The sequence below is a fragment of the Schistocerca nitens genome, chromosome 2 (genome assembly GCF_023898315.1).
Source record: "Schistocerca nitens isolate TAMUIC-IGC-003100 chromosome 2, iqSchNite1.1, whole genome shotgun sequence".
NCBI lineage: Eukaryota > Metazoa > Arthropoda > Insecta > Orthoptera > Acrididae > Schistocerca > Schistocerca nitens.
In genome coordinates this window covers 661,911,474-661,983,562 of record NC_064615.1, presented here as the reverse complement: position 1 = coordinate 661,983,562, position 72,089 = coordinate 661,911,474, and positions in this window count along the sequence as shown.

Here is a 72,089-nt window from a genome sequence, read left to right as displayed (position 1 = left end):
AGTGTGGGTATAAAATGACTCTAGATGTATGCCTCTAAGATGCTTGACTATTGTGTAATTATTATTTAAATTTTCTATTAATATTACGTAAATTCCCAGTTCACATACGCAGTCGAACAGGAGAGACATTAGTGTGGAATGTGTTAACAGACCTTTCAGACTTACAAAAACAGTCGCATATGAAACGACTAATTTCGAATTATATGCATGTTGCGAGGGCGGATGAAAAGTAAAAAACAGGCAGTAATGATGGCCCCGTGTATGGTATCCATAATTTTTACTGGTCGCAACTGCAATTAATTCACAAATTAGTAATTTTTGCCAACATGGCGTTTGCGCAGCAAGGGAGCGTTTTCTACTATTGCTGAACGACGCGTTGCGGATGGACACACCAGAGGAGCCACAGGAGCGGTTCGTCACAGTCTGGCAACCTAACACAACTAGGCAGCCTGCTCAAAACGTTGCAAATGAACGGAGTTACTTTGGTTACGATAAGTCGAGACCTCTGCGCAGTCGATAGTTTTTCTTCGAAACCGGGGGTATTAAATAACCCCCACGGCAAGAGCGCTGCCTCACTGGTATCAATGATCTTTTGCCGTCAAGACGCGTTTCCGTGGCTGGTTTAATCCGTCTCCAAATCACAGGATCCTACCGTTCAGTAGCTATGTGAAGACAGGCACAAGAAGGATCGATAAAACATTGTCAGTTAGTCGGAGAAACAATTAATGATAATTTTGCTCGTTAATTGTGACAATCAGATTATCTAGAATTGTGACGGAAACTCAATACTTCTACGGAATCCCGACCATCCGCGTCTCCATGCCACCGCTGGGGCTTTGTTCCACTTGTACTGCTATACGCCGTCATTAGGAACTATCACTCTTGCTTCTCGTCTGTTACATGTTTTATTTTCTCATTTTCTGTTTGTTCTCTGTTTGCTTATGAATATAACTGCTTATGAGTGCGGCTTTTCTTTACTGATGCTCATTGTCCAGTGCGAACTATCTTTTATCCAGGCACTTTGCCCACGTATTTCAGTGCTTTTATACCTTTTTTAGTCGTATGCCATACCTACATCTACATCTACATCTGCATGATGTCCATATCCAGTTGAAACCATAAAACTGTCCAAATTCAGTCTCCCGATCTCTTTCCATTGTTTCCACATGATCGATTTCGGATCGGATTTTCGTCTTCAGGTGTATTACAAAAATTTAAATTATAGTTGATATAAACTACGATTTAAGATTTATGTTTAGAAAGGTTTAAAATGATTAAGAAATTAGTTGCAACACAACAGTTGTACATCTTACTATTTGTTAAGGTTACAGAGTAATCCCTTGAATACGGAACTGAAAATTAACTATCGTAGCTAATCATACATGATACTGCTGCGGTTTTATGAATTTCTTTTAGGAAACGTGACTGGTGCAACACCAACAGCGCCGACGTGCCTAAACAGGGGGATTTTATGGGCTGCTCTGCTGTGTTTCCCTATACTGTCCATCGGATAGGGCTCCCAGAGCAGTTCTCAGTTTACTATGCAGAACTGTTTGCCATTCTGCAAGCATTAGAGCATATGCGCCGACATCGTGGCACGAAATTCATCATCTGCTCCGATTCCCAAAGTGCTCTACACGCTCTTGAACAGATGTGCCCAGCAGATCGGATGGTGCAAGAGGTGCAGGACGCACTCCTGCTCTTGCAACAGCAGGGTAAGGATGTAATTTTCTGCTGGGTTCCAGGGCACATAGGGATTCCTGGAAATGAACTTGCAGATGCGGCTGCCAAGGAGGCTTGCTCCATCCCACCTCCTGCTCGCTGTTCCGTCCCCCTGCAGGCCATTACGTCTTTCGTGACTCGGAAGGTCATGCGTTGGTGGGAGGCTCAGTGGCTGGACGTGAGGGATAATAAGTTGCGAGCGGTGAAGGATTCTGTCCGACCGTGGCTCACCTCCTTCCGACAACGACGCGCTGAGGAAGTAGCCCTTACACGGCTTAGAATAGGACGTTGTCCTTTGACACATGGTTTTCTGTTACGTCGTGAGGAGCCACCAACATGTCAGACATGTGGGACACAGCTGTCGATACGACATATTTTAACTGAGTGTGTTTCATATGCGGGTTTGAGGGAAGATTTCAGTTTCCCACCAGACCTGCCTTCTCTTTTAACTAATAATGAGGCGAGTGTGATGTCTGGCCTTCTTCCCAAAATATTGGGATTGAAGTCTTAATGTGCTGTCCAGTGGTTTGGTCACCCATTATTTGTAAGTGGTCACTCAGCCACCGTTAATTATTTTTACCTGTTTGTACTGCTATTTTATTTTTAGTTTTATCTCCCTGTTTTGATGTGCTGTGTCCAATCTTGCAATTTGAACAATACCCATTCTCTCACAATTCGGCTCTGAATTGAACTTTTGGGAACGGGCGCTGATAACCTCGCTGTTGTGCGCCCTAAAACACTAATAATCATCATCATCATCTGTATGAAAATATTTTTAAAAGAACTTCAGAAACATTTACAAGAAATAAAAAAATGTTTTATAGGGATCAAAACTGGTATAAAGCCTTCAGCGCTCAAAAGGGACATCAGTGGATTGATATAATACGTATAAGACGTTCATAAAACCAAAACTTGTACTAGTATAGTGTCTTTCTGCTTAAACTCGCTAATCTTTTTCGTGGGGTTTCCACAGATACTATGCAGAACTATGAGATCATGTAAAGAAAGCTTTATTCATACTAATATTATAATGCGAAAGTAATTCAGTCTGTTACATTTTCACGACTAATCCGTTGAACCGATTTCGATGATATCTGGTATGGAGGTAGCTTGAACCCTGAGGAAGAACATAGGCTGATTTAGAAAGTGTGTAGTGACAGATACTTATTGATTCGAAAAATAAAAATTACGCGAATTAGAAAAAAAATATACTTCCGCTATGAAAAATCTATTTACTGTTTACCTTTAATCTTTATGAGATTTGTGAAAATGCTTTTACTGGTTGATAAGTGGTAGGTGATACGATTCAAAGAAATGAATACAATGAAACTTCCTGGCAGATTAAAACTGTGTGCCGGACTCGGCCAGGAAGTTTCATATCAGCGCACACTCCGCTGCAGAGTGAAAATTTCATTCTGGAAATGAATATAATGCTTGTAATATCTTCATTGTGTTTAATCCGTACTACCACACTATTTGTTGCGCAATGTCTACGTTGTAGAATGTATAGCTACTTCAATACCACAATCCACAGATGCGTACTCCTGTCCATATCCCTCTGTACGCACTGATCAGGAACGATGCTGCCAATGCCGACACATCGTGCTTTGGGACAGCTTGGCAGGGGGAAGGGCAGGGTGCACATCGCGAGGCTATTGTACGTACAGTATCTTAGTTACTTAGCATCACTCATCATAACAAAATGATGATATACGAGCACAGCACATATGAAACAAAAACGACGAGTTATCAAAAACTTTAATAAATCTTTGAAACATTGCAAAAATATCTTCTCCTCCTTCTAGTTGGCGATCATAGAGCCACTAGCATTCAGAAGTGCCTTCTGTGGACTGAAATAATTCATACGTAAAATCTACCTAAGTATGACATATGAAACATAAATTAAGGATTTCATATAATTAAAAACTCTAAGACAAACTTCAGAACATTCCGAGAAATCTGTTATTCCTCTTTTTTAGCGATCGTAGACGGAGTTTCTACAGCGTCAGGCTGAACACTGCGCCGCACTGAAGTTATCGCTGCGTGTCCAGTTCGCCTCCGCCACGGTGCTGCCGGCCGCCGCAGCTGATATACAGGGTGTTACAGAAAGGTACGGCCAAACTTTCAGGAAACATTCCTCACACAAAGAAAGAAAATATGTTATGTGGACATGTGTCCGGAAACGCTTACTTTCCATGTTAGAGTTCATTTTATTACTTCTCTTCAAATCACATTAATCATGGAATGGAAACACACAGCAACAGAACGTACCAGCGTGACTTCAAACACTTTGTTACAGGAAATGTTCAAAATGTCCTCCGTTAGCGAGGATACATGCATCCACCCTCCGTCGCATGGAATACCTGATGCGCTGATGCAGCCCTGGAGAATGGCGTATTGTATCACAGCCGTCCACAACACGAGCACGAAGAGTCTCTACATTTGGTACTGGGGTTGAGTAGACGAGAGCTTTCAAACACCCCCATAAATGAAAGTCAAGAGGGTTGAGGTCAGGAGAGCGTGGAGGCCATGGGATTGGTTCGCCTCTACCAATCCATCGGTCACCGAATCTGTTGTTAGAAGCGTACGAACACTTCGACTGACATGTGCAGGAGCTCCATCGTGCAGGAACCACATGTTGTGTCGTACTTGTAAAGGCACATGTTCTAGCAGCACAGGTAGAGTATCCCGTATGAAATCATGGCGGTGAATCGAGGAAGTACAGTACATACTGACGAAACTAAAATGAGCTCTAACATGGAAATTAAGCGTTTTCGGACACATGTCCACAAAACATCTTTTCTTTATTTGTGTGTGAGGAATGTTTCCTGAAAGTTTGGCCGTACCTTTTTGTAACACCCTGTATGGTGGAGCGTCCTACCCCATATCAAAACAGGCTATAACCTGACTTGAAGAATTGCGTACTCATTACTATGCAGATAGTTATTTTACTCGTTAAGTAGTTTGTCTTGGTGGGTGTAAATTTCCATTTCCTTCAGCACATTTAAATTCCCAAACATAAATTTTAAACCATTGTAGTTAGAACCAACTGCAATTTAATTTTCTATAAAAGAAGTGAAGATGGGTAACTGGCCCGAAACCGGTCGTACGACAATAAAGGAAAGCGGTCTGAAACTGAATTTTGACAGTTTTATTTTTTTATTTATTTTACACATCTAGTTCAGTAGGACCAAATCGAGGAGCAAATCTACATCTACACCGAAACTCTGCAAATCACATTTAAGTGCCTGGCAGAGGGTTCATCGAACCACCTTCACAATTCTCTATTATTCCAATCTCGTATAACGCGCGGTAAGAACGAACAGCTACATGTTTTCGTGCGAGCTCTCATTTCCCTTATTTCATCTTGGAGATCGTTTCTCCCTATGTAGGTCGGCGTCAACAAAATATTTTCGCATTCGGAGGAGAAGGTAGGTGACTGGAATTTCGTGACAAGATTATTCCGCAACGAAAAATGCCTTTCTTTTAATGATGTCTATCCCAAATCCTGGTCATGGAACGTGTCAGTACATGAAATTACAACATAAACGTAATAACAGATAAATTAAAATGTTTACGAACTCAAAAAAGACAAGCCAGTTTATGTAAACGCAATCAACGATATAAGACAGCAAGCAGCTTTTCAAGGAACTCCTCGACTGAATAGGAGTTACCCATGTGGAAACTCTTCAGCTTCGATTTGAAAGCGCTTGGATTATTGCTAAGATTTTGGAATTTTTGTGGTAGCTTATTGAAAATGGATGCAGCAGTATATTGCACACCTTTCTGCACAAGAGTCAAGGAAGTGCAGACCAAATCCAGATTACATTTCTGCCTAGCATTAACTGAGTGAAAGCTGCTAATTCTTGGGAATAAGCTGATACTGTTAACAATAAACGACAGTACAGAATATATATATATATATATATATATATATATATATATATATATATATATATATATATATAATCAGCCAGTTCTATTTCTTAATGATGTGACCTCTTTGAGTCGGCGCGTAACAAAGCATAAGCATCCCAGTAAGGTCTTCCACTTCTTCCGATCCTGAGCTTCCCGTTGCCAATTGAATCCCACTGTCTTCCTAACATCTCTGTCGCATCTGTCTGGTGCTCTTCCACTAGGTCTTTAAAACGCCTACCATCTTTTGTTCGAGCAACATGACGAGTCCACTGCCATTTCAGTGTATTCCTCTTTCCATTACGTCGGTGACCGTCGTTGTTCATCTTATTTGAACTTCTCTCTTCCTGTCTTTAATCGTGTAACCCAACATTGATCTTTCCATTCCTCTTTGAGCTACTGTTAGCTTCCTGTCAATGAATTTATTTAATGTCTGTGTTTCGCAGCCATAAGTTATTACTGGCAAAATACATTGGTTAAAAATAAATTTCTTTAGCTCTTCCGACATCTTAGATTTCAAAATTGAAGAGTGCCTCCCATAACCTTGCCAGCCCAATATAATTCGCCGTAATATTTCTGGTTTTAAATCTTCTTTCATGCTTATTAGTTGATCCAGATAGATATATTCTGTGACTCTTTGGAGCTGTGTACTTCCAACTGATACACTTCCCTGCAAGTGTCCATTCATTGATCATTATCTTGGTTTTACCAATGTTCATTTCTTGTCCAACTTCAGAGGACGCTAATGCAAGTTCGTTAACTAGTTTGAAGTTCGTCTATGTCATTGGCAAATAGGAGAGTATCATCCACAAACCTGAAGTTATTTAGTCTTTTCCGAGAACTTGAATTCCCTTTTCTACCCAATTCAATTTAGACATGGCTTTTTCTAAGACTGCTGAAAATAGTTTGGGAAATATAGAATCACTTTGCTTTACACCTTTTTCAGTGGGAAATTCATCAGTATCTTCGGCAACGCTCACAAAGGCTGTGTAGGTTTTGTAAATGTTATGTAGGATTTAAAAAAAAATGGTTCAAATGGCTCTGAGCACTATGGGACTCAACTGCTGTGGTCATCAGTCCCCTAGAACTTAGAACTACTTAAACCTAACTAACCTAAGGACATCACACACATCCATGCCCGAGGCAGGATTCGAACCTGCGACCGTAGCAGTCGCACGGTTCCGGACTGCGCGCCTAGAACCGCGAGACCACCGCGGCCGGCTAGGATTTTAATATAGCCCTGTTCCACTCCTTGCTCTTTTAGAGCCGCAAACATAGCTGGATGACTGGTCGAATCAAAGGTCTTTTCAAAGTCTATAAAAGCAAGGCAAAGGGGTAGATGGCACTCATTTGTTCTACTAATTATTTCCCGTAGCGTGAAGATATAATCAACTGTGCTAAATCCTGATCCGAAGCCGGCTTGCTCAATGGGATGAGCCTGGTCGAGTGTACTGCTTAATCTGGTAGTCAAGATCCTAGTGAAAACTTTGTTCAATATGAAGAGTAAGCTGATAGGGCGATAGTTCTTTATATCTTTGGTACTACCTTTCTGATGTTTTAGAATTATTTTGGCTTTATTCCAGTCTCTTGGTAATATTCCACGGTGCAAACAACCAGAAAATATCTTAGTTAAATGCTTTATGGCTTCCTCATCCATCAGCTTTAGAACATCGACTGGGAGGTCATGTCTACCTGGAGCAGTCTCCTTTCTCATATTGTCTACTGCATGTCTGACTTCTGGTGGGAGTATTTCTGGAATTTGGGAGACAGAAGCATCCAATTCGTCTAGGGTCAAGGTATCATCATTGATTTTACTGTGTAGGTTAGTATAGAAATTTCCAATATAGACTCCTGGAAATGGAAAAAAGAACACATTGACACCGGTGTGTCAGACCCACCATACTTGCTCCGGACACTGCGAGAGTGCTGTACAAGCAATGATCACACGCACGGCACAGCGGACACACCAGGAACCGCGGTGTTGGCCGTCGAATGGCGCTAGCTGCGCAGCATTTGTGCACCGCCGCCGTCAGTGTCAGCCAGTTTGCCGTGGCATACGGAGCTCCATCGCAGTCTTTAACACTGGTAGCATGCCGCGACAGCGTGGACGTGAACCGTATGTGCAGTTGACGGACTTTGAGCGAGGGCGTATAGTGGGCATGCGGGAGGCCGGGTGGACGTACCGCCGAATTGCTCAACACGTGGGGCGTGAGGTCTCCACAGTACATCGATGTTGTCGCCAGTGGTCGGCGCAAGGTGCACGTGCCCGTCGACCTGGGACCGGACCGCAGCGACGCACGGATGCACGCCAAGACCGTAGGATCCTACGCAGTGCCGTAGGGGACCGCACCGCCACTTCCCAGCAAATTAGGGACACTGTTGCTCCTGGGGTATCGGCGAGGACCATTCGCAACCGTCTCCATGAAGCTGGGCTACGGTCCCGCACACCGTTAGGCCGTCTTCCGCTCACGCCCCAACATCGTGCAGCCCGCCTCCAGTGGCGTCGCGACAGGCGTGAATGGAGGGACGAATGGAGACGTGTCGTCTTCAGCGATGAGAGTCGCTTCTGCCTTGGTGCCAATGATGGTCGTATGCGTGTTTGGCGCCGTGCAGGTGAGCGCCACAATCAGGACTGCATACGAACGAGGCACACAGGGCCAACACCCGGCATCATGGTGTGGGGAGCGATCTCCTACACTGGCCGTACACCACTGGTGATCGTCGAGGGGACACTGAATAGTGCACGGTACATCCAAACCGTCATCGAACCCATCGTTCTACCATTCCTAGACCGGCAAGGGAACTTGCTGTTCCAACAGGACAATGCACGTCCGCATGTATCCCGTGCCACCCAACGTGCTCTAGAAGGTGTAAGTCAACTACCCTGGCCAGCAAGATCTCCGGATCTGTCCCCCATTGAGCATGTTTGGGACTGGATGAAGCGTCGTCTCACGCGGTCTGCACGTCCAGCACGAACGCTGGTCCAACTGAGGCGCCAGGTGGAAATGGCATGGCAAGCCGTTCCACAGGACTACATCCAGCATCTCTACGATCGTCTCCATGGGAGAATAGCAGCCTGCATTGCTGCGAAAGGTGTATATACACTGTACTAGTGCCGACATTGTGCATGCTGTGTTGCCTGTGTCTATGTGCCTGTGGTTCTGTCAGTGTGATCATGTGATGTATCTGACCCCAGGAATGTGTCAATAAAGTTTCCCCTTCCTGGGACAATGAATTCACGGTGTTCTTATTTCAATTTCCAGGAGTGTATTAAAGTATTTTTTTCTTGTCTGTAACGCGGCCTTGGTCTATGACTAATGCTATTAGCTGATTCCTTCCATCATAAGAATTCGCTTGGCCTACTGTAAACTAGATTTATAATCAAGACTGGCTTTTAGCGTGTGTTCTTCTTACTTCTTGATGTCGTCTTTCATGCTCTTTCTCAGGGCTTTGCACAGCTATACATATTATGTCTTATCTTTGTCTGTATCAGCTTTCATTCTTCTTCTCTTGTCCATCCAACCTGTTGTTTTATTTGTCAGTTTCTTGGGTTGGTTTTGAGATTTACATAAGCCACACACTTCTTCAGCTATCGTGATTAGTTCCTTTGATACTTCTTCTGCTTCACATTCTTGTAATTTTCTCTGAATTCTTTCTTGAAATTGCTCTTTCCGTTCTTCAAAGTTTTTGACATTTAAAATTTTACATTTTCGTTTAATTAGTTTTAATCTTTCAAATTTTGTATTAAATTCAAATCTTGCTCTTACTAATTTATGATCACTACTTGTCTTAAACCTGTTTATCATAGTGACATCTTTAATGTTTTGAGACCTATTAGTGAGAATGAAGTCTATCTCGTTTTTCACTATAAAGTTAGGACACCTCCAAGTCCATTTGTGACTTGAGTGCGTCTTGAGAAACGTAGTCATAATAGGTATTTTTGTGCATTCTACAGATTGTACCAATCTCTCACATCTATCAATTCTTTCGTCAATTCTATATTTGCCAACAACTGAATCACCTTTTTTGTATGTTCCAACTTCGGCATTGAAGTCTCCAATTATGTATTTATAAAAGCAATCTCTGCCTTTCTCATAGATTTCCTTCAGACATTCTTAGAAAGATTCTATCTCTTCATCTGAGTGAGTAGACGTAGGTGCTTATGCTTGAACTATTTGAATTTTATACCTGTCTGATATTTTTAGGACTAAGCCTGGAATTCTGCTTGAAATTCCTTCTAATACTGTTGTCGACAATGGTTTTGTTTACTAAAAATCCAACTCCATTTAATTTTCCATTTGGTTCTCCACAGTAATATAAGATATTCTCTGAATTCAAGCGAAGGCAGTTTTCGCCTTTAGGGTACACTTCACTTAGACCAACAATGTCCCAGTTAATTTTCTCTAGTTCGTCTTCTACTTGCGTTAGTCTGTCATCTCTCACTAGCGTACGACAGTTGTACATACATATTTGAAGGCATTGCTTCTCTAGTTTTACAGACAGGATTTTGTGACACTAAAGCAGCTTCCACCCGGAGATCCGAATGTGGGGCTATTTTAACTGCGGAACATTTTACCTTACTGTCGCACATCATGACTCAAAAGTGAGAATCATAATCGCTACGTTTGCTTTAGAACGGATTGGCGATATAATTTTCCGGCCTCCCCTAACATGGGGTACAGACGCCTTTGGCAGACCGCTCCTCTGGAGTACGACGCCGCCTATGCATGAGCAGCTAGCGCTCGAAACCTAATAGTGTCGGGGTTGGAAAAGAACAGGAGTTGGCCGCGGATGGCCAGATAGGAAAGATAAAAGGCCTGGAATAAGTAAGTGGAAGCAATTCCAGGAGTCAGCTCTGGGTCCCGTGGTCGCCAGCCACGGACTTACTAGGTGTGAGTTCAAAATGGTTCAAATGGCTCTGAGCACTATGGGACTCAACTTCTGAGGTCATTAGTCCCCTAGAACTTAGAACTAGTTAAACCTAACTAACCTAAGGACATCACAAACATCCATGCCCGAGGCAGGATTCGAACCTGCGACCGTAGCGGTCTTGCGGTTCCAGACTGCAGCGCCTTTAACGGCACGGCCACTTCGGCCGGCAGGTGTGAGTTCACTGGAGGAATGAAGAGGCCAATGTCAGAATACCCAGACTGGTGAAAAGGGGTCAACAAGAGGTTCACGAACTTACACCACTTATTGACCAAACCGCCCGTTTCTCCCGCTTGTGAGCCAAAAATATCCTTTGAGAATGGGAAGAGTTACTCAAAAATATAATACCATACGTCATAAGCGAATGAAAATGAGCAAAGTAGACTAATTTTCATGTCGAACTGTCACTTACTTAAGATACCGTTCGAATAGTAAAGATGGCAGTATTAAGGGGACCTGGACGTGAAATGACAGAAATTTTCGAAAACATGTTGTTGTCACCATCTGAAAGACAATTTTATCTCCTTTCAAAAAATGTGACTTTTTTATCTACTTTTCATTTGTTGATTTGGTCTTAAATGCTCTTTGAACAAATGTCTGCAAACAGCCAAACTCATGCGACAGGCAAGGAATATCACCATAAACATTTCTTGCCTGTCACACTCATAGAAACAATAATACCAGTATACAGGGACCTTTCATATACAAAATTACTTAGCAAATGTCTACATGGCCGAACACAAAACCCTAATGAGAGTTTCAACAGCTGTGTGTGGAAACGAGTACCAAAAAGTGTTTGTTGGATGTACAGTACTCAAAATGGGTGTGATGTATGCTGTTATCTGTTTCAATGATGGTGTAATCGTGTAATCAGCAGGACAAAAGTAATGAACAAATTAGGCACCCAGCCACGAAATAATACGATAGCTGCTCTGACTGCCATAGATCGCCAGCGACTAGTTGAAGCTGAAAGGGCTGTGGAAGCCATCACTACAGAATCCAGAATAAGGAAAAGGCTCCTGAAGAAGTCTACAGAGGATAAAGAAGCAGCTGGACAGCAAGATTATGCTGCTGGAATGTTCTGAAAGAGGCATACGGTCAGTCAAAAACACTGTGAACATTCTCTTCTCATTTTCTCGAAACTACATTTTCAGAACATTAGGTACATATGAAACGTCCTCTTTGAACAATTATACACGACTGTGCTTAACCTGATACACAATATTTTTTAGCGCAACGCAATCTGACTTTCAAAATTCCCTACAAAAGAATGGCCCTGACTAACATTAAACTATACCTTTCACAAATCACTTACCTCACAAAAATCTTCGCTACTCAAGCTACTGCAATACAGCGAGCGCCACTACTGCCAGCTAAATAAAAGATTCAAACTACTGAAGGCACTAACTACTGATAGGGATAGTTAGCAAATGAAAGATATTAATAGAGAACAAACAATGTATTTACCTTGATATCATCATATATAAATATAGCAGTTCATGACAAATTTCAAAACTCCGCCATCTCTCTCCCCACATCCACCACTGCTGGCGGCTCACCTCCAACTGGGCAACGCTACGCGCTGTTCACAGCCAGCTGCCTAACACTACAATGGCGAGTATTACAACAATGCAAAGCAGCCACAGACTGCACACAGCACAGCCAGTGATTTTCATACAGAGGTGGCGTTACCAATAAAAAAACCTAAACAGCCTACTTACATAGCCCCCATGCTCCCCACAAAAAAATTTTACAAATTGGTTTGGGCAGTGGCCAATACAGATTTGAAAAAAATTTTCATAATTACAATAACAAAGAAATCAAATGCACACACTTATTGATACAATGTTGGTCAAAAGCTAAACATTCTCACAGTCCATAAAGACAGTCCTGATCATTCATCACATTGCAGTGTTTTTCTCAAAGTCTGAGCAGTAAACGAAAATGCACACGGAAGTAGTGGATTTCCATGCAATCTTGAAGAAGTAGCGTTGTCCTTCCAACGGAAAGACAGTGCTGACTCTCGACATGCAGACAGGTCATGGGCCACAACAGAGCAAACCCATAGCGGAGTCAGTCGACGTTTTGAAGAGTATTGGTGGGTAGGTCATCACAGAGCAGACCCACTGTAGTCCTGGTAGAGATTACGGTATTGGTGGGCCACCAGAGGTGCAGACCCACTGGAGTCCTTGTAGAGATAATGGTACTGATGGATCATCAAAGACGTAGACCCACTGTAGTCCTTGTAGAGATAATGGTACTGGTGGGTCATCAAAGATGCAGACCCACTGTAGTCCTTGTAGAGATGGCCAGCAGCCATCTGTTGTGACTATGCAGGTGCACAATCACCATTGAAGAGTCTTGCGGATAATAGAGCAAGTCCATAACCACCACTTGTGCACTCACAAAGTTTTTGAATTGTCCTGAGAACCAGCAATGCTGTTAACCAGTCCCTTGCCGAATTATTAACACACATGCAAACACTAACAGTCCCTACTTCTCACATATTGTCCATATACTATGACCAATAGAAACGTGTGCAGTGAAATGTAACTTACAAGTTACTTAATTTGATGAACTGCTGTCAATTACAATTTTATAACATAAGAATACAATAACAAGGTACAAAATACATCATTCAAGAACATAACAATACAGATAACATTTGTAGTACAGGCTTTACAACAGAATAGAAATAAACATATACATCAATGTTACAGGAATTATGAGATAAGTAGATACATAAAAGTTCAGAATAACTTTCGAAACATCAACTTCACACATGAGCATTAAAACAAAACAGAATATATAATGTCTAAGCATCTTTACAAAGTAAATAACATATTATCAGAAAAATTCTACAACATAACTCTTGTTAGCTAAACACATTAAGACAGGAAAAAGACAAATACAGAATGGTACATACACACATAGCAAAATAATATAAAAGGAAAGACAGGGTTCGTTTTCAGTGTGATATTGGTACTGCAGTCCAACCCAAAACTTCATTCCATAGATCTTTCGTCTTATTTCCACATTTGTTTCCACCAAAAAAATCCTATTCAAGCATGCTTTCTGTATATATATGTTCACATATTTCTTACCTCATTATTTATTTTCCATTATCTTACTTCATCATTTATTTCCAAGAAAATCCTACCTAAACCTGTTGTCCCCAAACCCTACTTTTTTTTGGTTCATATCCTCTTTCAAAATACTGTTTTGGCCAAACCATTTTCTTATAGATTTTCAATGTATTTCTTCCAATTCATCACAACTTGTTCTCTTATATAGTCTACACCCTCTTAAGCTAACTTAAATCTACTGAGCTCAGATGCTAAACTAAGGAACGAGGCAATGCAGCAGCAGAAAACAATTAACACAAACAGCCATGACAAAAAAAATGGAAATTTGCAAAGCAAACTACAGTAAATCTAAATTACGAAGCAATTCACATTACAACTAATATGAGGCAATGCGCAGCAAACAAGAAAAATAAATCTGGCTTAGTAGAGTAACAAAAATTCAAATTAAACAACACTATGCCTGGCAAACAGCAGCAGAAAATGAAATACCTAAACATGACATAGCTCAAGCAAAAAAAAAATAGTACACTAAAGATAACAATGCAGATAAGGGAAATGTATAATCACATCTTAATGTCTAAGTAATTAAAGTGGTGCACCACAAGAAGTTATTCTACCAAAAATTTACCCAGTAGTTGAAAAGAAAATTCCATATGCAATTCCTGTGAAGGGAAATATCTTTTTATGCTCCTTCGTTTTTTTGAATAGATCATAAAATTATTTACTGGATCTGTAGGCATAAAATATTTATATTAGTACATCTATTAAATTTTATTTTAACCAATGCTGCAGTGCAGCTAGAAACTAGATATTAAACAAAATGAGTTAATAAATACATAAAGCAAGCCATATGGCATTTCTCTCAACTAGCACGACAATAGCCGTGAAATGTTTCTCATCGTTTCATTAGGCATTTTAGTAAATATCGTAAATTAAGAGCTCCACAGTGTCAACATATGTTTCAAAGTTCGACCGTGTCGTTTTTGCGATGCTTTCTACAAAGAAACGTCAATAGCGAGGATAATGGCCTCCCTTTTTTTTTCTACCTGTGCTGCTGAAAAGGGCTCGCAATAATGGCTTTTTCTCCAGGCGTCTGACACACCTGGCCGCTCAGCTGGGTGCCCACGATGCATTACGTGCAGGTGGTCACTGAACTTTCTTACCGAAATATTTATGACACCAGTTGCCGCTACAGTGACAGTCTCATATAAATATATTTCACAGGTCAAGAATTTGGGTTACAAATCTGTAGAAACAAAATCCTATAAATATAACAGTGTCCAAAAAATTTTCGCCAGCATTGTGATGCATTCACGCATATACACACATTTCATAACTCTTAAAGTACGATTCTTGGTTTCCAACAACCTTTTTCACAAACCACAGTCCCTAAACACTATTCATTACTCCTTACCTTATTATACATATACATATTCGTCGACACTTCAATATTTCATCGTAACATACGTAACATAATCAGATTCCTCATATAGCATCATCTCATTGATAATAAACATACCTCAACAACATAATACACATCGTCGTCGTAAAAATAACATCATAACACCTCAGTCAAATCTCAAAATCGTCGTAGCTTCCTCCAATAATTTCAAAACCTAAAAAAATTCTCTGCTCATGTCAAAAGTGTCATCTGCCTCAAACGTACTTTAAAATCATGAACCCATACCAAATATATCATTCAAAGCTCTCATAGTATCACAATGGTTCCGAAAAAATATGAACATTTCACAAAGTACAGACAAAATACAATTTCATTAGTGTGAAGTTACCCAACTGTGAAATTGCGTAAACATGTGTCACTGATGTAGTAAAAAAAATGTTTGTCTCTCAGTTAAATGATCTGATAGCTGTGTAATACTGTGTTGGAGAAATATGGTACCGATGTGTAAAGTTGTATAAGCAAATACCATATTAGCTAGGGCTCCTTGTGCTCGCCAAACACATGGTACACAAAGTAAGCGTGTACCCCCCTGAGGATTAATGTAATTATACCCTCAGGTTTTACAGATTACAGCAATGGAATGAAATGTATCATGGAAAACTTTCTTTGTAATTCAAAAATCTTGAAAAATAAATGGCATAAGTACAAAATTAATCTCTCAAATGCGTGTCCTGTAGCGCTAAATGTGCGTCTTGCTGTAAGATAATTCTGTGGAAGTGTCGTAGTTATCATCCTCCGAAAGCTAAGTTCTGGAGAAGTCAATGTACTTACCTCATGATAAACAAAAGTGAAATGCTTTGTGTATAGATATCGTAGTTATTACGCTTATTGTTGTGATGAAGAAAGTACTGTGCTGTAACGTATTGTTGTCCTACAGAAAAGCTGTCTCCTTGTAGCTATACCACAAAAGTTACTACTAAAACATGTTTTACTTTCCAGAACAATACAGAAAAACTGTGCAGATATAAAACAGAAACACTGCAACAGCAACATTGTAAACTGTCACTCATTAGTAGCGTCGTGATAAAAATCGTGTAGCTGTCACATAAACTAACCACTGTGTCATCTGGTATCTCACAGAAAGTACTTTAAATCCAGAATGTATTTTCAAGTGAACCAAAATGTTGCATTAAAATCTCATTAACAGTACTGGTAAATGTTCTAAGTATGTGAGCCTTATAGTCGTTACGTAATCGTGCAACTAACAAGCAAGAATGTACAAATACAACACTGTGTCATCTGTTCACTATAACAATGCAATCGTAATTTCTGTTTAAAAATGTTCCCTAGGTTCTAGACTGGATATTTAACTTCAAACATTGTTGCATGGTTACAGTTTCTTAAGTCTGACAAAGCATACTAGAAATGTGAAGTGAAACGTTTTATGGCAAAGACATAGTTAAAAAGCAGATTATCTTTCAATAAACAGTTTTACATGTGAAATGTGGTGTAAACCTTTACTCTTCATAGTACTCAGACTTTCAACTGAAAAGCAATTGTCATGTTTTATACATCGGTAAAGAATGCTAAAATTTTTCTCAAGGCTAGCGTCTTATGTTATTTTTCTCGGAGCCAGCGGGCGCACGCGGCTGCCTGCTGTGCGAGTCATTGTCTGTCTCTTTGTTGGCGCGAGCCGTTATTGGGATTAGGAGACCTAACGTCTACAAATTCACGTTGTCGAGAAGGCCCTGCCCTGTTAGAATCCCGCCAGTTCTGATGAAATTCACGTCTGTCGTTATGATTATCTCTTCTGTCGTCATGTCGGTAGATTTCATAATTTCTTTCTTGTCGGTCATGTGGTGGAGAATTTCTTCCTGAATCGTACCTGCGCGCTGGATAATAATAGTTCTGGTTACCATATTGTCTGTTTCTGTGGTTGTCTCTGTCACATTCATTACTACGAAAATGCGATCTTTCTCTGTAACTATTACTCTGCCAGTGGTTGTCATACGGGTGGTGTCTGTTTTGGTCACGATTTACGTTATAAGAATAGCCTTGTCGTGTATTATTTCTGTGATCGCGGAATTGTGACAGATGTGACCTGTAATTGTTGTGCTCCTGTTCTCGCGTTCCGCGATTGTCAGTGTCAATTTCCAGTTCTTGTAACAGTCCCTGAAAAGCTTCAATGTCGTCTTTGCAACGTCCTGCTAAAATAATATGCCGTAAATGTTCAGGTAATTTGATTAAGCAAATTCGGATGAGTTCTGAGGGGCTGTATGGGTTTGACAGATACTGATTCTTATGCAACATGTCTTCAAAATATTTCATAATACTGGAAAATTCAGATTGTTCGAAACGTTTCATCATTATGATGCTGTGTTTTACTCGGTCTTGTGTAGCTTGAGACCAATACGCTGAGAGGAAGGCATGATAAAATTCTCCTTCACTGTGACAATCGTGAATGACCGATCGCATTCTTACAGCTGGTTCATTCTCCAAGTAGCCACAAATAAATTCTAACCTGTGCTCCAATGACCAGTTGGGAGGAAAACAATGAGAGAATTGATGGAGCCACGCTTGTGGATGAATGTCGTTGGCAGAATTCTTAAACGTTTTGAATTTACGTGTAGTAATGAACAGCTTATAGTCAAAATCATCGTGTCGGCGAGTCGCATATCGGTCATTGTTAGGTCGTGTCGGCCGTTCCATCTCAAAATTCGGTGCACATTGCCAATTTCTTTCATAACTTCCAAAATGCCCTGTGTTATTATTTTGCGGCTTTTCCGTATTTCTAAGTCCCTCATCCCGTATTGGGGCGCGAGTGTCCTCTGAAATACGTAATTCATGTATTACCTGTGTCAGCTGATCTTGTACTTCCCGGATTTCTCTTTGGTGTTGCGTATTAATTTGATTCAGATTTTGTTTCAGTTTCCTAATTTGTTCGCACTCTTCTGTCTCATTAAAGACTACCGGTTTTGTGTCATTCAGATTATCATCTACCTTCGTAGATAAATTAGTGAACTGATCCGAAAGTTCGGCTACTTTCTCCGATAGTGTACTTATTTCCTCAGTGTGTTTTTCTGAACCAAGTTTCAGAGTATCTACTGTGTCCTTTAAGTTTTCCTGAGATTTTGCAAGTTGCGTAACCGAATCGGTAGATGCAACTGAGTCAAATTTAGCTTGCAAGGTCTCATGATTTTCATGAACAATAGTTTGCAGTTCTTTTATGGTTGCTTCGTGATTCTGTAATGCATTTTCATGCCGCGAAAAAATAGGTTGAAAATGCTCACAAATTTGTGTTTTTACGTCGTTACAGACTTTTTGACATTTCGATTCGTTTTTATGTAACTCAGTAGTTAAATCTTCACGTGTTTGTTCAAGTGTGGTGTGAAGATTTTGTTCCATTGTGTCTAACTGTTGCTGTGTTTGTCTCTGGTGTTGTTCCATTGTGTCTAACTTTTGAAGATTTTGTTCCATTGTGTCTAACTTTTGTAGCTTTTGCTGTGTTTGACTCTGATTTTGTTCCATTTGTTTCTGATTTTGTTCAAGCGTTATGTCTAACTTTTTTAGCCTTTGTCCCATTTGTTGCATTAACTGTAATAACAATGCACTGGTGTCTGAAACACGTTCCTCAGTGCTTTTGGGCAGTGAAGTTGCACCGGCAACATTCACATTTTGACAAGCAGAAAATGTGTCTTGACTTATTTGAGAAAACGGTGAGGACCCAAAACCTGAATCTACAGTATTTGCAAAATTGTGTCCTGTCATTTCGGATTCCTGAGGCGGGCTGTCGCCGACCGATCGATCGATAATGCTTCCCTGTTCTCTAATTGTTTCACTGTCTACACCATTGTTTGTCGCCCGCTCCATTTCCCTATGCACAATTACCAAATTACTACTTTGAACATTAGTTAATTCATTACTCGGTGGCGCTAACACACTGCTTTCGTCTTTACTGTCATTTCTCAGTTTACTTTGGAGCCTAGTATTACGTTTTTCACACGCCATTATTGTCACAGTATTTCACACGACAACACAGAAAAACACAATTTGAAGAGCAAAAATAAGAGAACACATTAGCATAACACTGAAAATAATATCTAGTTAATTGCAGCTGCGAAATACTTGGTGCAAATCTACATGCATGCCACAACTGTTTTACTGTACAACAATGAAAGACTGCAACTACAAAGGAGATTTTCTCTACAATTACGCGCTAGCAATAAACAAAAGCTACACTAATTACACAAACTACAAGAAAAAATCAGAAGATTCCAGTGAGGTATCCTCGGCTAAGGGTCGACATATGAAACGTCCCCTTTTTAACAATTTTACACGACTGTGCTTAACCTGATACACAATATTTTTTAGCGCAACGCAATCTGACTTTCAAAATTCCCTACAAAAGAATGGCCCTGACTAACATTAAACTATACCTTTCACAAATCACTTACCTCACAAAAATCTTCGCTACTCAAGCTACTGCAATACAGCGAGCGCCACTACTGCCAGCTAAATAAAAGATTCAAACTACTGAAGGCACTAACTACTGATAGGGATAGTTAGCAAATGAAAGATATTAATAGAGAACAAACAATGTATTTACCTTGATATCATCATATATAAATATAGCAGTTCATGACAAATTTCAAAACTCCGCCATCTCTCTCCCCACATCCACCACTGCTGGCGGCTCACCTCCAACTGGGCAACGCTACGCGCTGTTCACAGCCAGCTGCCTAACACTACAATGGCGAGTATTACAACAATGCAAAGCAGCCACAGACTGCACACAGCACAGCCAGTGATTTTCATACAAAGGTGGCGTTACCAATAAAAAAACCTAAACAGCCTACTTACACATATAGTTTCACAATGGTTTTATTCATGTTCACCATGTAAGATGGCAACAACTATGCCCCTTACCTGAAGTAATTAAAGATCACCGAACTCAAGTTGAGCAAACAGTAGGGCTAAACAAAAATGAGTGACAAGGCACAATGCCTCTTGTAGAGGATATAGTATGGACGTATTGGAATAATTAATGTTGGGTGATGGTTTTAAAGTAATTCACGCAACATGAAAACTTTGTGGTAACGCGTCGATTTACTGGAGGTTAGTTTATCCCAGGGAAGTATTCAGAGTTGACCGTGGCTGGGTGGCGGCACGTGGCTGGGGAGTGGCAAAGGGAAGAGGCAATAGGCAGCTTAGGGCGGCTCAAACTCTGAGAAAGCGATAACGTGGCACGGCCTCCAGCTGTCCTAAGATGAGTGATAGTGAGGGGTTGGTTGACCCCATGCTGGTGTACCGGGAAGCAGACGGAGAACTTGTATGCCTGTTGATAAATGTCCGTCATCCTGTTTTCAGTGAAACATGCGAGAAAGCCGCTCAAAGCTATGGCGGAGCAGTCAACAGAGGCCGAAATATGCGTGTTCATGACTATAGCAACTTCACGCTGAATTCACAGTCTGCAGATTCTGAAGTAAATCAGGTGAAGAGTGACAGAATGAAATATGCCAGCCTCCGATGGGAATGTAGGACCAAGGAACTTGAAGTACTCTCCTGGGAGTCAGAATTTCGGAAAAATTGGTGTTTTATGCAGATGCTAACCTTAGTGGGAGACCTGGGAGGAGCTAAATAGCAGAAGTTGAGAGGAAGGGAAATTTTGTGGGAGTTTGTTCACTTCCCAGAGCAGGCATTGGTTGGTGCTGGGAAGCGATGCACAATTAACTCGACTTGCGCTGCAATTGGCGTAAGTGATTTTGCTGGAGGGGAAACCGAGGCGAAGAGCAGACTGGCAGAAGTCTTCGTAGATGTTTTTTCCATTCCCAGCTTGCCTAGAGTGCGAACGTGGCATTCTTTACTCAGCTTGCCTGAGAGAGAGTGAGCCACTCTGCAGTTTAGGACTTAGCAAACGGAACGATTGAGCTTGGAGATAGAAAGTTTTCGTTCAGCTATGTACTGAGCAAGATAATTAGGAGTGAATAGACGAGAGCAGCCTTGCAGCACCACGAGGCCGGCCGACGTCCGCACAACGACGCTGCCCCGCCATGCTGAATTCGGTGATATTGTGCCCGCTCTGGCTTGAGTTAGGCCACTGATTAATTTGTTGGATCATGTCTGCAAAGGTTCCATCAGGGTTTCATGGGCCGTGTATTGTAGAATTCTCCTCGCACTGCGCGTTACCCCTGGGTCAGTCAGTAGGAATTAATTTTGATTTATCGTGCTTTACTCCACGTAAACGCAATTTATTCCCACTGCCTGTTAGGAGAGTCATGTAATGATTGAACGACGTGAGTTAAAATAAATTTGTGCTAATCGACTGCATCTGTTTTCAATCAAATAGTTGAAATCCCAAGTCACTTTCTTAATTAATTTTATGCTCAACATTTGCATCTGGTGTTCAATAGCTGAATATAACATCAATGTGCACCCCTTTTTAATTAAAAAGGATCAATTCTGAATCAATTAATGTCAACACTGCCACCGCAGTTCAATCAGGAGTCACAGGGTCTTATTACTTTCTTTGCGTTATCTGATATTGCGGCAGTTTTGCACTCTATGTTGATCTGTTAGTCAATTAGCTGGGGTGAACACACGCCAAAACCAGATAAGTGACGGGTGGGGTGTTACAACCAAATTTCTCTCAAGTGAAGAATGGGATAGTATCTTTGTATTATGCCTAATACATCGCAGAAATGATCTACGTTTGTCACTTTGTATACAAATTTAGCGTGATTTTTTAGACAAAATAGTAGTGTGGTATAATAAGGGTTTTTCTATTTCCTCAGATACACACCAAACTACAAAACGAGAGACACAATGTGTTCCTATGAATCTTGGCAGCAGCCTGCCACAGTCTGAATGCTATTAGGCTGATGATGGACCATAAAATGGCACCTGAATGGGAACGTGTATTATAAAAACATCCATTAGGCAAAATACTGTATTCTTAATCTATAACAGATATTTCAATAAATTTCCTTTTACAGCTTGAGTTAATGTCATTCACTGTTGGTAAAAAACCACAACTTCTTCCTCATTGTAGATCAAGAGTGATGTGCATTGAGAGCGAGGTACAAAAATGCAGCCTGTTCACGTCCAGGTCCCTTAAGTCTTTGAACAATATCCTGAATGTGGGCTTTCCACGACAGTTTACTATCTACCTGGACACCAAGAAATTTGAACTGTGTAGTTTAACTAATACTATACCCATTCTGTGAAATTAAAACGTCTGTGTGCTAGAAAATGTAAGAACTGAGTTATACAGTGATTTAGCGTTAATATCTTTTCTCAAGCTATGAACTTATGTGATAAGCTGCACTATTTGAAACTGTGCCAGTGTTGCACATAACATCCTTTCCTATCAGGCTACTGCCACCAGCAAGCAGAAATATTTTACAATTGCATGTAATACTAGAGGGCATATCATTTATACATGGTGTTTCGGAAGTGGTGATCAATATTCAGGGATATAACAGGAATGATCATTCGAAACAAAAAAGTCAAGCAAACATGGGCTCTAAAATGCATTCCTTAAGAGCTATGAGCAATTCTTGATCTTCCATACTGTGAAAGAAATCTCTTCTACTGCAAGCTCTTTGCTTCCCATATTTTGGGAAGTGGTAGTATGGACCAAAACAAGAAAAAAAGTTCAGAAAAGATGTGCTCGAAAATGCATACCTTAAAAGTTATGAGCACTTATTCATTGGAACAGTCGTGTTTCAAAATAGTGAAGATGAACAAGTGCTGATAGCTCTGAAGTTATGCGTTTTAGGGCACATGTTTACTGGATTTTTTTCTTGTTTTAGTCCATACCACCACTTCCAAAAATATCGAAAGCGAAGAGCTTGCAATAGAAGAGATTTGTTTCACAGTATCGAATATCAAGAATTGCTCATAGCTCTTAAGGTATACGTTTTAGACCTCATATTTACTGACTTTTTTTTGTTTCGAATAATTATTCCTGTCATATCCTTAATATTGACCATCACCTCTGAAACACCCTGTATAAATAAGGAACAGGAGAGGTCCTAGCGCTGATCCCTGGGGCTCCTTCCAATTTTCTCTGCCCCACTCAGACCTCACTTCATAGCCATTCTCAACACTGCGTATAATGACCTTTTGCTGTCTGTTGTTAAAGCAGGAGGTGAACGAACTGTGAGCTGTTCCCCGTATTTCATAGTAGTCCAATATCTGGAGCAACATTTTGTAATCAACACAATGAAACGGCTTAGTTAAATAAAAAATGATGCATGGCGTTAGAAACCTTTTGTTTAATCCATCAGTACCTCACATAGAAAAGGGAATGTAGCGTTTTCAGTTGTTAAACCAGTTCTAAAACCGAATTTCGCATTTGACAGCAAATTATGTGAAATAAAATGGTCAATTATCCTTACATACACAGTCTTTTCAATAACTTTAGAAAACACTGATGGTATAGAAATAGGTCTAAATTGTCTACATTATCCCTTTCTCACTTTTTATAAAGCGGCTTTAGTACTGAGTATTTCAATTGTTCAGGAAACTTACCATTCTTAAAGGAAAAATTACAAATATAGCTATGTACAGGGCTAAAATGTGCAGTGCAGTTATTTAATATTCTGCTAGGTACTCCATTATATCCATGAGAGTCCTTAGCCATCAGTGATTTAATTATTGACTCAGTTTCCCAGTTCCCACTTGTCAGTACCACAGAGGAGTATTTCAGACATCAGTATCGGAAAGGCATTTTCCAAGAGAGTTATATGGTTCCCTGTAGAAACTAAGTTTTTATTTAATTCATCAGAAATTCTCAGAAAGCGATTGTTAAATACTATGGGTATATCTGACTTACCAGTAACAGAAATATTCTTATTACGAACTGACTTTATATCGTCAGCCTGGTGCTGCTGACAAAATACTTCCTTCATGACTGACCGTATGATTTTAACTTTATCCTGTGAATTAGCTATCCTATTTGCGTACCACATACTCTTTACCTTCCTAATAACATTTTTAAACACCTTATAGTACTGCTTGTAATGGACGACCGTAGCTCAATTGTCAGTACTTCTAACATTTTGACATAATTCCCACCCTACATGATATCCTGATCCCACTAGTGAGTCACCCAGGTAGGTAGTGATCACGGACACTAGCTGATAACGAATACGTCTAGGTTTGACAGCTGAAGCTAATCCTTGATGATTAGATCCGATAAAGTTAGAAAGTTTTGGATATGATAACTCCTCCGTTTCTCCCACTTCTCCAAACAGTAGCAGATATGTACTATAGAATTAAGATGAGATGATTTAGCGGACCAGTCGAGAGGCTGTAGGATGCGTGAGTTAGGTCAAGCCGGGGACGTACACGGACAACCTTGTGAACAAGTGTGCGGCCATCTTGCAAGACCGGAGCTTCCACAGGGTACTCGCCGTGAAGATGTAGAAGGAAGGATGGTACTCGGGTGCGGACACGTAGTACACATGGAAATGCATCTCTTCCAGATTTTCTGGGCTGGAGAATGGTGCAGACATCCAAGGTTTACCGGAGGCCAGTAAGCGGGGGAAGTGCGTCGTCCTGTGACACAAGGTGTGTTTTAACTATGGGATCCTCCACATGTAGGTGACTAATTCATTCGTACGCGACGGATATGTCGTCACATTAGGTAGGGTCTCTCACGACTGCGTGCCCCTTTGATATTATACACGCAGGCAATTAAGACAGCCGGCAGCGGCTGTCAGGAGAACTGGACGAGGCAGGCGGGGACAGGCGTTGTGGTGCGGCGGTGCGGTGCGGCAGTCGCTGAGGCCGTGTGCCGCAAGCCGGCGCATTTGCACAGTAAATAATGATTACGCGGCCGGCGGGCGTGTAACGCGCAACCGGCGTGGTCAGAGGCCTAATGTGGCGCCGTGTTACGACCACACCGTTAATTGCTGAATTTAAACGCTGTTTCCCTGTCCACTAGCAGGAAGCGCCGTTGCAAAGCGGCGGCTAAGCGCGATCTGTTAGTTCGCCGGCGGCCGTAGCACGCAAGTTGTCACTCCACAACGGTTCAGTTTCCTTCGATTTGTGTCTAACTACTGTAACGTCAGTACATTAGGTGCGATATCAACAGTTTCTATCTCAATGCAACAATAAGGTTACAATTGAAGAGGTTGAAAAATTCAGCCAACCAGTTGCCTAACAAAGGTTTATTAGCTCTTGACCTAGATTTCCATATTTTTAAAAATATCTTCTTCAGAAGGAATGGACCTTGTTACATAACATTATGGTACACTAGATTAGCTGAAGCCGAGCTGTCCTTGTCATATATAAAATTGACAAACGGGAATTACCACAGCCATAGCTTTATATAGCAGCCAGATTACATTCCTATCTAAAGCCATTGCTGTGACATTTTCGTTTTGTCAATTTCATATATATCAAGAGACGTTCGGCTTCAGCTAAACTAATGTGCCATCATGTGATGTAAAAAGGCCCACTCCTTCTGAGGAAGATATTTTTAGAAATATCGAAATTCCCTGTATGACTGCGCGGGAAGCTTCTGACAACAGAAGAACTTGTGACATACCACCGCCACGTAGACCTGAGAGTGAAAATAATAATGTACGCTAGAAGTCAGCACCACATAGTAGAGAGCATGAGGTTCCTATTGGGATGCAACTGTTGCAGAAGGTGATAAACTTCCAGGCCCACGTATGCGAGAAAAAATGCGCGACGCTGAACGTCACCAGTGACATCATGAGCAATAAAGTGTTTTCTCAGGGGAGCCCTGTAATTGCCCCAAGGCTCAACAGATTTTTCGAACTGGGGAAATGCAGGTGGTGCGGCACGGAGCCCCAGAAGTGGGGAAGCTGGGTGGGACCCCTGCATAGGCACCCCAAAGGGGGTGGGGGGTGGGGGTGGGCATCGCCTGTAAACGCTGAATAATGGGCTCGTTCGTTTGTTGCATACTTTCCAACAGTGCTATGACTCGCGCTGAGGGCTCATCAATACCTGGAATACGGTCTGCCATAGCGGACAACACCCGAGCAAATTTGGGAATCTCTTAAACCAACTCGTCACCACTTACGTATCTGCGCTAGCAGAATAGAAATGCGGAAAACGAAAGTCCTAGAACAATTTATAGGACTCACCAAAACGAAACAATAATACAATTTCCAAAAGAACAACAGACTCGATCCCAACTATGGATCGCTATAAATATAAAATAACAGATAATAGAAAAGACCCGTCTCTTCACGGGGAGGGATCACAATAAAACAATTCTACAGTGTCAAGATGTTCGCCGCCTATACCAAGTCCATCTGCAAGAGACTGGCCAGCTAGAAGAGGCGTCTGGCTGTGGCTGCTGGGTTGGCAGCTCTGTATACTTCCATGTGGTGCGTCGAAATGCCCTTTTCCAGCAGTGCACAGCCCTATAAAGCCCCCGTTTGGCGGATGTATATACCGGAACTATTTGCGGTCACGTGCCTGGCGTATCAAAGTAGTTCCTGGGCTAGCTGCGACCTCTGGAGAAGCTGTTATGCAGGCTCCGCGAACGAGTACCAGTCCCTAGTGACTGTTGGCGGAGACCTGGTGTTGTGTTGTGTTGTAGTCACCGGTAAATATTTTTGTTGACAACACAGACGACGTAGGTTTCCCTGGTGAATATACGCCCTGTAATGCCGGCATCCCATGTTAGTTGGACGTGAAGTGGGATGCCGTTGCAGTAGGCGCTACGACGTATGAAATGGGTGGCCACAGCAGTTCCCTTTCCCGCCACATCTGTTGTGGCAGGTGGGGATGGGGGTGGGGACGTCGCTGTGAGGCCTCTGTTTGCGACCCCTACCCGCTTCGCCCTCATACCCTCCCTGACTCCGCTTGGGAACTGAGTGTTGTGTTGTCCTCATCATTACTGTATCACCATCGACACGCAGATCCCCAATCTGGCGTCAACTGAAAAGACTTGCAACTTGGCCCTGCAAAGGTTCCCAAGGACCCAAGGAGGGGTGGGGGTGGGGGGGCAGGGGCACGCCTGGCCATCAACGCCATTAGATAATGTAATTCATTTCACTTCGAAACAGCATGTGGCCGTCGATGGACAGGATAATTATTAAACTTCCTGGCAGATTAAAACTGTGTGCCCGACCGAGACTCGAACTCGGGACCTTTGCCTTTCGCGGGCAAGTGCTGTACCAACTGAGCTACCGAAGCACGACTCACGCCCGGTCTCACAGCTTTACTTCTGCCAGTATCTCGTCTCCTACCTTCCAAACTTTACAGAAGCTCTCCTGCGAACCTTGCTTCTGTAAAGTTTGGAAGGTAGGAGACGAGATACTGGCAGAAGTAAAGCTGTGAGACCGGGCGTGAGTCGTGCTTCGGTAGCTCAGTTGGTAGAGCACTTGCCCGCGAAAGGCAAAGGTCCCGAGTTCGAGTCTCGGTCGGGTACACAGTTTTAATCTGCCAGGAAGTTTCATATCAGCGCACACTCCGCTGCAGAGTGAAAATCTCATTCTGGAAACATTCCCCAGGCTGTGGCTAAGCCATGTCTCCGCAATATCCTTTCTTTCAGGAGTTCTAGTTCTGCAAGGTTCGCAGGAGAGCTTCTGTAAAGTTTGGAAGGTAGGAGACGAGATACTGGCAGAAGTAAAGCTGTGAGACCGGGCGTGAGTCGTGCTTCGGTAGCTCAGTTGGTAGAGCACTTGCCCGCGAAAGGCAAAGTTCCCGAGTTCGAGTCTCGGTCGGGCACACAGTTATAATCTGCCAGGAAGTTTCATATCAGCGCACACTCCGCTGCAGAGTGAAAATCTCATTCTGGAGGATAATTATTGATAGATTCCTGCAGTTTTTCCATAAAGCCATGCCAAAACCTAAACACAAAAGCACGTTCAACAAATGTATGTACAGATGGTGTGCATCTAGATTTACCTATCACCAAGACAGGTCTGACTACCATCCGCTATACTATAATAACACACCATTATTTATTGAACTCTATGACGAGCCACGCAAGAGTGCAAAGAGTAGTCCAAACACTAGCTGCGAGTGGAAAATCACAAGGCAGTCCTAAACATGACAAAATCTGAGCGACGATAGCTGACAAGATAATCCAGCAGCATGTGCGAGTACCTCCAATAAGCAGCGAAACTATAACTAGAGCCTCATAATTAATACCCAGCCAACATCCCGAGAATTCTATAGTTCCCATATGGCTAGTGCTGAAATTTGATATTGCAGTGTCCCGGTGGAACGCTCCTTTAAGGAGGACGTATGGAGGATGTATTTGAAATGAATCTGGAAAATGAGAGTGCTGGTAGAGTGGATCATAACTAGCATATTTCACATAGGTACCCCTGTCCGCATCCCTTAGCGTACGGCGCCGGGAATCGCCGAACACCGTCGCGCGCCACCAAGAAAGCAGGCACATGACATGCTATCTGAACCGTCATCGTAGAACATCTTCAGGGCAACGTTTTCAATGTATTTGTGGCATCAAGGTAATTGCGAAGTCTGGGTTAAGTTTCATAGCCTTTTGTTTGAAAACAATTACAAAATATGCTCGAATGCATGCTTGAATGCATGCCGTGCAATGACGGTGAAGTGACCGTCTCACTTTTTCAAATATTCCTGGCAAAGTGAAAATTGCATCGGAGGCTACCATAATGCGTGCTATCAGCTGTTCACCAGTCGCAAAGGATGTGTCATAGACGACAGATTTCAGGTGGCCCCAGAAAAAATCATTGGGTGTCAGGTCGGGAAAACGCGCAGGCCGTGCCAATGGTCCACCGTGCCCTTTTCAGTTCTCACCATAGGTTTCATCCAAATGAATTAGCATTGCATGTGAGAAGTGCGAAGGTGCACCATTGTGTTGGTGCAACATTCACTGTCGCACTTGGAGAAGAACATGTTCCAACAACTCTGGCGAAGTTTCTAGCGAAAAGATTAAGTATCTCTTTGGATCACGCGCCGCGTGAACATGTGTGAACCGACCGGATTATCGTCTACCAAGCCAGCCCAAATGTTACAGCGATGAGATCCTGTTGTCCACGAACAAACGCGGCGGGCGGATTTACCTGTCGTCACACGTGTTGATTGTACCTGTTGAACATACCCGTTGAACATTCCTCAACAGTAAAAGTAAACGGTCCGGACAGTCGGGTCGAACGGCACACATTTGCAAAAACCACTGGCAAAACTCAGTTCGACTTTAAAAATCGTTTGGGTTAAGGGCGTGAATATTCTGAAGGCGGTAGTGGTGCAAATCATCATCATACCTCACATACCAAATTGTGCGCCGGCCGCGGTGGTCTAGCGGTTCTAGGCGCGCAGTCCGGAACCGCGCGACTGCTACGGTCGCAGGTTCGAATCCTGCCTCGGGCATGGATGTGTGTGATGTCCTTAGGTTAGTTAGGTTTAACTAGGTCTACGTTCTAGGGGACTAATGACCTCAGCAGTTGAGTCCCATAGTGCTCAGAGCCATTTGAACCATTTGAACCAAATTGTGCAATGGGTCACGCTCACTTCCCATGCAACACGCCGCAAGCTTGTTGAGGGTGTGCTTTCCAAGAGTGCCGACGATTCCTCCACAAGCACTTGTGTACGCGCTGTGCGTTGTCAACAGCGTCTGCCAGGCCTTCACACCTGTAACACAAAATGAAAGCACCGGATTTCGAAGTAGGCCTTAAATGTACAGTCGTGGACAAAACGAGCGAGACCCCTCGCCTTTTCGTTATGCTGATCCGCACAGCTTTAAAGTCTGCTACACAGCACAACAGGCAAGGCGACGAAGTGCTACCAACATACTATGTAAGTTCGCTCTGCTGATGTGCTGAGATAGCTAGCACTGGAGAAACGCGCTTCGAAGACGAAATACCTCAAGTATAAGCCAATTTGTTGTATTCGCATATCTGTGACTATGACTTGGATCTAAAGTGTGGTTGTGGATAGTACGTATGCTCAGATTGCGAATCTAACATCATGAATAAAGACAAGGGAAATGAATTAGGCATCCTTCCTCTTCCGTAACATTAAATATATTTTAGTTATTCTTTCTTAAACGGACTGCGCAGAAAATCATTCACCAGAAGTGAATAACTTTTTAGTAACACCAGATGATATTAACAACTTGACGGCGCGGGCTAGCCGTGCGGTAAACGGCGTCATATCGTGGACCGCACGGCTCCTTGCGCCGTCAGTTCGAATCCTTCCTCGGGCATGGATGTGTGTTAGGTTAGGTAGGCTTAAGTAGTTCTAGATCTAGGGGACTGAAGACTTAAGCAGTTTGGTGGCATAGTTCTTAGAGCCATTTTTTGACCTTCCGCGTAAATTTCCTTTACATAAAGTGCCGTATCTTTAGATTGCGTTGACATAGCTCACTTTTTGTACACCACCAAGGGACCGTATACCGCAGGAAGTGCGATACGTTTCCGCTTATTATGTCCCCCCGTACTCGAAGAAAATGGGTTTTAAGGGTTGGGTAGGCAGATAGACGCTCAAGAAAGTGAGACTAGTAGGGTTCCATTTTTACCGATTTACGTGACGAAATCCTAACAACGAAAATAGCTATCACTGTTACTGGAGATTAGGCCGCATAATAATTTCCGCTACTCTTTATTCGAAATGTTCTAGTTGCAGGCGATACATCAGCATATTAATTGTAGCTACGCTTTCGATCCAAATCACGTTTACAGGAATGCAAATAAAATCCATTTGTCTATACACATGGTAATTCAGATCCGACTATTAATGCCACCGCGTCATAGACGTACGAGCATTCCCATTGTTAGCTACCTTAAGGAAGACTTCGGCTAATGAACGTTTTCTGGCTGTGGCACGTCTAACGGAGAATTCGAAACATTGTATAATACGTTTGGCAACTTCGTCGCTGTTTATTTCCTGGGGTGGTGAGGAATTATCCTACTAAATTTACTCGCTAATAACAGTTTTTTGTTATTTCGATAAATATCCCGAATGATTGTGACATATGCGGTGACATAAAAGTAGACAATTCATGTTTTTGAGTCCAGAAAGCTCTATGCAACAGAAACTGCAAATCATTTTGCCATTTTCATTGCGAAATTGCCGGCTTATTCATGTCTGGGGTAATAATAGAGGGCTGTTTTCCTGGGTTGTCTCCTATCGTAGTGAAAGGTGTTTGCTACTGCAAGGGAGGTCTGGTTTGTTTTCGGTTCTAACATCCATGGAGGCAGATAGATTATCAGTAAATGAATTGTAAGAAATTCTCTCGTCCCCAATGCGTTTTATTGCTACCTTTATTCTGTACCGGCGCCATGTAGATGTCGATATGAAACTCTTGTAGAATTTCATACTTATTACTGCCTACTATTTCAGCTTCTGTCAATAATTTAATTGACTTCAGTGTGGCACTGAATGATTTTTAACTGAATTTCGTTATGAATCTTCACGCATTGCTAAATTTGCACACTTTCATGGTAGATCAGCAACGGTAATCCCGTATGACTGGTCTGAACATTGACACAGACAATTTCGCGGCCGAATGCGCATAATATTTTGCTAATTCGTAACGATCTCGAGTACTTTGTCTTACTAAAACAGTTATGTTATCAGGATAAGCTGAAATTCGTCTTTATTAGTAGGGTTCATACTAATTAGCGTTTCTTCTTTCAATTATATCTTATATTTAGGTGTTCTGGTTAACACAATAATCAGCATTAATATAGTCTTACACATGATTGAAAACTGTGTGACAAATTTCGGATAGTGTGCATAGTATGTTGGTAGCACTTCGTCGCCTTGCCTGTTATGCTGTGTAGCAGACTTTAAAGCTGTGCGGATCAGCATAACGAAAAGGCGAGGGGTCTCGCTCGTTTTGTCCACGACTGTACATACGTCATTACTATAACGTGCCAGTGGGAAACGTACAAGTGAACCTATCTTCCGTAGGAGCCTGTGGATGGCAATAAATATATGTGGATCTGGCACTCGACGTTTCGGAAACTGTCGAACGTACGAACGTTGGGAAGCGTGAGCATTTCAATCCGTAGTCCCGTAAGCCCAGTGCGTGTCTACTCTTTCCTCTAAAGAATAGCGCTCCGTTTCCTGTCCGCTCCACGTTTTCACAGCCAAAAGCAACGCGTCCACGTCCCAGTAAGAGGCGGAAAACCCGTAGTGTTGTCCCGCCTGAAATATCAGCAACTACTTCGACTACAGCGTTTGCATATAGCTTCAACCCGACGTCTCTTTTACTTTGATGTCACTAATACGTAGAAACTGTTGCCCTGCAGACCTGCTACCATGACGGTTCGGATGGCATGTTATGTTCTATCCTCTTGGCGGCGCGACGCTTTTTAAAGACGCCTAGCGCCGTACGCTAAGGGATGCGGACGTGGATTGCTGTGTGAAATATGCTTGGTATGAACCACTATACTAGCTCACTAGCTCTCTCATTTACTATATCCATTTCAGATACACTCTCTATGTATAAAAATCTAATAATTGCTATTTTTAAAATAATCATTACACATTAATGCAGACCTGGATAAACTGAAAGCACCAAAGATTATAGAGAATTTCAGAAGGAGCATTAGGGAACGACTTACAAGAACAGGGGAAGAATGGATAGCTTTGAGAGACGAAATAATGAAGGCAGCAGAGGACCAAATAGATAAAAAGACGAGGGCTAGTAGAAATTCTTGGGTAATACAAGAGATATTGAATTTAATCGATGAAAGGAGAAATTATAAAAATTCAATAAATGAGACAAGGGAAAGGGAATACGAACGTCTAAAAAAATGAGATCGACAGGAAGTGCAAAATGGCTAAGCATGAATAGCTAGAGGACAAATGTAAGGATGTAGAAGAATATATCACTAGGGGTAAGACAGATAATGCCTACAGGAAAATTAAAGAGGTATTTGGGGAAAATAGAAGCAGCTGTATGAACATTAAGAGCTCAGATGGTAAACCAGTCCTACGCAAAGAAGGGAAAGCAGCAAAGTGGAAGTAGTATATAGAGGGTCTATACAAAGGAGATGTACTTGAGGGCATATTATGGAAATGGAAGAGAACGTAGATGAAGAGGAGAAGGAAGATATGATACAGGGTGAAGAATTTGACAAATCACTGATAGACCTAAATCGAAACAAGGCCCCGGGAGTAGACAGCATTCCGTTAGAGACACTGATAGCCTTGGGGGATCCATCCATGACAGAAGTCTTCCACCTGGTGAGCAAGATGTATGAGACAGGTATAACACCCGCTAACTTCAAGCAGAATACAGTAATTCCAATTCCAAAGAAAGCAAGTGCTGACTGGTGTCAAAATTACCGAACTATCAGTTTAATAAGCCATTGCAAAATACTAACACGAATCCTTTACAGAAGAATAGAAAAACTGGTAGAAGCCGACCTCGGGGAAGATCAGTTTGGATTCCGAAGAAATGTAGGAACACGCGAGGCAATACTGACCCTACGACTTCTCACAGGAGATAGGTTAAGGACAGGCAAACCTACGTTTATAGCATTTGTAGAGAAAGCTTTTGAGAATGATCACTGAAATAGTCTCTTTCAAATTCTGAAGGTGGCAGGGGTAAATTACAGTGAACGAAAGGCTGCTTACAGTTTGTACAGAAACCAGATGGCAGTTATAAGAGCCGAGGGGCACGAAAGGGAAGCAGTGGTTACAAAGGCAGTGAGACACCTCGATATTGCGTAAGCAGTAAAAAAAATTAAAAAAAAATCTGGAGTATCATTTAAAGTCTAGGGAGAAGAAATAAAAACTTTGAGGTTTGCTGATGACATTGTAATTCTGTCAGAGACAGCAACGGACATGAAGAGCAGTTGAATGGAATGGACAGCCTTGAAAGGATGATGTAAGATGGACATCAACAAAAGTAAAACGAGGATAATGGAATACAGTCCAATTAAATCACGTCATGCAGAAGGAATTAGATTATGAAATGAGACACTTAAAGTAGTAGTTGAGTTATGCTATTTGGGAAGCTAAATAACAGATGACGCTTGGAGACTATAAAATGTTTCTGAAGAAGAGAAATTTGTTTACATCGAGAATAGATTTAAGTGTCATGAAGTCCTTACTGAAAGTATATGTATGGAGAGTAGCCCTATATGGAAGTGAAACACAGACGATAAACAGTTTAGGCAAGAAGATAATAGAAGATTTTGAGATGTCGTGCCACAGAAGAATGTTGAAGATTAGATGGGTAGATCACATAACTAATGAGAAGGTACTGAACAGAATTGGGGAAAGAGAAATTTGTGGTACAACCTGACTAGAAGAAGGGATCGGTTGGCATGGCAAATTCTGAATCATCAAGGGATCAGCAATTTGGTATAGGGGGAAGCGTGGGGGGTAAAAACCGTAGAGGGAGACCAAGAGATGAATACAATAAGCAGATTCAAAAGGATGTAGGTTGCAGTAGTTACTCGGAGATGAAGAGGCTTGCACAGAATAGAGTAAAATGGAGAGCTGCATCAGACCAGTCTCTGGACTGAATACCACCTCAACAACAACAACAACAACAACAACAACAACAGCAACACTTAATGCAAATATGTTTCAATTAAACACCACATTTAAAAATTGCATTATGAAATACACAGCTTTATCAGATTTTTTTATTTTTTTACTAAAAACGATCGATTTCTGTCTAGGATCAGACACATCATCGGGTCCACTACACAAACGAAGAAGAAAAAAATAAATAAAGGAAAGTGTACACCATTAAAATCGTAGCTATTACGCGAATAGGCATTACGTGTATCACATCGCACATTAGTATGTAAGAGTACTTACAAAAGCAACTCAGCTGTGGATTTATACAAATGGAATAACAGTTAGAAGTCGCAAGCGCCACGTAGCACATATATACAGTTGTCCATTTCATAATGCAGTTTATAACCTTCGTTAAAGCTGTACAATACCACCTACACAAAATAAACTGCACAGTAATACTGAAAATGTCTGGTGAAGTATACGACGCTCATTGACCAGTGCAGAACTTCTGTGCTCCAATACTAGTCCCAGCTGTGCGTTCGCTTAATGCTCAAGTGGAAACACAGTACAATAGAGGTGTGAATCCTCGTGGAGAAGCCGAGTGAGCGGCACTCGCTCCCTGTCATTCGCTGTATATGCGGTTGGGTTTCACTCGCTTCCAAGAGGGCGTCTGCACGTGGCCTGCACCACGCGGTTGTCGAGACATGCCGCAGTGCGAGGCGCAGGCGAAGGGCATCGAGCGCGCGCACACTGCAATTTCGAGGCGTGTCTTTTATGTCCTCTGTAGCACAGCATGCACGTAGACAAGTGATTACTCTCAGGTGGCATTTAGTATACTTTTATTTGCACAAAAGCGAAATTCGTCCTAAGGTAGAGTACGAGTAACACAACTGAAAGATCGTCCCCATGTGATGTTAGTTTGACACAGTCAGAGTTCGTAGTGAAATTTTTCGCGGCGGTCACTATCAGGTACAACTGCACAGTTCAAGTATCGCAGAATCACTACTAGTCAATTGGTACAACGTCCCGGGAAGGCCAGTGTCGGAGGGGGCGAAGATTCTGAGGCAGCGGTGGCGGCTTGGTGAGACTGCTGGAGTCTTTATCCCCTGCTGCTTCTGGAGAGAAGTCGCAGTGCGCTGCAGACGTGGTCCACGGAGCTGGCCTCTGCGAGAGCTCCGACTCAGCCGCTTGGAGGCCGGTCTAAAGCCCGGTGGGTGACCGTGTGCTGACTGCTGGCGATCGAGATGTGTCTTACGTACGGCACAAGCGAAATGATACCGCACCTTTTTCGATGAACATGGGACTTGAGGATGCAACAGAGACCGGCGCCGCCGCCGCCGATCCGTTCGCTACTTGTGGATAAGGATGGCGTTTCCGGTGCCGCGTGATAGAGATTAGCGTATCAACACGCTTGCTACTGTGCGTCAGCACTAATGTTAGCTAAGAAGTACCGTCTCAGTTGTGCGACTGGAGTCGTCAGGAAGCTCACAGTTCGTTGTAATTGCTGGGAAGTCTTCGAGTAAAACAGAAATGATATCGGGTGCGTTATGGGCACTCTCGTGTTCCCAATATACGTCAACGATTTGGGAAACAACCGGAACAGCCCTCTTGATTGTCATTTAACTTCTGGTAAAGTCATCAGATCAAAACCAATTGCAAAATGACTTTGGCACCATATCTATATTATGCGAAAAGTGTGGATTTGATTGTACACTACTGGCCATTAAAATTGCTACACCAACAAGAAATGCAGATGATAAACGGGTATTCATATTATATATTATACTAGAATGACATGTGATTACATTTTCACGAAATTTGGGTGCATAGATCGTGAGAAATCAGTATCCACAACAACCACCTCTGGCCGTAATAACGGCCTTGATACGCCTGGGCATTGAGTCAAACAGAGCTTGGATGGCGTGTACAGGTACAGCTGCCCATGCAAGCTTCAACACGATACCACAGTTCATCAAGAGTACTGACTGGCGTATTGTGCCGAGCCAGTTGCTCGGCCACCATTGACCAGACGTTTTCAGTTGCTGAGAGATCCGGAGAATGTGCTGGCTAGGGCAGCAGTCGAACATTTTCTGTATCCAGAAAGGCCTGTACAGGACCTGCAACATGCGGTCGTGCATTATCCTGCTGAAATGTAGCGTTTCGCAGGGATCGAATGAAGGGTAGAGCCACGGGTCGTAACACATCTGAAATGTAACGTCCACTGTTCAAAGTGTCGTCAATGCGAACAAGAGGTGACCGAGACGTGTAACCAATGGCACCCCATACCATCGGGTGATACGATGACGAATACACGCTTCCAATGTGCGTTCACAGCGATGTCGCCAAACACGGATGCGACCATCATGATGCTGTAAACAGAACTTGGATTCACCCGAAAAAATTTTGCCATTCTTGCACCCAGGTTCGTCGTTGAGTACACCATCGCAGGCACTCCTGTCTGTGATGCAGCGTCAAGAGTAACCGCAGCCATGGTCTCCGAGCTGATAGTCCATGCTGCTGCAAACTTCGTCGAAATGTTCGTGCAGATGGTTGCTTTCTTGCTAACGTCCCCATCCCTTGAGTCAGGGATCGAGACGTGGCTGCACGATCCGTTACAGCCACGCGGATAAGATACCTGTCATCTCGACTGCTAGTGATACGAGGCCATTGGGACCCAGCACGGCGTTCCGTATTACCCTCCTGAACCCACCGATTCCATATTCTGCTAACAGTCATTGGATCTCGACCAAGGCGAGCAGCAATGTCGCGATACGATAAACCGCAATCGCGATAGGCTACAATCCGACCTTTATCAAAGCCGGAAACGTGATGGTATGCATTTCTCCTCCTTACACGAGGCATCACAAAAACGTTTCACGAGGCAACGCCAGTCAACTGCCGTTTCTGTATGAGAAATCGGTTGGAAACTTTCCTCATGTCAGTACGTTGTAGGTGTCGCTACCGGCGTCAACCTTGTGTGAATGCTGTGAAAAGCTAATCATTTGCATATCACAGCATCTTCTTCCTGTCGGTTAAATTTCGGATCTGTAGCACGTCATCTTCGTGGTGTAGCAATTTTAATGGCCAGTGATGTAAATAAGGAAAAACGTAAGGTCAGCCACAAGAGTACTAAAATGAATCCAATGACTCCGTTTAAATATTTACTATTAAAAACAGTCTTGATCACGATTTATTTATCAAGGTGACCGGTTTCGACCACTACTGTGGTCATCTTCAGACCACTGAGTAGGAACCTCTTCTGTTCTCTACTCAATGGTCTGAAGATGACCACAGTAGTGGTCGAAACCGGTCACCTTGATAAATAAATAGTGATCAAGACTGTTTTTAATAGTAAATATTTATAAGACATTGATCACTGCTGTTCCCGTAATGCATTCAAAAGGAATCCGTTTAATTTCGGATACGTGATAAATGATAAAAATCTGAAGCCTATCACTTCAACTAAACAAATAGGAATTATAGTTAAGAACAACCTGAATCGTAACCATCATAGATAATGTTGCAGGGAAGAAAAAATCAGGCACTGCGGTTTATTGGCAAACTTGAAACATTCAAGAGGTCTACTGAAGAGACCGCTTACAACACGCTTGTCCATCCGCTGACGGAGTTACTTCGCCGTCTGGGATCCCTACCATACAAGACAAACGATGGACATAAAAAACGTCCAAAGATGGGCAGCTAGTTTGGTATAGTCGCGAAATAGGGGAGATATGATAAGGGAGTTGGTGTGGCAATCATCAAAACAAAGGTGTTTTCCATTACGTCGAGATCTTTTAATGAAATTTTAATTACTACCTTTCTCCTCTGAATGCAAAACTATTTTGTTTACACCAACCTACATAGGAAGAAATGATCTTCATAATGATACAAATTAGAGCTCGAACTGAAAGTGTTCATTTTTCCCAGGCGCCGTTCGAGATTGGAACGGTAGGGAAATAGTCTGAAGGTGGTTAGATGAACCCTCTGCCAGGCGCTCAAGAGCGAATGCAGAGTAGTCAAGTGGATGTAGGCCAAACAGCATGATGAGTACTTGCAATGCTCGGCGCATAACTCTCCCGGCAGGAGCAACTACAGTACAGGAACTGACTATCTGCGTATCCAAGCACTTGGCCGCAAGAGGACGCAACGTCCATGCGCTTGAGTTCTGCGTCAGTACGCAATCCGCGTAGGCGGCTGTCAACAGCCGAGGTAGTGTTGGTCACTCCCGAAATTTCCGCGGAGCTGAGCAAAGCTTATCCGCCGTCTCTCTGGCACATCACAGCTGAGTGAACACGTGGACTGAACACGCGGTTGCAGTGCTGCACCACACTAGACGTCGCGAACATTGCAGAGGCCAGCAGTGTGCACAGCCGTAATGCAGAGAGCAGCAGCAGTTTCGCAGTAAATATTATCTATTGCCCAAGCTACTGCTGGCCGGAGATACGCTGGTCCTAATTGGAGACTGAACTTACGCTATTTGTTGTGCACTGCACTACTGCTGCATACATCACAGCCAATTATCTGGCGCCTGTCCGTCGTGGAAATTCTCTGCCGTGTTTTCTCTATTGACGTACAATGTGCAGCAGGCATAAGGAAACAGATTTAGCTCTAACTCTGTCGGAATAATCTCCACCAAGTTTGTCACATGAGACTCAGCTTACGTTAACGCCTACGGACATGGGTCCAGAACAGTTTCCCCAAAGACGACGTACCATCTGCAGAACAGACATTCTGTACCACTCCGCCGCACCGCCACGATTGCTTCTGTTCCTAAGGAGCTGTTGTAGGGATTTGGCGTATGGCGATAATATCGATTACTGTGATGATACAAAGATGCTGCTGCCAATGATACCACTGTCCTCAGGAGGGCATCTCTCCACAAATTGCATCACTGCAAATCACTGCGTGTTCCATCATATAAGGTAGCCTCCTACCCTCCCTTTACTGCTGTCCAAGTTGTTTTCATCGAATATTAATCGGACTGATATTTTCTACAATGTCTATTTTTATTTATTTATTGGTGTTTCGCGTTAACCATCTAACCAGACACGACAATAATTATAGATTTGGTGTACATTACCATATACACAGCCAAGGCAATGAAAATTAAATTAATATTAGTTAAACATCATGGTACACTTTGTACATTGACACATTCAACATAGTTCACGTATCACAACTTGTCACGCTTCGTCCTTTGTGTCTGACTTATAACTGGATATCCGCTTCTTCCAGAAACAGGGCAACTATGTCGTGGTCCACTGTGGACAGCTGTCGAAATAAAGCGTCACAGATGCAGGCTGGGGAACTCCTGCTCTGATCAAGGTCCTGAGAAACTCGCAGTGTTTTCTGGTATAACAAGAACATCCTAGTATCACATGGTTAAATCTTGATATCTCAGTTGGGTTGACTTCGCAGTACGGAGATGACTGAACTTTCACCCTATAAAGCTGTGAGCAACCCGGATGCGCCTTAAAGTAGTGTTACGACGTTCAGAGAGCTTGATTTGAAAGAACCTGGTTTTTTTGAGGAATGTTCTGTTGCGTTGCGACATAATGTGTTCCTTTGGACTGTTTTCAGATCTGCCACGACTGTGACTATTCTTGAAGGACTTGTTTATTTACACCGCCAGCAAAATATCTATGTGGGAGGCAAGTACAGTAAGGTTAGTCATCAGTCCCACATTGTTTCGCCACGTGGTCCGCCAAGTCATTAAGTGAGATACCAGAATATCCCTTGATCCATAATGATACCTTTATGTTTTCTTTCACGCTGGTGAATTAACTAAATTAAATCGAGTACATGGTGGTTACTTTTGGAGTCCCACTGTTGCATTTCTAGGTTTTCCAGTGCACTTCTCGAACACCTGTCAACAAGGACGTTGTCGAATCGATTTACAGTATAACGTAGGTCTTCCTTAATTGCAAGAACTTCGGTAGTAAAGACGTTGACTTCCGTTGGAAGCTCAGAGATAGGCCAAGGTAATGGATCCCCGCAAAAGTAAGCAAAGCCGTCGTCCTGTCCTTTTAGAGCCTTCAGTGAATGTTAGAACTGCTGACGGCCACGTTGATGCAGACAGGAAACGCCAGTAGGACAAGCAGTGATATAAGATTTTGGGCCGTATTCCAAGCTAAATGGAAGAAGCAGAGAGTCTTTTAGCACGAAGGATATCACATAGCTTTGCTGTCTGAGACAATGGACTGGTAGAGGTGTCTTTCTCCTTTAAATACTGTCGAAGTACGTGTAGTCCTCGTGCAGCCATGATGCCTTAGCTTTCCTGTACTTCCAATTTATTTCATTCCTAAGTGACTTGTATTTCTGTATTCCAGAATTTCCCCGAGAATTTTTTGCTTCCTTCTGTCATCAATAAACTGAGGTATTTCTTATGTTACCCATGATTTCTCTGCAGTTACTTCTTCGTACCTGTTTTTCTTTCCAACTTCTTTGACTGCCCTGTGTAGAGAGGCTCATCCTCTTCAACTGAACCGCCCACTGAGCTGTTCCTTCTCCCAGTATCTACAGCCCTAGAAAACTTCAAGCGTCTTTCTTGATTCCTTAGCGTTACGTATCCCACTTCTTTGTGCTTGTGCCTGACCATGACGTAACCTAACTGAAATTTTCCCGTATCTCATGGATTTTTAAAAATATATGTCCTCATCTTTCGATTGTTGAACAGAGTATTACTAGCTGAGATTTATTGCAGAACTCAATTAGTTTTTCTCCTCTCTCATTCCTAATACAAGCTCATATTCTTCTGTAACCCTTTCTTCTACTCCTTTTGCTACAACCACATTCCAGTCTCCCATGATTATTAGATTTTCATCTCTGTTTACGTACTGAATTAACCGCTCGATATCATTATACATTTTCTCTAACTCCTCACCTTCAACTAACAACGTCGGCATGTATATCTGAACTACCGTTGTCGGTGTTGGTTCGCTGTCGAATCTGATAAAACAGCCCTGTCACTAAACTGTTCACAGTAATACACTGTAATACACATCATATGACAAAATTGCAATACACTTTCTGCTCTAGCTTCATATTCATAATCAATCCTACTCCCGTTAAACTATTTTCTGCTGCTGTTGATATTCTAGACTCATCTGACCAGAAATCCCTGTCCACTTTCCATTTCACTTCACTGACCCCTACTATGCGTAGATTGAGTTTTTGAATTTCACTTTTCAGATTTTCTAGCTTCCATACCACGTCCAGACTCATTAAATTCCACGCACCGACCCGCAGGACGTATCCGTTTGTTTGTTATTCGTTCTTTTTCTCATGGTCACCTTTCCTTGGCAGTCCCTCCCGGATATCTGAATGGGTGTCTATTCGGGAATCTTTTGCTAATGGAGAGATCATCATGACACTTTTTCAATGACAGATCACATGTGGTGCACTTTGTACATTCACTTATCAGCACAGTCTATATGTCACAACTTCTCACGCTACATCCTTTGTGGTCAAACAGATTTGCCTCATATCGAAGGGTCTCATAAGTGGAAGAATTTCGGCAGTGAAGCTTTCGTCGCAGCTTAAACCTAGCCTAAGACAGTAGATCGCTGCAGAAGTAAGCAAAGCCGATGTCTTGTCCTGTTTTGCAGCCGTCAGAGAATATTTTGGTCAATGACGGCCACGTTGATGCAATCAGATGGGAGTCGTATGCAGGAGAAGTGAATGATGGACCCGGCCCTCAGACTGATAAAACGTTTTGGGCCGGTAGTTCAGTATTTCGTATTCCAAGCTAAATGCAGGAGGCAGAGAGACTTTTAGGAGGGGGACTAGTGTAGTTGCCCTCCTCGTTTGAATTCTATAGACGTATGGGTAGTCCTCAATAAAGCAGTTAAATTTATAAGGAAGAGAATAAACGGTGTGCGCTGCTCCACTGAGCATGAATTTCTGAGCCAAGAAAGTCCTCTATAATTGAAGGGGCATCTCCCTTGCCTCCACCAAAAGCGCATTCACAGGTGTGAAATTCATTGCCCCAAGACATCTATACCTATATTTGCGTGTTTATACTGAAATTAACAGTTACGTGGCTGGCAGATGGTTCACGGAACCACTTTTAAACTATTTCTCTACAGTTGTGCTCTCGAAAAGCTCGCGGGAAAAAAGAACACTTAAATCTTTCCGTGCAAGCTCTGATTTCACTTATTTTTTATGATGATAATTTTTCCCTGTCTTGGTGGAGATCACCGAGGGGAAAGTTGGTGACTGAAATTTCATGAGAAGACAAAAAACGCATTTCTTTTAAAGATTACCACTCCAATTTGCGTATCACATCAGAGGCATTCTCTCCCTTATTTCGGGATAGCAAAAAACGAGCTGCCCTTTTTTGAACTTTTTCGATGTCATCCGTCAATCCTACCTGATGCGAACAGATTCATTAGGCACGTTACTGGAGAAAATCGATCTTGTTTAGCGTAGATGTCGAGGCAGTTCCATTTAACTTGCACCCTTAAACCTATACAGAATGAGTCATGCCTCGGTAACATCAGCCTCTCGTCATACGCTGGGTCGCAGAAGTATTCATATGTCTGTTAATACTTGATTTAAAATTATTACAGACTCTCCAACAGCTGTACGAAGCCATCTTTCAGCATGTCTCAAAGTCCACCATTGCTGGTCATTCCGCGTTCTGCTAAGCGAGTGTGATACTGAGTGATCGACCGGCCATTGAAATCAAATATTCCACCTGACGTGCCCACGTCAGCCCGCTGTCGACATAGATCCGAAGTCATTTGACTAAGCTCCTGATTGGAATGGTAAAGGGCCGGAATCGTACCTCGGGCGTTGTTATCGTCAATCTCTGCCATCTAAAGACAATCGACGAAGATTTGGTATCTGCCAGACAGTCTAGTTCTGCACGTGCACGAGAGGAGTATGTCCTCGCTCGATCCAACCACAACAGCGTCATCTTCAAGTTGAGAGAAAACGTGTACATGCAGATACCATTGGTGTACAGTACGATATTTTCTGATGGGTCAGCCGGCCGCGGTGGCCTAGCGGTTCTAGGCGCTCAGTCCGGAGCCGCACGACTGCTACGGTCGCAGGTTCGAATCCTGCCTCGGGCATGGATGTGTGTGATGCCCTTAGGTTTAAGTAGTTCTAAGTTCTAGGGGACTTATGGCCTCAGCAGTTGAGTCCCATAGTGCTCAGAGCCATTTGAACCATTTTCTGATGGGTCAAGGATTGTGCCAAGTTCTGACGAATACACTACATAAAGAGTAGGACTTAAGATGGAACCTTGGGACAGTCCTCTGTAGACCAAACGTGGTCCACGCAATATATTGTCCTGCTGTCTGGCGTAGATTAAAAGGTACCGTTACACAGAGGTTGTGAGTAATGAGAGCCGGCACAGACATCGACTGAACCTTCAGTATCAGGACTTTTACGTCCACACTATCATACGCACAGGAAACGCCGAAAAACGGTCCGGTTAAGTAGCCATAATAAGCGTAAGTACGTTTTACACAGAAGCGCCAAAGAAACTGGTATAGGCATGCGTATTCAATTACAGATATGTGTAAACAGGCAGAATACTGCACTGCTGTCGTTAACGTCTACATAAAACAACAAGTGTCTGGCACAGTAGGTAGATTGGTTACTGCTTCTACAATGGCAGGTTATCAAGATTTAAGTGAGTTTGAACGTGGTGTTATATTCGGAGCACGAGCGACTGGACACAGTATCTCCGATGATGCGATGAAGTGGGGATTTTTCCGTACGGCCATTTCACGAGTGTACCGTGAATATCAGGAATCCGGTAAAACATCAAATCTCCGACATCGCTGCGGCCGAAAAAAGATTCTGCAAGAACAGGACCAACGACGACTGAAGGGAATCGTTCAACATGACAGAGAGGTGCAACCCTCCCGCAAATAGCTGCCGATTTCAATGCTGGGCTATCAACAAGTGTCACTATGCGAACCATTCAACGAAACATCATTGATATTGGCTTTCGGAGCCGAAGGCCCACTTGTGTACCCTTGATGACTACACAACACAAAGCTTTACGCCTCATATGGGTCCATCAACATCGTCATTGGACTGTTGATGACTGGAAAGAAGTTGCCTGGTCGGGCGAGTCTCGTTTCAGATTATATCGAGCGGATGGACGTGTACGGGTATGGAGACAACCTCATGAATCCATGACCTTACATGTCAGCAGGGGGCAATTCAAGCTGGTGGAGGTTCTGTAATGGTGTGGGGCGTGTGCAGTTGGAATGATATGGTACCCATGATGCATCTAGATACGACTCTGACATGTGACACGTACGTAAGAATCCTCTCTGATCGTGTGCCTCCATTCAAGTCCATTGTTCATTCCGTCAGACTTGTGCAATTCCAGCAGGACAATGCGACACCCCAGAAGTCCAGAATTGTTGCAGAGTGCTTCCAGGAACACTCTTCTGAGTTTAAAAACTTCCGCTGTCCACCAGACTTCCCAGACATGAACTTTATTGAGAGTATCTGGGATGTCTTGCAATGTGCTGTACAGATCTCCACCCCTCGCACTGTTACGGATTTATGGACAGCTCTGCCGGATTCATGGCGCCAGTTCCTTCCAGCACTACTTCAGATATTAGTGAAATCCATGCCACGTCGTGCTGCGGCGCTTCTGCGTGCTCGCGGGGATCTTGCACTATGTTAGGCAGGTGTGCCAGTTTCTTTGGCTCTTCAGTGTATGTCCGTAGTTGAAAAACATAGGCTGTCTATCGTGCTGCTTCCTTTTCGAAACCGGTTTTGAGAGCTGGACAGAAGGTAGGTCATCTCAAACTACCATTCCAATCAATATTTCAAGACATTGTTGCTTATTTCCATATCAATATCAGATACCAGAGGAGCACCTGTATAGAAGCCCTCTAACGTTACGAGTATGTAGGCGAGCTAATCAGCTGCCTAGAATAGCTACGAGGTAAGCTGAATTTTATGTACAGCTGAAAGCTATCGGGGCTGGGACTCAGGACGGACCACAGCGGCTGGTCCTGGTCATTCAGGGATGAAGACGAGCAATTTAGCCGGATGTGGGAGGATCCCGAAAGAGGGAAGTTGGACAATGTTCGCTCGCTCAATAGAATGCAGAATGACCAGCAATGACGGACTTCGAAACACGCATCTGTGATCCCAGAATAATGAAGCGCTTCCTATAACACGATTCGGGACACTTTTACATGGATACATGGTGGAAGTGATATAGTGCTTTATTCGGTTGTATGGATGATAGATTCAGGGCAATGGACGATCGCTATGAGACTCTAACATTTGAAACGACTTTATATTTCGAGAGGTCTGTGTTCCAGAGCAGGACTCTTAACTGTTGCCGCTTGATTTACGGAACTGAGTATAGAGTAACAATTCTTAGTATCACGTGTGTTAATTTGTGAATCATCATGTTGAACTCTGAACAGTTTAAAGCTGGTGACTCTTTCGTGTATTGTGATTACGAAATTGACTTAGTTTCTGTGTATCCTTGATGACTATATAGTTTGAGGATTTTGCTACCATTCTCGTAAAACTTTCAACGTAAATTTACTGTATTTGATAAGAGCATTTTTGCCTGTATTTTACATGAATTTTGTAGGACCACTTTCCGTTTACTTGAGATGTCCTTTCTTGAATAAGCATTATTCAGCACAGTTCTCTGTCGTTGCTTGTCGTCTACATAAAACAGACAATAGAAATGAACCCTTGTTATTAAATTATTCATTTATCTTCTATTTCTTATTTTGTGTATTTTATTAACTCGTAACTCTAGTCAATGCATAGACTGTTTGAGTGCAGGATCACAGCCACAGGTTATTATTTGCACCGAATTAGCTTTGGTACACGAAAGCAAACCTGTGCGGCTCTACCCTGTGACTACATCGAGTTATTCTTTTCAAACAGAACCATGCATAGTCCAAATACGTAAAGTATGAGTAACCACAGGTAGGGACGAGGTGGTTTGCACGTGTCGGATGCTGTTAGCAAGAGCAATTACACTAGCGTTAACCGTTCGCTACAGTATCGTTCCCTATTTTTGTGTTAAGCTAGTCCCTGTTCTTCTCCACGGTTCTTCATAGATCTCTTTTTCACTTCGTTTATTTTTAAGTTACATTCTATATTATGTGTGCCTTCATTGCAACCGGACGGAAGTTCTAGGACTACTGTGAGCATTAGACTATGTAACTGTTCCAATTGCAATTTTACTGATCTTCCGAATTTTTATTTCGCCCAATGCATAGCCTCTTTGACGTACACGTTGCAGTACAGCAGTTATGCGCCGCATTGGAGTCTCACAACATTCTAAACAAGAACGTGTCGTTCCTGAACTTCCGCTTTCATTATCCTTGTTGTGATGTGATGTGATGCTACGTCACGTTAATTTGAACAGTTACACAAATATAAGTCCTATTTAGAGGAATACTGCCGTAGTCGTAAGTGAACAGCAAGAGTGAGTATGGCGAACACAAAACTCAGAAAAGAGTCCATGGGATAGGCACGAGTCGTCATCAATGGGGCGGCTGGGGGGTAGAAGTGACACCGAGCGAGCAATCACTCCTACCTTCCCCTGCTTTGCTGTGTAGGCATACGTACACTGACCTGGAAAGCATCGGCTGACTTCACGCTACCCTACCACCACTGCCTGGAGCGTCACTGTCCGTGTAAACCACAGAGCGAAGTCCACTCATAATACCATCTGACTGACCCTATCGTCCGCGTTGCTATTACTGATCTCTGTCAGTTAGAGATACATCGCCGGCCGCGGTGGTCTCGCGGTTCTAGACGCTCAGTCCGGAACCGCGCGACTGCTACGGTCGCAGGTTCGAATCCTGCCTCGGGCATGGATGTTTGTGATGTCCTTAGGTTAGTTAGGTTTAAGTAGTTCTAAGTTCTAGGGGACTGATGGCCACAGATGTTAAGTCCCATAGTGCTCAGAGCCATTTGAACCATTTTTAGAGATACGCGCTCTCTTCTCTTCCCTCCTTCCCCCCTTCCTGAGATACCATATAGTGGCTGAAGCGGCCCAACTTGTGTTGCCCCCACATGGAGGAAGAGATTCCGCCTCGGTTGAGGAGAGATGACGTTCCCTCCAGCCAAATGAGCTCGCAGCAGAGATAGGACGCTCAGGAAGAACAGATGAATCTGCCTTCCAGTGCGGCTGTGCCGTCATGGGGAGCGATATAATGTCGGTGTCATGATTCCTTAAGACCTGTGGGTAGAGCCGCGGAGTTAGTTTGCAGTTGTCTGCTGTGGGAGTTCCGCTGTTGCTGCTGCTGAACAACAACCAGTGGTTGTAGAAGACGAAGCACATGCGGTCCAGGTCCAATCATGCACTAACCGGGAGAAGCCGCAGCTTTTGGTTTAAATGGTACCGCCCTTAGCGGCCATCTGGATTTCATAGGGGAGGCATGCGACCCCGGGCCCGTCACGATACTGGCCAAATGTTCGCGTCCGCACCACGACGCCTGTCCAGATACAGCGATTTCTCGAGGTACTAGACCTGCGTCAAGCAGAGAACGTACTGTCAGGAGTGTTCCTGCTTTAACGTAATAAGAAACGCTTTTTACAAGAAGGCGAACTACAGATCGGCGGAATACAACTTTCCTACAACGCGGCTCACGGATTCGGTCATGAGTCTGACTTCAGGCACCAGCAGGAAGGAGAGTCGAGTTTAAGTTCTGTGTGGTTATTGCGGTATCGACAGCTACGATCAACGTAGGTGCTCTCTGCTAGGTTGGCACTACGACACCGACACCGACGGCAGCGCCCTCTAGCCGGCGCTGTGCAGCTCTACGAGCGCCGCTCCGGATTCAGCCCATTTGATTCCGAATAGACGACCAAGCAGCATTGTTTCTATTTCATAGGGGGCTAGGCACTACAGATTTTGTCTGTGTAACTTTTGTTAGCGTTGATACCTGTACGGCTTCGCACCTACGTGCTCATCGTCAGTGCAAAGTTACGTGTGTCATTGACTAATATTCTCTATTAAATGTTCTACAAAGTTAAACGCAGTACCAAGCATTTCACCTCTTCCTGCTCCTATTGACTTCCTACATTCGGCCTATTCTTCAGTGTACAGGAGCAGACCAACGCGCCGCCTTTTAGGCGGGATACAAAAGTTATCACTACCAGTACGGTTCAACTGATCTCCATCTCTCCCCCCCCCCCTCTCCCCCTTCATTCTCTCTCTCTCTCCCTCTCTCTCTCTCTCTCTCTCTCTCTCTCTGTGTGTGTGTGTGTGTGTGTGTGTGTGATTATTATTTGTTGAGTGTTGGTTCCAATTTTAAGGAACTGCTCAACTCACTGTAGTATTTCAATTAGTTTTCTAATTTCTTTTTCAGTACTTATAAGGTAATGCCTGCAGCGTAACTCAGTAAGGAGCTAATGAGGGCGATTTCAGATATTCTTCAACCCAATGAGAACCTGAGTCGACATCCATTTATTTGCTGAGTGGATTTTTACCATACAAATTCTAATTGTACGATGTTCGTAACACGTACGTATCCATCCTATCTGATCACTTGCATCCTTTCATGTCCATTGTGCTTTCCGAAGGACCTGGGCAATTCCAGCAGGACAATGCGACACCCCACACGTCTAGAATTGCTACAGAGTGGCTCCAGGAACACTCATCTTAGTTTAAACACTTCCGCTGGTCACCAACCTCCCCCACCAACCTCCCCAGACACGTACATTTTTGAACATATCTGGGATCCCTTGCAACATGCTGCCCAGAAGAGAGCTCCACCATCTCGTACTCTTACGGATTTATGGACAGCCCTGCAGGATTGATTGTGTCAATTCCCTCCAGCACTACTTCAGACATTAGTCGAAACCATGCCACGTCTTACTGCGTCACTTCTCGCTGGGGCCCTACGCGATATTAGACAGGTGTACCAGTTTCTTTTGCTCTTCGGTGTATGTATTGAGTTCTGGGGATAAAAAATAGTTTTATTGTAGTTATCCTTGATTATTTCTTGGGCTTGACTGTTATAATCTTATTTAAGCCTTTGTAATTTTTTTTTAAAAAAAGGATGACTTGCAGAAGTTTCGAGTGGTGAATTATCCTTGCGTTTCACGTGTTTACGTCTATGTTGGTCTAACACTAATATCTGGTTGTCACTTTTGCAGGGTGGACTAGTTAGCCGTATTGTATGCTGATCCAGCTCTTGGATGTCCGGCCGGCCAACAAATTGTTCCAGTGTGCTTCACCAGCCGGCCGACTTGACAACGGGAGAGGAAGCGGGCGCGGTTCTGGTGGAGGCTGGTACTAGGACTTCATTGGGACCGTTATTACGTGCTGCGTTACGGTTGCGGGTCGTCGGTCACTTAAGTTCGTATGCGTAGTGTGATGCTCTGTCCCGGGGTCTTCTTAATTTACTGTTCCTCGTTAAATTTACGTTTGCCGGCCTTCCCCTCCCGGAATCAAGCCTCAAAATTGTGAAAATAAAAAGGTTTCAAGCCATTAGACAGTTACTAAATTTCACCAAGTTAAACTCTATTGCAAGTGTATATATATAAAGGGAATTCAGATAAAACCCGGTCACAGTGTAAAGTAACGGTAACGATTTTATTAACTCAAAAATGTAGTTATACACAGTACACGTACTCGACGATAGTCACCAAAACTGTTGGCACATTTATCCTATTGCGACACTAGCCGGTCTGTTCTATGCTTGAAGAAGCTATTAGGCTTCTGCCGGATCCAGGCCTGGACCGAGTCACACATGTCGTTCATTATGATGTGGGCGGTGCCAACTCTAATTCTCAGTAACCGATGGATGTCGTCCACGGTGATTCTGCGGTTGTCCAAGACTAAAGCATTCACTTCCGCAACCATTTCCGGTGTGATGACACAATGAGCCTGTCCAGGAAGAGCATCGTCTTCCAGTGATTCGCGCCCCTCAAGGAATCGTTTGCGACATTCCACAACACTTGAACGACTCTGACTGTACTCACCGTACACAGCCTTCATCCGTCGATACATTTCACGGCCTCCAACTCTCTCCGTCGCCAAAAATTGAGTCACTCCTCGTTGTCCCTACTTACTCGCCTGCATGTTCGGTAGTGGACGACAACTTGTGTGACCACCTTCGCCTCGGCGTGAAACCACACAGGCGCTATGCAACATCAAACGGTGCGCACGCGTCACTCTCTCTACCAATAGATGGCACCACATACTCGACTTACGTGTAAGGCATAGGTAGATACACTGACCAGATTTCATTTGAATGAACCTCATGTTTGGAATTGATGCCAATTTACCAAACATGCTTGCTTGCTGTCACTGTTGTTACATCTGTTGTGTTCCTGGTAGACACCACTGTGGCATAGTTGTTTTGAAGCGGGGCGTTTTGGAAGAATTGTAAAATATGTTGGCCTATTTCTGTTAAAGAGTTTTTTCAATTTTTAAATGGGAATATTTCTAAGCCTTCTTGGGTTCTGTATCGATCTTGGCCTTGTTTAATAAAACTGTCAAGCAATTTATAAACCTTCAATCTCTTGGTGATTATTGATTTTGATCTTATAAATTTTTTTCAAGGCATAATTGTAAACTTTAAGCCTTCTGGCACTCCGTGATTATTGGTTACTGTTAACTGACGTTTCACTTCATTCCATTGCGAAGGAAAATTTTAAATGTTTTCAAGAAATAAATCAAGATTTTGTCAACCACAATTGATGCTCAACCTGGAGTTTGGCCCTTCCATGAATTCATGCCGCCACCAATGAAAGACCATTTCACAGTCTTCTAACAAAAAACATGCAATAACCTCCTATGAGATCCGAAACGTGAAAAAGGAAATGCTGCATTCTGAATTCAATAAAATGCCTTGTAATCTGTAATATGTAATATAAAATTACAAGTAAGAAACTAAGACGCTGAAGATGACGTGAAACGTTTTTGATCAGCAAAAAATGCGTAGAAGAGAGTTACTGCTTCGTTCAATGGAATTTTCTCCTGACAGTGAACTTCAGTTTGAGCTGATTTCTTGCAGAACGGCAGTTTCTTCTAAGAGAAATCCTACGCAGGGTATTTCAGGTGGAAAAGACTTACATTGGTGCATGAAAGAGTGAACCATTTTGAATCAGAAAATCATCTAAAAAAAAAAAAAAAAAAAAACGGTTCGTTTTAATACGCAGCATCGTATCTCTCACAACAACCAATTCAGGTAACCAAACGTATTTCTGTGCTGTTTTGTAAAGTAAGGTATTAATTTAGTAAATCCGTAAACACAACTTCATTTTCTCTGTCCAGTGCCCTACGTTTAATCTGAAATAAATTCTTCAGTTTACCTTAGCAGCAATAAAAGCCTCATTTTCCTGCAGTGTCCTATCTTTCTGCTGTATTATATCGCAGCATTTTTGACTTTCATATACTTTGTAATTGCTCTGTACTTGTAGTGCATCTAGAAAATATGTATTTTTCTGCTACGAGCGTGAATAGCAGTGAAGGCCACCATGAGTGTGAGTGAAACATGTAGAACAAGAAAATAAATGAGAAACATATTCCAGGCTGTAAGTTGCATTCTAACACCAGTTTGTAGAACAACCATGATTTTCATACTTTTAAAACTATGAATTTTTTTCGTTAACCGTGTTTGTCCAATAATGTGAACCAAAACCACACTGTTTTTAGTGGCTGCTGCATACTGTCAACATTCTGTATCACGTGACAGCTACTGTTCTCCAATAATGTAATTTTTTGTAAAAATAAGACTGAGATACTGTTATTTGCTGTTTTTTCACTATCAGTTTCCCTGTAAAACTCATTTTCTAGGGCTTCACTACCAATCTTGCAAAATATGGCGTGAAATAGGCTTTCAGGAGCGTGCAGTCATTTAAAAGTGACCTAATACTTCTTTCATTGTTTGCGGTTTTCTTGTGCATCTGTGTGCTTTTCCCGCGTCGTGAATGAGAAGCAAGTGGCCCGTTTATACGGTAGGGGGCACTGGGTGTCGCCGTGCTCTATGATTCGTCTACGATGACAGTATAGCCTTAAACCCTGGCGCCTGTGCTCTTCTAGCAATTCAGCGTATATATTGGCGAGCCAAGACGACGAGCAGCTGTCGAAATATTGTGCAGCTTCCACAACATTATCCGACGCGACGCCCGTGAACCGCTGAAGCAGATACTACGTCGGGAAAGTCTGAAACAGCACAAGACGGTCTGTGTTCAGTTTCCATGGTTTCCGGCCGCGCCACACCCTTTGGCGGCAGAGTTTGATGGCAAAGATATGTGCGACATGGTCAGAGAACGCAACAGGCCAGACGTCAGCAGCCTGACAATATCGCAGAAGATATAAACACTATTGAGGCGACTGGAAGAATGGATAGTGAAATGATTACATCTTGGACAATCACCTTGAACATGCTCCAAGAGTATATAAGGTTGAGGTGCTGGACAAATGCTATGCACGGAGAATGATGTGGTAATTGGTCTTTTGGCACCTGAATGGAGTTGAAGTTGCCTTCCATGATTAAGTAATCCTGCCAGCCCAATAGGAGAGACCTGACCACCTCAACCTAACCACCTCAGAGATGAAAGTGGAACGCTCGAGGCGCTGATGATCCTGACGCAACCAAATGTGAGAGCCACACCTCTTGCATCCGGGAGACAGGTAACTGTTTCGGCTTGGAGGATCGTCACCCCACTACCAGTAGGCGAAGAATGGGAGATGTGTGCCATAAATCCATGTGGAGCACAAAAGGTTGCAACGTGCCCTGCCTGAAGAAGGGCAACGTCAACGTCCACAGCACACAGTATTTCATGGAGTAATGCCAGTTTATGGCGCGCGTGAATGGTGTTGACACTGACTGTGCGATAAGTTTGAAAGGCTGCCAACACCAGGAGGGTGGGTGATGCAAATATGGAGTAAGCACAGGGGGCTCCCCATTAGGTTCCTGAGGATGGGAGTGGGGTCCATTGCTTTGTACACCAGAACATCCATTCTCAGCATCGATCTCATCTTTCCGGGAGACAGACGTCTCATCGGGCCAGTTATGTGGAACACTAGCAGAGGTGCGCCCACAGGTATCGTCAGATACAGAAAGGGGGACAGCCGCATCAGACGCGGGTGGGGAAATGTCAGTGCCCTCAGGTAGACGTTCACCAGAGATGGCTGCTCGTAGATACTTCACGTAGTCTGGTGCCAGGGCGTCGGAGGACAGCGCATCGTCAATCAGAGGGTCGTCATCCCGTGCGCACATCCGATGGAGGTTGCCATCAGAGGGCCTTTGGCGCCCTCTGTCTCATTTCCTCGGCGACTGTTGCTACCTAACATGGTGTTCCGTGTCGGATGGCGGACGGCTGTCGTCCAACATGTGACCAGACGGCGAAATGCTGAGGTCGCTATAGCTCCATGATCAACAACCGTGGGGATGTAACAGACGTCTTGCGGCTGTTGATAGCCATTGTCAGTTAGTACTGCTGCCGGCGGCAGTGTAGGAGGGGTACGCAAAACGCCAATCACGTCATCGAGGCAAGGCGACGGCGGCGCCGGCTGATTCAGAGGGGCGCAGCAGGCAGCCCCGTTGCGGACAAGGTAACATAGTGGGCACTGCAGGGAGAGAGATGTCTCCAATTGGTGTCTGAACGAATTTACGCCGGAGACATTTAGAACGGACTTCCTGGTCGCGACCTGAACAAATGGGCGGCTGGCCATCGCACATGACGACAGCCCTGCAGCCCGCAGAAACAAAGTAAGAAGACCAAACACCATTCAGCAGCCAAGATCGATTAAAATATTTCTTTATTTGAGACAACAGCCAACCACAATTGAGCTGTTCCAGCGTGAATTAACGGGGACGAATACACTGTATCCGTTTTGCAGATGATATAGTAGTACTTGCTGACTCAGTAAAGAAAACTGAGCATAGGTTGCTAAAATTTGTCAAAATACTAAGAGAATTTAATCTAAAAATAAATAAGAAGAAAACAAAAACTATGGTAGTAGGGAAGACAAAAGAAAATGGTAAAGTTAATATTAAACTAGAAGATGATGTTCTAGAGCAGCTTGAGAACTTCTGTTATTTGGGGAGCCCAATCACTGACGACAATATATGTATCACAGATATAAAGAGAAGAATAGCCTTGGTAAAGCAAGCTTTCCAAAATGAAAGGAATTTACTTATAGACAATCATATAAGCCTAGAAAATAGGAAAAAGTTTGTCTGGAGTGTTTTAACATACGGATGTGAAGCGTGGACTCTCGGAAAGGCAGAGAAAAAGAGACCGGAAGCAATGGAAATGTGGATATGGAGAAGAATGACGAAAACAAGCTGGGTAGATATAAAAAGTAATGAACAGGTCTTAAGAGAAGTGAATGAGAACAGGACGCTTCTAATTTATATAGGAAGAAGAAAATCAAAAATGATAGGCCACATAATGACACACAACCAGTTCCTAAAGAATGTATTTGAAGGAAAAGTTTTAGGGAAAAAAACCAAGAGGCAGGGCAAGAGCAACGTATTTTAATAACATCAAAGAAGATATGGGGATAAAATCGTATGAAGAATTGAAGAGGATGACAATGGAGAGAGGGAAGTGGCTAAATCGACAAGGCATAGCCTTTAGTTTATGATGATGATGATGACGCGTGAATAGAGGAGTGGGTAGAGAGGAGAGTACCTCGAGGGGGGTCGCTTGCTAGCCAGCCTACGGATAACACCATGTTAGATCGCTCTTTAAAAATACTCTGTAAGATGAGGAAATAGTGAGCTAATTTCGGTTCGAACATATCGTGACTGAAGCGACTGGAGTTACGAATATTTTAACGAAAGTTTGGTGTTTACAAGTTGAATAGTTTGAGAGATATGAGGGTGTGAAATTTCTGGTCGTAGTAACAACTCTGGTGGCGTGTATAGTGCTCGGTAAGGAATATTTTGACGAGCACTTCTTACGAAGAAGACCACTGAAACGACCGAATGTTTAACTCGCGAATAGTTGTGGGTCTGTGACTGGTAGAACGTGAAAATTGGTCGGGTCTGATTTGCTAAAATTCTGGCTGCTTGTTATATAATGAACTTTAAATGACAACGTTTCAGCGTATTAACTACGGACTTGATAGCCATTTCAAGTGTTTCAATATAAATAAAAAACAGAGTTAATCTAATTTTAAAAGCTTTTCTGCAAGTGGGCTGAATATCCCGAAAGCTTGATTTTTTAACCGCAAACTTTGATGAACTGACTTCCAACTAGTGTTACGCGGCCTGTATGTGGTAGGTATTAGGTGGTGGTTTCATCAACGCTGCTTTACACTGCCTAGCACGTATCTGCTACCACAGAGTGAAGGGATATCAGCAAGAATCCTATCGATGCAGGTGAACTGAACGACTGTGTTAGAACAACACAGACGACCGATCCCACCCCGCCGCTCCCTGTCTCAGCTGGTCAAAAATTACTGCAATTCGCAATGCTTCTGTGCACCTTACGACTGATTCTGCTTTTCCTGACAAAAGTATCCTTGCGATCTGCAACAACTGTTTATCTGACAAATCCCCTATATCACCTGATGTCTTAAGATCGTCTATAAATGCCAACACATCCTCAGACGCTCTACCAGAGAAAGGCGAAACAAGATTCACCACAGGGGGATCCACACCTAGAGTCTGAGACTTCAAAATTTCTATCTCGCGAGTCTTTCCTACTAGTTGATTAAACGTAATCACATTATCCTCTCACAAATGAGCCATCTGACCCACAAATGACTGCACCGCTTCTTCACTGGGTGTCACTTCTTGTCTCTGGTTTTGCCTTAATACTTTTACCTAAAGCAGTGGGAAACGCCACTACAGCTGATGCTGAGGCTTAGCGATAATTCGTGAGTGGAAGGGTTTGGGGGGAATGGTGGGGGTGGAATTAACGCGTTTTGCGGCGTATATAGGCAGATGTAGATATGTAGAATAGGTTGATGTAGCTGGGTGCCGCCAACCGTGGACTGATATCTCGGTTCAAGATGGAAAACCTTTTTCTTGATAGTGTCAAGAATATCACGGACGATCTTGGAAGTCAGTTTAATAACTATAACGACAATATATGATGATTGCACAGATCTAGTCCATTTACGTAGCAAGGGTATTTTGAATATGTTTAGACTTCATATGAGCCATTCCGCAGATGCTGGTATCTTTTTTGTGATGGATCAGGGCATGGGAAAGACCGCTGGTATATGGTTGTATTTTGACTGGATGCATGTGTCCATCTATTGTGCCCTTTGGAGTCGGTCTAAATTTCGCAGATGTTGCTCTCTTAAGGTAGCTTTATGGAATTGCAACTTTCCGTTCTAATGGTGTCTTACTATACTAAGACATGTGGTCACACCTGGTTGGTCTCTATACCCTACTAACGGTCTACTACTCTGACGATAAGTCTTTCTGTTCAATTCCAAACCAACGCGACTCTGATCTGTTTTACCAAATACCGTCCATCCTAAAAGATCTGGAACCGATTTTATTCCATGTGTATAACCGACGTCGGTTCAGTGATTTCTGTGGCAACTTGAACTAACAACTGTAAACAACAGATGTGCATTCGAATGGGCAGTATGTGCTGCATCACTGACGCTGTTCATTTTTCCTTCGGTTAGGTTTGATACAAAGTTGGACTAATCAAACATAGTGGCAAGACAGATGTAGTAAGAAGTTTAAATGACAAATAAGTCACTTGTTTCACGAAGAAGTAGAGATTAATGTAGCCCATTCGAGATTTCTATTGTCGTTTACCTGATGAAGATGTAATCCATAGTTGTTTCTTCTTTGTGAAATTTCTTCATGGCTTCGACTTAGCTTGTTAATTCAGAAACTTTGACCCGAACTTTAGGAAACCCTTGTTTCACAATAGAGCAAAGATCTTTTACAAGATAGTTTCGTACACTCTGTTTTCATGAATAGTAGGGAATTCTACGTCAAAGCACAATGCTATGTTATTTCTCGGCTGGCGCTAGATAGTAAAGACCCCCACGAGATGTAACTGATATTCAGTAGGTTTTAGGCTTTCCTATTTCACGTTTTGCTGCTAGAAAACACAATGATTTATCGATCTTTTGGCATTTAAGTGCAGTACATCATGCAGAGTATTTCTGTACATCTAAAAGAACATTTAGACTCCAGAGCCATCGCAAACTGTTCCCACATCTTTTTATGTTTTCTTCGACTTTCATAGCCATCTGACATTTTTCATAGTAGTCTGCGTCATATAGCCGTTAATACGTATTCCCAACACTGAGAAAGTTGTGGATTCATAGCCCCTCAGGTGCATTTACATTTCTATTTTAATGTCTTTATCGAAATACCTTCGATCATTATTGTTAGTTAATGACTTGTTTTCAATGTAGTCCTTTATTTCTGTTTTTATTTTTGCCATATTATGTTCATAATCGTATTAAGGTTTTCAGTTGCCCTTGTTTCGTTTGGAATGCCCATATGATTTTAATTGTTTTTTGCACTGACTTACATTTATCTTCCTCCATTTTAACATTTTATATTTTCGTCCATGTTACTGAATTCATTTGGCTATTCCTCATGTTGCTTCAATTTCATTTTATTAGCAATCCCTTCTTTCATTTAAATCTTCATCTGTGTTTTCTGTCTATAATGCAAAGAAGAATTTATCTTTTAAATGTCTACATGACATCATAAAAAGAAGGTTCATCTTGTTATGGAAAATATATTTTTAACAACTTCGCAGCCATTAGAAAAAAAATATTTTGTCTTTTTTCGGTAACCACTAGATCGACATTTCAAACTTTTAAATATTATAAAAGTTAAACAAAAATAATTAAAATCATATCAATAAAGATTCGAAATGAAAAAAGAATGACACAAAGAAAAACTGAGAACAAATAAAAAAGTCAAATGGTGATTTCGATGCTGCAGCAAAGGATTAGAAATAAAAAAAAATTTAAACTAATTAATTAAATACAAAAAATGGTAAAAGTTACTTCAATAATAAGATCCCTTGATGAGCCACAAATCTAAAAACCTTCGCCTGACACAAATGCACCTTAAACATTACAGTACGCCATAAATTTGGAAAACAGCAATATTTTTAAGAGTCTAGCCTATGCTTTACTGTATGATTAAATGATGATGGTGTCCTCTTGGGTAAAATATTCCGGAGGTAAAATAGTCCCCCATTCGGATCTCCGGGCGGGGACTACTCAAGAGGATGTCGTTATCAGGAGAAAGAAAACTGGCGTTCTACGGATCGGAGCGTGGAATGTCAGGTCCCTTAATCGGGCAGGTAGGTTAGAAAAATTTGAAAAGGGAAATGGATAGGTTAAAGTTAGATATAGTTGGAATTAGTGAAGTTCGGTGGCAGGAGGAACAAGACTTCTGGTCAGGTGACTACAGGGTTATAAACACAAAGTCAAATAGGGGTAATGCAGGAGTAGGTTTAATAATGAATAGGAAAATAGGAATGAGGGTAAGCTACTACAAACAGCACAGTGAACGCATTATTGTGGCCAAGATAGATACGAAGCCCACACCTACTACAGTAGTACAAGTTTATATGCCAACTAGCTCTGCAGATGACGAAGAAATTGAAAAAATGTATGATGAAATAAAAGAAATTATTCAGATAGTGAAGGGAGACGAAAATTTAATAGTCATGGGTGACTGGAATTCGAGTGTAGGAAAATGGAGAGAAGGAAACGTAGTAGGTGAATGTGGATTGGGGCTAAGAAATGAAAGAGGAAGCCGCCTGGTAGAATTTTGCACAGAGCATAACTTAATCATAGCTAACACTTGGTTTAATAATCATGAAAGAAGGTTGTATACATGGAAGAACCCTGGAGATACTAAAAGGTATCAGATAGATTATATATTGGTAAGACAGAGATTTGGGAACCAGGTTTTAAATTGTAAGACATTTCCAGGGGCAGATGTGGACTCTGACCACAATCTATTGGTTATGACCTGTAGATTAAAACTGAAGAAACTGCAAAAAGGTGGGAATTTAAGGAGATGGGACCTGGATAAACTGACTAAACCAGAGGTTGTGCAGAGTTTCAGGGAGAGCATAAGGGAACAATTGACAGGAATGGGGGAAAGAAATACAGTAGAAGAACAATGGGTAGCTTTGAGGGATGAAATAGTGAAGGCAGCAGAGGCTCAAATAGGGAAAAAGACGAGGGCTAGTAGAAATCCTTGGGTAACAGAAGAAATATTGAATTTAATTGATGAAAGGAGAAAATATGAAAATGCAGTAAATGAAGCAGGCAAAAAGGAATACAAACGTCTCAAAAATGAGATCGACAGGAAGTGCAAAATGGCTAAGCAGGGATGGCTAGAGGACAAATGTAAGGATGTAGAGGCTTATCTTACTAGGGGTAAGATAGATACTGCCTACAGGAAAATTAAAGAGACGTTTGGAGATAAGAGAACCACTTATATGAACATCAAGAGCTCAGATGGAAACCCAGTTCTAAGCAAAGAAGGGAAAGCAGAAAGGTGGAAGGAGTATATAGAGGGTCTATACAAGGGCGATGTACTTGAGGACAATATTATGGAAATGGAAGAGGATGTAGATGAAGATGAAATGGGAGATACGATACTGCGTGAAGAGTTTGACAGAGCACTGAAAGACCTGAATCGAAACAAGGCCCCCGGAGTAGACAACATTCCATTAGAACTACTGGCGGTCTTGGGAGAGCCAGTCCTGACAAAACTCTACCATCTGGTGAGCAAGATGTATGAAACAGGCGAAATACCCTCAGACTTCAAGAAGAATATAATAATCCCAATCCCAAAGGAAGCAGGTGTTGACAGATGTGAAAATTACCGAACTATCAGTTTAATAAGCCACGGCTGCAAAATACTAACGCGAATTCTTTACAGACGAATGGAAAAACTAGTAGAAGCCGACCTCGGGGAAGATCAGTTTGGATTCCGTAGAAATACTGGAACACGTGAGGCAATACTGACCTTACGACTTATCTTAGAAGAAAGATTAAGAAAAGGCAAACCTACATTTCTAGCATTTGTAGACTTAGAGAAAGCTTTTGACAATGTTAACTGGAATGCTCTCTTTCAAATTCTAAAGGTGGCAGGGGTAAAATACAGGGAGCGAAAGGCTATTTACAATTTGTACAGAAACCAGATGGCAGTTATAAGAGTCGAGGGACATGAAAGGGAAGCAGTGGTTGGGAAGGGAGTAAGACAGGGTTGTAGCCTATCCCCGATGTTATTCAATCTGTATATTGAGCAAGCAGTAAAGAAAACAAAAGAAAAATTCGGAGTAGGTATTAAAATCCATGGAGAAGAAATAAAAACTTTGAGGTTTGCCGATGACATTGTAATTCTGTCAGAGACAGCAAAGGACTTGGAAGAGCAGTTGAACGGAATGGATGGTGTCTTGGAGGGAGGATATAAGATGAACATCAACAAAAGCAAAACGAGGATAATGGAATGTAGTCTAATTAAGTCGGGTGATGTTGAGGGTATTAGATTAGTAAACGAGACACTTAAAGTAGTAAAGGAGTTTTGCTATTTGGGGAGCAAAATAACTGATGATGGTCGAAGTAGAGAGGATATAAAATGTAAACTGGCAATGGCAAGGAAAGCGTTTCTGAAGAAGAGAAATTTGTTAACATCGAGTATAGATTTAAGTGTCAGGAAGTCATTTCTGAAAGTATTTGTATGGAGTGTAGCCATGTATGGAAGTGAAACATGGACGGTAAATAGTTTGGACAAGAAGAGAATAGAAGCTTTCGAAATGTGGTGCTACAGAAGAATGCTGAAGATTAGATGGGTAGATCACATAACTAATGAGGAGGTACTAAATAGGATTGGGGAGAAGAGGAGTTTGTGGCACAACTTGACCAGAAGAAGGGATCGGTTGGTAGGACATGTTCTGAGGCATCAAGGGATCACCAATTTAGTATTGGAGGGCAGCGTGGAGGGTAAAAATCGTAGGGGGAGACCAAAGGATGAATACACTAAGCAGATTCAGAAGGATGTAGGTTGCAGTAGGTACTGGGAGATGAAGAAGCTTGCACAGGATAGAGTAGCATGGAGAGCTGCATCAAACCAGTCTCAGGACTGAAGACCACAACAACAACAACAACAACAGCCTAACCACGCGTTGGCTTCGAACAATTCACTGACTTTGCAGCTGTATCTTTTGGAAAATAATGATAACTAATGTTTTTCATTTTTGGAGAATATTAATGCGTTGTGCCACGGCACAATTACAATAACCCTTATCACGACAGGAAACGAGTTATTTTCCTTGGTTACATACCACGATTTTCGTGTTCTGCTGCACGCACAGGGGGGGATGTGACGTCAGAGCGTTCAAGGGCGTCTGGGAGTTTTTGCTCGCTAGGGACCAGGAGAGCCTACCTTCTTATCTAGCTTAGTTCGGTCGTAATGTATCAACATTGAGTCGCGAATCGCAATGGGGCAACGAACTGAACATTTTTGAATCAAGTGTCTACACATTCTCCAGAATGTTCTGAGGAAGAGAAAAGTGTGTACAAAGTTTGTCCCTCACACATTGTTCTGATATTTTTCTTGTAGCACCCGTATTTGTGAACCATTCATCAGTGTTCACCGTGTCGTATCCAAATATTCCTTTATGGCTTCCATAAATTGGTCTTGCTACTAGTATCACGTACCGATATCTGCCTGGAAAAACTCTGTAAGCTGCTCCTGAGCCATGTGGTGCGTTGTCTGAACCCTAGCTATACCAACAAGTGTGATGGGAGGGGGTGGGGGTGAACTTTATGACCATCTTTTGTAAATATTGTGATCTATAGTTTACATTTCAAAATTAGAAAATAACATTTATTGTTTTTAATGAATTCTTCCACCAGATTCTGCAGCTGTTTCAAATTTTCAGTGGAACTTATTAAAAAAAATAGTGAAATTGAGGATCCACTACGAGCGTCTTAGTCAATAAACAATAACATTGACAGATAGTATTATGCTCGACCCACCTTACACATCAGCATCTATTTAAAAAGTATGTTATTAGTAAAAGTCAACTACAATGAGCGAAATTTCTGTTTTTCAGAATTTTTTGTGATGGTCATAAAACATCTCCGCCTCCTCTCGTAGCAAACGTTATTGAGAAGGCACTGGTACTGCTAAGAGAGGGTTGAAACATATTTTGTCGCTTTGGTTCCTATTTATATCCCTTTGAAAAGTATGTTGTTATAAAATTGGCGAAATTTGTATTTTTTTTCTTACTTCTTTTGTGCTGGGCATAAAGTACCACCCCACTCCCCACTTCCCCTTCCTTCACTCCTTTGTTGGTAGTGTGTTGCCATATGCTTGTAAAATCTGGCTGTAGGACGCTGTACCCGCTATTCATTGTCTGGAAGTCCGCCTCAATAGCTGAGTGGTTAGCGCGACGGATTGTCATGCAAAGGGGCCCGGGTTCGATACCCTGCAACGTCGGAGATTTTCTCCGCTCAGGGACTGGGTGCTGTGTTGTCTTTATCATTACCATCTCATCCCCATCGACACGCAAGTCGCCGAAGTGACGTCAATTCAGAAAGACTTGCCCCATGTGACCGGTCTACCCGACGGGAGGCCCTAGTCACACGACATTTCATTGTCTAGTAAGGCAAAACATCCTTTTCTCGATGTAATGTTTTCAGGCGGTGTTGATGCGTCGCTGTATAGTTGGTGCAACGCCGCAGGCCGTAATTCTAAAGAGTGCCAATGCCAGCGTGCTTTGTCTGTAGCATATGCTTTCAAACACGGTTTGAGCCTGGGCTCGGAGCGTCGCAACCACCAGTCTTTACACGAGACACATTGCGCTTTCGTTAGTAGCAAATGGTGCCACGCTTGCTCATACTGTCTTGTCATGTCCGGTTCTGTAGAATGCTAATTAATTGCACCTTGGCTCGATCCCTGAAGCCAGTTTGTGGTTTGTGAACAAAGGCTACTGGGTACTGGTAAGTAGAGTCTTAAAATACGACCAGTATTCTGCCTTGTGAATATTATCAACCAGTGACTGCTGTAATCCGGAGATGTTGACTATTGCTCTAGAGAATAGAGCACAGCTAAGCCTGAAAACAAATACCTAGTTGCATCGTGCGCTAAAAGAGAGCGTTCCACCAACCGTGTTGGTGCGTCTTGCTGAATCTCGGTGCAAGCCATTGCCATCTCCACTTCTTCGGGCTACCTCACACTTATTTGCAAGTTCGAACCGTGTTCCTCTTGTGCGCCACCAGGCTGCCTGGCCGCATATGTGACTATATCCTCATTGTAGATAACAGTTGTCTACTCTCTGTCTTCCCTTTCATTGCCTTACCATATATCCAAGCCTTACCGTTTAAGGTATCTATGTGCATTGTGCAGTTTTCTTGTCCTTTGGGCACGTCAGACGTTGTCTCTATACTCGCTGCCTTGTTAATGTATCTCAAGATAATTAACATACCAGCGAAACGGTTTTTCTGCTTAATCGATAGCTGCACATGGCGCGATGACAGTTAAGGGTGTAACACAACAACTCTGCGGGCTACCAAATTTTTCCCTGCAATTTCCCTTTTCACTGTATTTTTTTCGATGAATCAAAATTTGTAAATAAGTGCACTAATTTTGTGTGATTAAATGGAACGTTTCCTCATTGAAAAAGTTAAACAAATGTTAGTTGCAAGCTAGTTTTAAGCAGACACCCTGGCTTAGTCAGGGCGATGCAATATCGTCAAAGAGTACAGTGAAGTGGCAGTTGGATTATCGCTGGGCGCGCAAGCCTGCCACCAGTTCAGTGGAGCGCAGAGAGAATATTGGAGAGTGTTCCAAGAGACTGTCGAGTTGAGTCGGGCAACGGCTCTTTTGTTAAGAAATGGACATAACGTACTGGCGGTAAAGTATTTAATAGCTCCCCGTATATTTGTTATGGACTGGCGGAGTATATGGCATTAAATGGTCGCAGTATATCCCAGCAGGATGCAAATGAACATGAAGAGTACCTTCATTTGTTTTGGAGCCACAACGAAAAGAGCCTGTGCCACACATTGTCAACGAACAATGCCTTACATTGCACCGACGACATCTCAGCTTGAAGTAAGCTCCAACAAGTTACTTCGTAGGATTTGTATATTGCTTGCTAGTATCGTAGTTCATTTTGTGTTTGAATAATACCGAGATGACCTAAAATGTTAACCTTCAATTTTACCTAAGATAAAATATCTAAGTAGGATCCATCATCTCCATTATTGATTATCCAAGAGAGTCGCGATGATTGAAAAAAAATACTGCAGTGTTTATTAAAGAAATGATAATAATTAAAATTTCAATAATTTGCGGTACTACAGTTAACAGAAGAACTCAAGTCTGCTAAACAGTAATTTGAAAGACAGTACTTGACAGAGCATGATTAAGTAAACGATAATTTTGCGTGTTTTTCGTGGATACATAAACTATCAATTTTACGCAGTTGCAATCAGTCAGAAATGTTTTTAGCGTCTTGAGCAAATAATAAAAAGTATTGCTCAAAGTGATTAGTACTAATCGTTAATGAAAGATGAATTTTCACGGAACCATTTTTTATAATCGAAATTCTGACTTCGCAAATTACGTGACTGTAACTCAAAGGTCCAGTAATGAATAAACATAAATAACTTTTTGAGTAATGACAGTAAGCATTGTAGTGAGTGACACCACGAAATTTTAGAACTTACACAACTGTTTACTACTGAAGACATTTTTCTTTTATTACTAGTTAATTTTCATGAGTTGCTACTTAACTGAAAGGTATTTGTTCACTGTGACCTATCCATCTGACATTACGCCAGTACAATATTTAGCAATTCTATGCTGTTTTCGCCTTGTAACAAGATCAAGTAAGTTTCTCGGTATTATTATTATTGTTATTATTATTATACATTAATTATAGAGATAGTAAATTTGCTTACGTCCTGAGCTGGTAACAGCTATTTTTGATTGATTCATTAATTAAAAGTCTAACATTTTCCAAATTTAAGTAACCGCTGTAATTCCATCCAGCCCAATTTTACGTTCGTTTACTTTAATCGAGATTTCCTTTCTTGTCATTGCTGCAGGTACTGAGCAATGGCGATTCGGTTATAGCTGCACCTACGTTTTAAGGATTACATTTATTTCTTCGGAGTAGACGTCTTTACAACACACCAAGGTATTTTAGGTACATGGTTCATTTACGTCCTAACTAACCAGAGGTATATATGGTGGTTAGAAGGGCACTAGGCTCACAAACTATCCGTTGGTTCACATGTAGCACAGATCCGAGGTTGTGTATTGTATATGACTTTTACTCTTGCATGTTTAAATAAAATGGAATGTGGTTCAATAAATCTATTAGAACTACATGCACACTAATGTCCACATTGAAAGATCCTTGTTTTGTCATTTTTAATGAAGAATTTGCAATAATGATTAGCTGATGATACCTGAAGTAGAGAGGATGTAAACTACAGATTGACTACGGCAAGAAAGAAATTTCTGTGAAATACAAATTTGTTAACATCTAATATAAAATTTAGGGAGTCTCTTCTGAGGGTATTTGTCTAGAGTGTAGCCTTGTACGGAAAAGAAACGTGGACGATAAGGAGTTCAGACAACAAGAGAATATAAGCTTTCGAAATGTGGTGCTGCAGAAGAATGCTGAAGATTATGTGGCTAGATCGAGTAACTTAAGAGAAGATATTGAATAGAAATGGACAAAATTTACCGTATGGCACAAGGGATCATTTGATAGGACAAATTCTGAAGTATCGAGGAATCGTCAGTTTGCCAATGGAGGGCAATATGTGTGTGTTTGTGTGTGTGTGTGTGTGTGTGTGTGTGTGTGTGTGTGTGTGTGTGTGAGTGTGTAGGGGGGGGGGGGGTTGGAGATGCTGGAGTTGGCAGTCATGTGTGCATGAGGTGTGCTTGCTTGTGTATGACTGGTGGGTGTGCCTCTCTTTTGCTGATGAAGGATGTGGCCGAAAGCTTTATGTAAGTGTCGTTTAAGTCACAAACTGTAAGCAGCAATAAATCTTTTCCTACATTGTTGTATTTCTACCACTAGAAATGTATCTAGATATATATTCAAAATTCTACACAAAATGATAGTGTGGGTGAACTGTGTTGTGTTGCGCGTCAGCAGCCTTCATTCTATCGTCTCTAATGATAAACGAATGGAAGGTGGCCAAAGGAATCTGGACAGGCAAGCGAGAGATTAATAGACACAGATGCAGTGTTAATGAATAGACCGTACTTAACTGATTCAGAAGAAATGCTACACTGTAGACAGCTTGTTACAGCCATGGCCTAGCAATAAGCAGAGGTCTGACACTGGGCCTGCGTCTGTATACACTGAGTGTTTGCTGGTAGAGCTAACTGTCAACAACTATGTTCGGCACCAACTATCAACACGGAGCTCTCACGGGAAGCACGGAACTGCGAGCAGAAGTCTCCTGGTACCCAGGTGGTCGCTGCTTATAACGTCGTCCTGGCTGTCTTCATTGGTCGGCAGCCTGGACGTTCTTCAATGGTGGCGGTATTCAAAGTATCTCTCGCGGTGCCCGCAGGAATATTCGAGGCGCAGGCTCTGGCAGTATCGATAACCTACGGTACTACAAATTGAATGTTTCCTTACATTTCCTCGAGGTCACAATCGTTTATAGAAGTGGGAGGTAGGTATGGTCTCCGAGCATGAAAAGCGGCTCTCATTAACAGATGTCAGTAGCATCTCGCTTAGGATTTTACGGTTTGAAATTGACGCGATCTAGCAATCACTCTTACTTATAGTTTGTCACTGATCCAAATTCGACTCTATTTCCGAAATTATTATTCAGAGATTCTTAAGATTCATGCAAGTCTATATTGTTGGAAGGGACGTGATGTTAGAATAATCAATGAAATATATAATGAGGTAAGATTTATTATTAACATTTACAAGAAGGCATCTAAGCTGGCCGTTGTGGCCGAGCGCTTCTAGGCGCTTCAGTCTGGAACAGCGCGACCGCTACGGTCGCAGGTTCGAATCGTGCCTTGGGCATGGATGTGTGTGATGTCCTTAGGTTAGTTAGGTTTAAGAAGTTCTAAGTTCTAGGGGACTGATGACCTCTGATGTTAAGTCCCATAGTGCTCAGAGCCATTTGAACCAAGGCATCTAAGGGTTCGTGTAATAATGTGTGGGAGACGTAAATAAATACTTAGAAAGTAGACAATAATCCATTGTGGTTATCTTGTTTAAGAGAATATTAATGTAAACAGGAAAAAGAAAACTAGTCGAAGGCTGCGCTGTGTTATGCTCGTTGTCTCCAGCGGTAATGGAGCTACTGAGACCTTGCTCTCGTTCTTCGTTTCGTTTCCGTCGTAGAGCCCGCAGTTATTGCTATCCCTCGTCCCTCCACCGTTGTTCGGTATATTTTTCACGAGGATTGTCGTTTTTCGTCCCTCGAGCAGAATTTGATTAAAGCGACAAAAAGTTGGCGGCTGGCGAGGAGGCGCTCCATTTGGCGTTATTAGAGCCAGACACCTGCGGCCAGGCGGCTCGCAGGGGCTGCCAGCCAACCGAATACTGCCGTACAGCGCTTGTTTTGTACCAAAAACTGACGCTGTAATTTTAACTTTGAATACGATTCGTAATTTTTATCTTTGTAGCTTTGTAGCTTTCAGACTTGTTGACTTCGTCATCTAAATGTACCATACATAGATGGCATGTCCAGATATCTTCAAAACGCGTATCCTCCTACTCCCTTACAAATCCTGCCATTCTATTGTGTATATCTTACCGAGTTGCATACGCTGAGTATTGTACAGGAAAGGGAATGGTTTCTGTGCGACTAATGATGGCGTATACGTTGTTCTATTTTACCAGGAATGCGTTAAATTTGTTAGGTACAATTATATTTAACATATATTTTCTTCCTTTATTTTTTCTTTCTGTAGGGGATCCGCGTTGAGAAAAACAGTTTCCTCTGTACTCACACATGTTTCGCTGACGTTTGAGCATCGTCATAGGGTTTTATTGTCTTTCTAGTAAAGAGAAAAAATGCTCTTCTCTCAACTTGTACAATATTAATATGAGTTTTAAAGAAAGTAGTTATAAATTTGAAAAACAGGTGAAGTTTTGTACATATATGTTCTGCAAGCACATGCTTGGTTTTCCATTTTTTATGTTTCGTGTTGCTTTCTTTTCATAGTTTGTCTTCGGCAGCCATATATAAATTTATATAGAAAAGTTATTTTCTTTGATACTTTACGACTGGGAATGTTTGTTTCGGCCTGATATTAATTAACATTGATTAATTCTGTATGGAAGATTCTGTGTGTGTGTGTGTGTGTGTGTGTGTGTGTGTGTGTGTGTGTGTGTGTGTGTATGCAAGTAGCTAAAGGTTCAAATGGTTCAGATGGCTCTGAGCACTATGGGACTTAACTTCTAACGTCATCAGTCCCCTAGAACATAGAACTACTTAAACCTAACTAACCTAAGGACATCACACACATCCATGCCCGAGGCAGGATTCGAACCTGCGACCGTAGCGGTCGCGCGGTTCCAGACTGTAGCGCCTTTAACCGCTTGGCCACCGCGGCCGGCGTAGCTAAAGGTTTGTAGGTTTTGTTAACAGACCCGAAGATATTCTGTAAGTCGCAGTTATAACAAGTCCGACAGTTGACTGTAAAAAAAATAAAAAATAAAAAAAGCATGTCAAGTCATAATCAGAATACCGTGTCGAGTTACTCCAGTAATTATTGTACCATACTGTATAGTTTATTGTGTGTCATGTGAACTGAGAACATTTTTAACCTTGGAGAATTCTTAGGTTTCTCCTGGGTGACGTAATAAGTTCTAACGATATTTCGGCAAACAGACTTGTTGCCTGAAGACGACAACAAGTCTGTTTGTCAAAATATCGTGCAGAACTGAGGCGTGCTCCAGGCGAACACTCGAGAATTCTACAAGTTATAAATAACCCGGGAAATCATCAGGCCGCAAACTTGTAATACTTTGACTTCGTCTGATTCGTATATTTCGTCAATAGGCCTGAAGATGGCTGCATATAAAGGATGAAATTGGTCACCTCGTAATCATTGTGACGACGAAGATACAATGAAAATGGAAGGTAAAACGTCTCGGCTGTGCGATGCTAGTGTCAGTCCTAGTCGAGAGAAAGGGAAATTTTATTAAAATTCAATGACGGCGCGGTTGGGCGATGGAATCTGGGGCCGTGCTAGAGTGTGGTAACAGTCGACAGCCAGCGGGTCAGGCAAGGTAAACATGGCACTCGCGGGCGTGGAGCTGCGGTAGCGGTATTGCACGCGCGATTTGTTATGAGTGGAGCAGCAACCAAGCTAGAAACTGCAGCGTTGCTTTAATTATTGCGATGTATGGAAGCGGGATACTAGGCCAGACCCAAGAGTGGCGATTTGTAAGTGGCTGACGTGTGGGAACTTATCCCTGCCATAGTTTTTGTCTCTCTTTGACGCTATGTCAGAAGTGAGGGAGAAAGCAATATAAATAGACGGGTAATTTTAGATTGGGACAGAGAGTGCCAGGTCAGTAGATCGTCGGGACGGACCTGTGCTGGTCTACACTTATATGGGCCAGTCTGGCAGCTATGTTGAAAGTATTCTGCATAATCTGCATAAACTTGTGCTTTGTTTCCATGTACTTGTTCGGGCTATATTCGGCCTCCGGGGCCTCAACACCAGCGAAGGGCAGAATGGCAGCCTGGAACTTGGAGATAGCACGGTCTACCTGAAAGAGGGCAGTGACAGCAGTCTGCACTGGGTCCAGGAGGGGCTCGGTTCCACTCGAGTCTACGGGTCACGTTCGCTTCCCACCTGGTGTACCAGGGTTCGGGTGAGGTGTATTCTGCAGAAGGCACAGCAGCGCTGCAGCAGCGCCAGAGACAATGGGAGGTGTTGGCATTCGGTAAGCACCACTGGCGGCAAGTTGTGGCATAGCATCCCGGAGGGCGCGGGTTCGAGTCTGGTCCTGTCCTGGGAGCAGCAGTGGCCCAAGTGTCATGGGTGACCACCACACCCATCTTAGTCCCATGGTCGGACAGAGCAGGCCAAACGGGGTGGAGGGCGGCGAGGTCCATGGACTGTAGCAGTCTCCGGAATCGCGAGCAGCAGCATGACACAAGTCACAACACATCGGCGGTCAGCGACCAGGAGAGAGCGGCCGACTTCCAGTAGGGCAGCCTTGATGATGGCAGCAGCGGCGTCGGCGTACCAGGAGTCTGCTGAGATGGCTGGACTCGCGGGACAGTGCATGGAGGCACTCTGACACTACGCTTCACCCATGGAGTACTGTAAATTATCGGAATAAACAAATGTTACCGAATATCGCTGTAACACACTGCACTGCCCCTTGATGCTCTCGAACTTCCTCGGCCTCCTGAGAAAATATGGCTCTGTGCGTCCCAGCTTCAGCTCTGCCATCTGGAGTCTCGGGTTCGACCTACTGACCCTCCAACAGTTGTAGTGCACCGTCATGTTTCTCTTCAGTTTATTCTACAGAATCGAATCTGGTTTAAAATAACCGGGAACATCAAGCCCGAAGAAGATCCTAGCAGAGGGGTAACCATCGATTATTTAAGAAGAAATGAAGGAGGAACAAGACGTGACCGATAATCGTGAAGATTTTACCTTCAATTACAGTGGCCGTGTAAGCCTGCAGATTTACGTGTATTTAAGAAATTTATTGTATTGTTGGAGATCGCGTGGCTTTCAATAAACAATATTAATGAATTAATACACTGAATTTTTTTATGGGAAAGGCAATATTGAAGTGCATGATATTCGCTGTCCTACAACCTATTTTGCGTAGAATGCTGCGATGAACGACATGACTCGTTCATTGGCCTGAAGAAGAGAGCTAATGGAACGGTGACGATGTGTGTGAATGCAACTGTGGTCATAGCTGTGTGGTCAACAGTGAAGACTGCAAATTCATCACATCAATGTTCCTGTAATTCGCCCACTTTGTGCTATTTACAGGACACCGATGAGATCTGTATTGTGATAGTTACCAGTTCCATCATTCGTAGTAAATTTTGAGTTATACGTGAATTACTGTTCCTAGTAACAGGCGGCTAGTCCTACCGGCGGTCAGTCCGATACTCGCCCACTGCAGTCGGTAGACCTATTAAGGCATAGAACTAACGGCGATGTTTATCATTCTCCGCTAAAGCTTTATTACGACAAAGAAGTTAGAAAGACGCTTCTCCATGTACCTACTTCAACCCAGTATTGCGTTATATTTTCGCGGTCATTTCCTAATTCATCACTCACATCAGCCCGAGATTCTCAGCTGTGTTATTGCTGCAGACCTTAATATTCATTACCTCTCGCCTGCGGTGGCGTCGGTTTCCTACATCTTAGAAGAACAGCAGGTTCCGTTCTCTGAACTCCGCAAGCCACCGTACGGAGCGTTGCGACAGTAGCCTGAACCATTACTTGTCATTTCCTTTTCAGTTCCACTCGCATATAGAGAGAGGGAAAAACGACTGTCTATATGGCTCCGTATGACCCTTAATTTCTCGTATCTCATCTTCGTAGTCCATAAGCTTAATGCATGTTGGTGACAGTAGAATCGTTCGGCAATCAGCTTAAAATGCCGGGTCTCTAAATTTTCTCAACAGTGTCTCTCGA